The 69,645-nt window shown below is 46.7% G+C and overlaps 3 protein-coding genes and 1 long non-coding RNA gene across 7 annotated transcripts; 2 read left to right on the top strand and 2 right to left on the bottom strand.

The window, feature by feature from the left end:
- Positions 1–14,350: 14,350 nt before the first annotated feature.
- LOC140701890 (uncharacterized) lies at positions 14,351–46,725 on the top strand. Its single transcript, XR_013538257.1, has 3 exons — positions 14,351–14,807; positions 28,900–29,011; positions 46,503–46,725. It is a non-coding gene; the product is annotated as an uncharacterized LOC140701890 (long non-coding RNA).
- LOC110072226 (SH2 domain-containing protein 6) lies at positions 19,460–28,883 on the bottom strand. Of its 2 annotated transcripts, XM_072979150.2 has the most exons (10): positions 28,786–28,883; positions 27,001–27,062; positions 26,328–26,397; positions 25,536–25,655; positions 24,448–24,552; positions 23,904–23,970; positions 22,881–22,911; positions 21,541–21,624; positions 20,146–20,304; positions 19,460–20,035 (listed from the first exon to the last, which is right to left on the bottom strand). In XM_072979150.2, the coding sequence occupies exons 2-10, from the start codon at positions 27,001–27,003 to the stop codon at positions 19,919–19,921; spliced, it is 756 nt and encodes a 251-aa protein (XP_072835251.2). In that variant the 5' UTR covers positions 27,004–27,062; positions 28,786–28,883; the 3' UTR covers positions 19,460–19,918. The 2 variants fall into 2 exon arrangements, with proteins under 2 accessions (XP_072835251.2, XP_072835252.2); XM_072979151.2 differs by lacking the exons at positions 26,328–26,397; positions 27,001–27,062; positions 28,786–28,883 and adding an exon at positions 26,097–26,304.
- Positions 34,943–52,761, bottom strand: LOC110072145 (N-acetylglucosamine-6-sulfatase). The gene is made up of 13 exons (XM_020780232.3): positions 52,472–52,761; positions 48,381–48,440; positions 46,917–47,120; positions 46,332–46,397; positions 44,633–44,731; positions 42,509–42,673; positions 42,042–42,124; positions 41,324–41,442; positions 40,675–40,778; positions 39,652–39,753; positions 39,385–39,495; positions 36,460–36,567; positions 34,943–35,743 (listed from the first exon to the last, which is right to left on the bottom strand). The coding sequence occupies exons 1-13, from the start codon at positions 52,607–52,609 to the stop codon at positions 35,600–35,602; spliced, it is 1,503 nt and encodes a 500-aa protein (XP_020635891.3). The 5' UTR covers positions 52,610–52,761; the 3' UTR covers positions 34,943–35,599.
- Positions 52,762–52,928: 167 nt separating this feature from the next.
- On the top strand, positions 52,929–65,797 carry POLM (DNA polymerase mu). 3 transcript variants are annotated; one of them, XM_072979146.2, is made up of 12 exons: positions 52,929–53,090; positions 54,281–54,575; positions 55,179–55,365; positions 56,244–56,342; positions 56,919–57,089; positions 58,138–58,209; positions 60,000–60,120; positions 60,733–60,865; positions 62,065–62,167; positions 63,299–63,589; positions 64,556–64,639; positions 65,459–65,797. In XM_072979146.2, the coding sequence occupies exons 2-12, from the start codon at positions 54,322–54,324 to the stop codon at positions 65,543–65,545; spliced, it is 1,602 nt and encodes a 533-aa protein (XP_072835247.2). In that variant the 5' UTR covers positions 52,929–53,090; positions 54,281–54,321; the 3' UTR covers positions 65,546–65,797. The 3 variants fall into 3 exon arrangements, with proteins under 3 accessions (XP_072835247.2, XP_078235804.1, XP_078235805.1); XM_078379678.1 differs by having other exon boundaries at positions 65,366–65,479; XM_078379679.1 differs by lacking the exon at positions 56,919–57,089.
- The last annotated feature ends 3,848 nt before the right edge of the window (positions 65,798–69,645 follow it).

Genomic DNA, 69,645 nt, shown 5'->3' with positions numbered 1-69,645 from the left:
ACCTTGCATGCTGCCTATGATTTCAGTGACTAGGAGAGACTGTTCTGGGCTGGGTTGACTGTCAATCTATCCAGCACTAACCAATCATTCCTTCCAGCCTCTGAATTGAAGGTCTCTTTCTCCCTCTTTAGTCTGGTGGAATCAGTGCTGTTTGATTGCTGTTGATCTGTTCACAACTGTAAGTAATTAAAATGTTTTATTCTTTCTCTTACAAATGTCTCAGAGTGAGTTATTGAGACTTTACGTGCTGGTTAATGAGAAAAGGATGGACTGTTTTGGGAACTTTTAAGTATTCTCCTTTGTGAGTCTCTGCACTCCTACTGTGTAGCAAAAAAAAATGAAAGAAAGGTTTTTATCAGAAATTCAAAGCTGCATCTGTCCCATATTGCTGTGGATGCTAAATTCCTGCACTCAAACAGTAGCTGGAGGAGATTACCTCTAAGATGCCTGCCACCTCTGAAACGCGGCAGTCTTTTAGATTTAGCCCCAAACCTCTTTGCAAAAATCTTGAGCATTACTATCAGACCACCTCTTTTGTCTTTGCCTGCTAAACAAAATAGGTCCAGGCAATTCACCTGCTTCATTGCTTATAGCTCTGAACAAATTGCTTCCCTTTGATTCATCTGCCTTCAAGTAGTGTTTTCAGGTTTTTAAGGAAGCAGAAAGACCTGTTTACCATAAGCAAGTAGGTAACAATCCTGGACATCTTTGAGGAATGTGGACAATTAGTTAAGTGGGTGATGTAAGACAGAATAGCTGTTGCTGTATGAAAGCAATGCATAGATAGTAATGGGAGACCAGTTAAAAAAGGAAGAAGATTTCCAGTCTAGCAGTCATGGATGCTGCTAGTAAAGGTTTCCACTTTTTTTGTTTTAAAATTGACCTTGCTCTTGTGCTTTTTGCATCAGAAATTCAGCCGGCCACATTTTTGGCAGGGGTGGTAGTGGAGGTAAGTGATACAAAAAGCTTTCTTGGCAAGATGTCCATATGTTGGATTGGAGCTGAAAGTCATACGAACAGAGCATGAAAGAAACCAAATTGCCCACGCTACCTGCTGCTATATCCCTGTGGTTTGCAAAGAAGGAGACAATAAATGTAACAGACAAAAGTTTAGTCGTATATTGGTTTTTCTGATGCCTTTTAAATAAAAATAGCCAAGAAAGCTTACAAAAAAAATCAAACAGCAATAAAAGTACTGCCTTGTGTGTTGAATGGATGTTATACATTCTATAAAATTGAAGTTTAATCATTCTTTATTAAATTATCACTGAAAGAAATAGGCCATCCATATAAAGAGCAAGGATGAGTGCAAGGGAGACTGTGCACCCAGAATGTACCACAGAAGCATCCTTTAAATATATGTATTATTCATGTCACTGGCACAGATATACAACCCATACTTCTTAATGGTGGGAGGCGTGCTCATGAAGCCCAGCATGAAATATGATGAAAAACTGCAAAAGCAGCAATTAGATCTCAAAACATGTTGTGTAATTGTAGCAATCCAGTGAAAAAGAGGAATAATTAAAAAGCATGGTGATGGACCTCTTTGGGGATGATGTTCCTGAATGTGTGGCCTAGCTGACCGAACCTCCTAGGTGGAAGAAACATGGAGAAGAACAGAAGAAAATTATTGGTCAAAGGACATGATGTGTGTGGGCTTTCTGGAACAGCACAGATTGCTGCATCTGATGCCCAGACCATGGGTGGGTGTCCAGGCCAGGAACATCCTGTTCTCTGAAATCTGGGAGCAAAGCCTGAGGCCTAGAAGTGTCCTTGTTGATATAGTGGGCAGACCCTTCAGGAACAATTGCAGAATTGGTTGTTATGTCTGATAGATCTGTTTTAAGCATCCTTCAGTCTCGAGAGACTATGGTAACGTGCTCTGAATAGAGGACTTGGAACAGCATCTAGTGTGGCTGAGAAGGCCAATTCGAGAGTGACCATCCCTTCCACACTGAAGACAAATACAATCTGTCCCCTGTCCAGCTCCCTGATTTTGCTGGTTTCGGGACTGCCTCTTGGCCTCAGCCTGCTGGACAAGGGTCTCTTCAAATTGGGAGAGGCCATGCTCCAGGCTGAACGCTCAGAGGTCAAGGTTTCCCATCTGTTGAGGTCCATTCCTCTTTCAGATCCCACTTGCAGATAATATCGCAGCTGTGGTCGTCCCTCTGGGGTGCTTTCGCTGCACTAATTCTCCATACAGGAGATCTTTCGGAATCCGACTGTCAGCCATTCTCACGACATGCCCGAGCCAACGTAGAAAAAGGGGGAAGTGGATAAGGCACTCATGAGCCCTCACAGTCTAGGGTATATCATACTCTCCTCCAAACTGTTCTGGTTTTGCTGCTCGCAAGGGACTACAAAAACAGGCATTAAGCATATGGCAGGCCACAATCCACACCTGTTGGGTTGGCTTTGACTGGATGGGTTACAAGCAGCGCAGGCCTGTTATCACAAGAGCAGACATGTTTTTTTTCCCCAGAGATTCAAAAAGTTTAGACCAAAAGAAACATGCAGAAAGGCAGCCTAGCTTCTGTCTAATGAATGCTGTGATTAAACTGAGAAACTCCGTCTCTTTCACAGCCTTGCTTTCAAGTCTCCAGAGACACCTGCCCGGCGGCTGTAGCTTGCAGAATACTACTAGATTAAAAAGAGTCTCTTGTTCTGATGCATCAAGATAATTCTTATCTTCTTATGTTATTAACTTTGCCTTATTGCGTGTCGGGAGTCTGATCATTGAGAGTGGCACTATATCACCAGACACAGCTCAGAAAGGACACTCACGTGCACCTTTTCATCACATCCACATGGTCATGATGAAGGGGAGCATCTGGAACTTCCCAGTTCTTATTCCTTTTATTCCTAATCACTGTTCATAATCACTGACTACAGAAAACTCACTTGTTCTGTTTATTTCTTCTTCTTTTGGGGACAAACTTATAAAACTGCTGACAAAAATGGAATACTGTCATGTCAATGAATTATCATTTATCAGAGGTGTGAAAAGTTGTGGGGTTATTGGTCTACATAATCCCTCAGACGGTACGGTATAGCCTTTTAACGATAACATACCCAATTGGTACCCTGTTTCCCCGAAAATAAGACTTAACCTGAAAATGAGCCTTAGTATGATTTTTCAGGATGCTCGTAATATAAGCCCTACCCCAAAAATAAGCCCCAGTTAAGTGAAACCCCACCCTCCACCCTTGTGCAGCAACCAGAAGAAGATGACATGACTGTAATTAAATCAATTTAGATGGTTGTACATGGAAAAAATAAAACATCTTCTGAAAATAAGCCCTAATGCATTTTCAGAGCAAAATTTAATATAAGACCCTGTCTTATTTTTGGGGAAACATGTTGCCAGAATAAATGATACGTTTTAGCAAAGCTGTAAATAGGGTCGGCCACTGGAGCTTTGCCCTTGAGTGTCAAATCTAGAGGGCATCAGATTTACCAGTGACATGACCGAAGAGGATCAGGAAAATAAAATATACAGCAACAATTACCTGCAAGTTCTACTCCAAGAAAACCTCCAACCCATTTCCAGTCACTGGTTCTACTGTGCCTTTTTTAAACACAGGAATTAAACAAGGGAAACTTTCCCAGTGATCGGCAGGACTGCCACTTTGCCCCAGGGAGACGCTACCTTGGTTTTTGACTGTCAGAGCAACCCAACGTGATTAGGCAGGTGTAGTATCACTTCCTTGCACCAACATGCCACCTGGCAATAATTTCAGAAGATCAGTTTTTGCTTTATAGACTACAGCAAAACCTTTAACTATGGAGATAATGAGAAACTAAGGATTGTTCAGAAAGAAAGGGGTGTGCCTCAACTCTTGATTGTGTAAGCTATATCGTGGACAAGAAACTCCTGTTAGAACAGAATATGGAAAGAGAGATGATGGCTTTCTGTAGGCAAAAGTATCACACAGGATGTGCGGACAACGCTGCCTTTTACTGGAAGAGAGCAGCAATGACTTGAAAGGACTTTCAGTGAAAGTGAAAGAAGAAAGCGCCAAAGTAAGAGTGCAGCTGAAGATTAAGAAGAAGGAAAATAATGACCACAGAAGAACTACAAAACAAGGACAATGACAAACTTGAAATAGTCAAATATTTTGCCCATTGTGGTTTAATCATCAGTCCAAACAGAGACGGCAGCCGAGAAATCAGATGAAGACTGAGACTCGAAAGGGCAGCAATGGAGGAATTAGAAAAGATAATTACAGTAAGTGCAAGGAAGTGTCATCAAGACTAACATAATCTACACTGTTGTATTCCTGATCACTATGTACATGCGTAAAATCCGGATAGTCAAGCAAGCTGAAAGAAAAAAAAATTGTTTGAAATGTGATGCTGGAGGAGAGCTTTGCAGATACTCTGGCCTGCCAGAAAATGAGCAAGTGATTCCTAGACCACACCCTGAACGGGCTCCAGAGGTTAAAATGATGAAACTGAGGCTGTCGTACTTTAGGCACATCATGAGAAGCTAGGATTCTTTGGAAAAGGCAATAACGTTGGGAAAGGCGGAAGGCAGCAGAAAAAGAGGAAGGCCAAATATGAGGTGGATGGACTCTCCCTAAACGAAGTCACTGTCTTGAGTTTACAAGAGCTGAGACAGGACATTCTGGAGATTGGCTCGTTCATAGGGTCTCCATGGGCTAGGGGTGACATAACGGCATGTAACAACAAAAATAAAAATGGCTTCTACAAAGATAAATGTGCAGGACTGCTTTATACACCCTAAACAAACCTTCTATAACAATGGTCCGGTATACCCATTACGAAAATGCATTAGGTAATATTTAACTTTAAAATATTTCAAATTAAGTCAGAGAGTGTGTGTTGCATCAGGGAGATAATACTGTACAGTACTTACAGAGATTAAGATTTCAAAGCCTGACGCCTGAACAACTGCTTTGCTCTTATGTTTTAAAACGCAAACACACACATTCACCAGCTACTTAACAGAGTTAGGCAGGATGGGATGAGAAAGGACTTGGATTTATTAAGATTTCAAGGTCAAAGGATTAATTGATGACTGTCCCTGTTTTCAAAAGGAAGGGCATGAATTTTAGAATGCTTAAGGAGCCTTTTCAAACTGATATGCTCCATGCTTGCTAAGGGTGATGGGAAATGCAGTAAAAATCAGGAAAGTATAAAATAATGCTTAGCTCAGTCACACAGACCCCAGCCAGCTATGGAAAAAATATGCACAGAACAAGTTTGAAAAACTCAAAATGCAGGGTTTAGGGACTAGGATTCCCACTCTTTATATGAATCCACCCCCTTAAAAATTAGTTTTAAGTACAAATATGTATGTATGTATGTATGTATGTATGTATGTATGTATGTATGTATGTATGTATGTATGTATGTATGAATGAATGAATGAATGAATGAATGAATGAATGAATGAATTATTTTTCCAACCTCTGTATCAGCCCATCAGTGCAAACACTCCTCTCTGGGCAGTTCCCAATGCATCAAAACATAATTACAGTCATACAAACACACATACAAAATGCAATATATACATGACATTTTATGACTGTTATTTGTTTATTGCCTTTTTACTCTGCCCTTCCAGTACAGAGTAGTTGTGAAACAACAAAAGCTGTTAAACCAGATTTATCTGTAAAATCACTGCCATCAAACAAAACCAACACTGCCATAAAAACCATTAAAATCAATGCTGAAGCTCTCCATAATGGTGTAAAGATAGGATGATGCTCTGGGCTTTAGAGTCACTATGCTTTTAAAATTACTTTTCCAAGCTCCATGACTGAAATAAAATATTTCGATCATAAAATATTTAGCCTCCTGGTTTGTTTGTTTTTCCCCCCAAATCAAAAAAAGGACCAGGGCAATAAAAATTGATCTTGGGGGGCAAGGTGGTAAGACTGAAATACTGTAGTTTGACTGCTCATAAAGATACAAACGGGGAGATAATTTTGAATGTTGTCAACTTTGCCCTGGAAACTTTTATATCACCCCAAGTTGTTAAGGATATACGTGCAACAGGGTGTAAAGTTGACAACTGATGAGAGTGGTTTTAATTCGGCACCAAAAACTATGCTGCTTTTGTTATAGATTATTATGAACCTTTTCTGATGCTTTTAAATTTTAGACTGTAAATTCTGCATGCCAGGAACTTCTCCTTTTGTGGGCGTTAAGTTCTTGGTGCATTGATGGCGCTACAGAAATAGTAAATGTTTTCATCAAGCTGTTATTCTGATACAAACAAAAGGTACACAAACCAATTCTCATCTATTCTCGGCAAGGTAAGGCCCATTCCCAGAAATATGTGTTTCACTTTCTGTTTTACAGAAGGGTTTCTGATAAGGGTTGTGTTTTCTTTGAGATAAAAACAGTAGGCTAATTCCCAGAATCATGTTTCAGTTTCAGTTTTACAAAATGACCCTTTTGTGTTGGGTTGTGTTTTCTCCATAAGCAAAAGGGTGGCAATTCTCAGAAAGGGGGGGGGGGTTCCAGCATGTGTGATTGATTGCTGGGACTGATCCACAGCAGATCCTGCATGCCACTGATAAAGTAAAGTGAAGTAAAACAAACAAACAAACAAACAAACAAACAGAGTAAGCGGCTGGGTATATAGGTGAAAACAGCTACAGGCCAACCATACTTTACCCATCGGCCAAGTTGGGACCTTTAAAATCTTGGACAAGTCAATTTGCTGAGGTTTGCAAAGTTGCCTCAGGCGTCTGAGGGCCCATGGTCGAGTGGGCGCTGGTAATCCTGCTACCAAATGGACAATATCCAGACAGATAGTTGTTGTGGGTTTTTCGGCCTCTTTGGCCGTGTTCTGAAGGTGGTTCTTCCTGACGTTTCGTCCGTCTCTGTGGCTGGCATCTTTAGAGGACTGGAGTAGGAATTCTGTCCATGCTCTGAGGACTCAGAGGACTGAGTTCGTACTCCAGTCCTCTAAAGATGCCGGCCACAGAGACGGGCGAAACGTCAGGAAGAACAACCTTCAGAACACGGACAAAGAGCCCGAAAAAAAACGCCAGAACAACCATCAGATCCTGGCTGTGAGAGCCTTCACAAATATAATATCCAGACAGCTTCAAGGTCACAACCAACATTTTCCAAAGCATGCATGTTTGCTTCTCTCCTTTGTACGAATTTGCTTCATTATTATGCTAATAATAATAATAATAATAATCCACTTGTTTCCATTTTAAATGGCTCCAAGCCTTATTCTTACATAAATATTGTCAGTCATTTGCTAGGGTTTCTGCTGGGAATGGGAAGAGACAAAGTCTTAGGTGAAGTCTTAAAGGTTTAACCAAGGAAGTGACAAGTTTGGGCAGATTGTATAGGCGCTCTTCCTCACTCCCCAAAGGGCTAGGCTTGCAGGCTCAGATTTTTGTGACAATTGATGGCTAGGGCGGATGAAAGCTGAAATTGACCATATCCATGGTTAACAAGGCCCTCCAAATTCTGCCCCTGGGTTTCCAGGGTTAAATTCTTGACCAGAGTTTGAATGTGGGGTTGCCCAACATTTCATGACCGCTTGGTTCACAGATTTACTGAGTCATATACATTTTTATTAATTTCTCTGTCACAAATTCTCTGGCACTGGGGTCTAATGTTAATTTCCCTTCAAAATGGGTACTGTTCCCCCCCCCACTAGCTTCACTGCTAAAACAGCCTAGATGGGGTGGGGGGTGGGGATAACCCATTTTTAAACATTTTCCAGTCCTTTATGTTACATGTATAGATGCATGTTATAATGATGTGTGACTATGCCGGTGTATGGATGCAGTTTAGTGGTACCCAAATTTTGGGTCCTGGGTAGTCTTGGACTACATCTCCCAGAAGTCTAAGCAAACACTGCCAGTGATCAAGGCGTCTGTGAGTTGTTGTCCTAGAATTAATGGGGTGTTTGGGAACCCCAGACCTAACTAGTAATCAGCTCTAATTTTGTGTTTGTGGTTCACTGTACTCAACTGGATGATGTTATGGTAATCTCATGTGTTCTATAGGAGCCTCCTGGTGTCTACTTTTTCCAGTTACATTCCTATTTAACTCCATTTTAGGTTCCGAACCTGCGCAACTCTTGGTAGCAAACTGAGCTGTTGGCTGCACTCCTGGGCATGCACTTTCTCATGTGATGGGCTACCTAGGCGAGAATACAACCGGTCCTTCATATGAATGAGCAGCAATTTGCCAGCAGAACTGATGCAATTTCCCTTGCACAAGCATGACACAGCAGTATGTATGCCTGTTTGTTTGTTCTGTTTATAACTTCTGGAGAAAAAAACTGTGCCACACTTGCCGAGATAACGCTTGATACTTCTTTCCTGAGGCTAATACAATCTTCCCCCGAAGCTAATACAGCGTACCAAAAAAAATATGTAATGGGAAAAACACCAGATTGCGTGAGGCCTGCATGGATGCAATGACTCATTTCACCCTTGTTGACAAATGGGTAGTGCCAGTTTAAATTTGATATAAATACAGTTTTACAAATCAGTAAAACATGTCAGGGGGACAGGGCCAACTCTGTTATGCAAAGGACTTTGCCCTTTGTACGTCTTAGCATTTCATGTGATAAAACACAAGGCTGTGTGTGAAGTACAGTACTGGTTACAGAGTAAAATATCCAGCAATAATTTCTAGGCTCGGTAACCATCCATTACTTGGCCGGTCCACTGTAGGGTGCCACATCTTTTTGAAAAAGGACAGGACTGTTGGTACCTCTTTTGCACAGCAGCCGAAAGGATAGCAGCCCTGTAAAAGGGTTCCTGGCCATCACCTACCCCATTCTTTGAGATTACAGAGCAGAATCTGAAATGGAAGGAGATCTCATGAGGATGTATTCTTGCCAAAATGGTTTTCTGAGCTGATTCACTGTATAGACATAATACACACAACACACAAGACTGGCACCTTCCTGCTGGGCCTGTAAGCCCAAGCAGCACCTGGAGATGGGTGCAGAGGAGTCCCCAGACTTGCAAACCATGTTTTGCAGACAAAAATCCATCCTTCTCCTCTTCCACCGCAGCACCGTGAGGTTTATCTCTGAGGCTGCCCTTGGAGCCTTGAGATGTGAGCATCGAATTTCACACACACCCTCATGTTATCTAACCTTTGTTTTGGTTTTCTAACATTAGAGATTTCTCACGTGGTGCAAAATCTGGTGGATCTCCTTTCTTTGCGATGAAAGATGGCACTCAGAAGTTAAATGTGCCTGCTCTTTTTACTTCATTCACACATTTCATTTAAAACTTTTAAAAATAAGCAGTAATGCTGTTAGTCCTTTTCTCTTAGTTTCTACCATAGCCTTCCACTCCGGCTACAGTGTGACTTCTGGTTTAAAGCACATCCATGGACCTAGATTTCATGAGCTGTAACCACATATAGCAAAGTGTGCTGTTTATATACCGCCCCATAAGGCTTTAAAGCACTCTCTGAACCGTTTACAATTTAATTATGCAGTTTACACATCGTCCCACCCACCCCAGCAAACTGGGTATGAATTTACCAACCTTGGCCGGATGCTGTCAACCTTGGCCAGGGCTGAGTCAACCTTGAGCCAGCTACTTGAATTTATGGGATCAAACTCAGGTTGTGAGTAGAGTCTTCACTTCAGGACCGCCGTTTAACCACTGCACCCATGAGGCACATATAGTTGTACAAAAGAGGAGGGGAGGTTTGTTGAACAGGAAACAGAATCTGCAGCTTGCCTATACCTTTATGAGGACCAGCCCAAATGCCACAGAGGTATGCAAAGGCAGATTGCTCTTAGCAGCGCAATATGGAATGGAAAAGCAAGCCCCATTGCAGCTCAGTTCTGTACGAACTGCTCATGTTCTTGAGATAGTGCAGAAGAGAACTAATTGCTGTCCTTTTTCTTTTTACGTCTGCTCTTTGAATTTCCCCGACAGCAGAAGAGAGCTCGGAGGGGCTGCTGATCTGCCTCCTTGCCCCTAGAAAGCATTGAAAAGCCTGTCAGAAACCTGAAGCCTTAACCAGCCACTGGAATTGTGAGACTGTGTTAAAACTACAGATTTTGCAGTCACACCATGCGGCTTGATTTTTTAGACTCCCTGGAAACTCACACACATCTTGGGTGGTTTTTTTTTTTGGTCCTAATAAAAATATTGCCTAACTGAGATTTTCAGTCTGCCTGGACCAACACAGCTATCTTTGTTTCTGGGTGCTTGTGTGTATGTGTGTGGGGTTTTTTTTAATGTGCTTGTGTAACAGGTGATGGCTGCCAAATATCGTTCGTATTGGGAGGGTGATGGCTGTGTTCCAGTAGTCCCGGAGGGGACCTGTAATAACCCTGTGCGGAGGAGATCACGACAGCCTTACACATGTCAAAACGGAGGTATTTCAGCCGAGTCTGACAGTATAATAGCATAGAAGACGGTTCTGTGTCTCCAGGACCGTTTTGAGATCTCAGGACTCTGAAAAGGCAAATAATGAATTGCACCCAAATTCTTTGTTTAATCCGTTTAGCAGAAGAGCAATGGTTTCCAAAAACAAATTATTTGTAATTACTTCCTTTTTAGTTCAATGACGGATACATGTATCAGTTACATCATGGGGGCCATCTTATATTTTGATTGTCACATCATTAGAGAGAACTTATTTTTCAGTATAACCGTAACTCACGTTTAGAATAACTTTTATAGTTACTGGAGCGTACAGTCACCCTGTTTGGATGTGTTTGTATTATAGATTTTTCTTAAGAGTTAACTAAACCGCATCAACATCAGTGACCTTCAAAGAGCTACCGGTGCCTTTTATCCTTTGGCTAGCTGGCCCCAAAGTTACTTTTTCCTCTGGGTTGCCATGTGACCTGCTTAGATTTTGCCCAAATTCTCGGTCCCTTCGCCTGGATTCCCTTTTGAGAGTCTACTGGCCATTTCTAGATATTTCCTGGAACAGGCTCGGCTGGCGCCAACGCTCGAAGCATCTCGGAAGCTTAGCTTTTCCTGTGTACCGACAAACCCCCTCAGCAAAAGGAGGATTTGCCTTCCCCTCTCTTGTAATTGATTTTGCAGCGTTTAATAGGGTTAACGAAAGGCCATCTGCAGGAGATTTTCCACAGATAACCCACATCGTCACCAATTCATGGGCGGCACGGTGCGGAAAGCCAGAGCAGGAATGGCAGCCCCTCCACCCGTTCCCTGCCCGCCTTCCTTTTCGGTCCTGCTTCAATAAGCACACTCCAAGATGGCCTTTCAAACCGTTCGTTGCCATGACGACGTCTCTGGCCTAGCCAGCATGCGGATGCTTTGAAGCCCCAGGCAGGGGGCAATGGCCAAGGCTTGTTCGAACCTGCTTGCTGGAGAAACAGGGACTTACCCTGGGCATAAACCCAAAGAAACCAGAGGCTCAAGGAGCTGAGATTTGGAAAATGTGCAAATTCGGGGGTGGCGAGGAGGTCCCTGGCTCATTCCAGCAGGGTCGCTCCTGCTTAAATTTAAGCAGAAGCGAATGAAGCAATGTCTTTCTGGTAGTACCATGCAGGGGGTTCAATATCTAAATGGTGCAGAAATATATCTTTTTGGAATGTTTTTACCCTCCCTCTGTGTACTATTTTAGTTCAGTGCCAGGCAGCAAAAAGATGATCAGATTGAAAAAAACAACACAAAAGCTCAAAGCCATGTCGTCATTACACAACAAAGTGGAAACATGTATTAGACACATAAAATCAAACAATAAATGCAAGCTTTCGTAGATTAAATATCACTTTTTCAGGCATACACCAGTAACTTATGGGCAGTGCAGAAAGTTGCAGTGGTCCAGAAGTCTCTGGTAGAAATTAAAGGCTGGGGCGGCATAGCAGCTGACTAAGAATGAAAAATAGGTAGCAATACTCATCTATTGTAACATTTTTTGAAAGGGGAAACAGGGTATTTTGTTTCAGCACAAATGACAACGATTAAAGAGAAACAGACTGCACTGTGGCACTTCTGTATAAACCTGTATTTCAGTCTGGCAATGGGCTATGATCTGTGGAAGCTCACACTGAAAAAAACCCTGCTAATCTTTAAACCACCACAATATGTTTGCTTTTGTTTCTATTTTTGCTTCACTTCTGCCATTTGTGCTGTTATTGTTATCAGTCCTACAGTGTGGGATCAGGCGGCTTTCTCATTCACTGCAGGGCAGAGGTTGCAGAGAGAGAATCCTGCAAGGATTCGGTGTGACTGTTTTTATTCCAATTCTTCCTCTCCGCTGTCAACTTTTAAGGCCGGGGGGGCCTCCCAGGAACCCTCCCTTCTTGCCCGTTCAGCAAAATGTGATAGCAGCGAGGCTTCCCTGTGGAAGGCCGCACTGTAAAGGGACTATTCTGGTCTGGGAGGCTCGCCTCTGTGCTAAATTTTGCAGCTGTACAAAATGGGGAAGGAGCTTCCTTTCACCAGACGGAGGCTCTAAAATAGTAATGGTGTGAATGACAGTACGGGGTGGGATGCTACACTAGAGGCACTTTGAGAATGCAGAGCATCTGGGACTAAGGAGAACCCGCTTTCGAAAGGCCCCCAGTTCCTAGTATCAGTGACCGACAACATATCTGTTCTCCCTTTTCAGCCATAGTCCTACCATGCAGAGAACAAAAGTAGATCCTTGCCTTGAGTCTCAACTCCTCAAGACCATCTACATTTCTAAACAACCCCGAGTGTTTTAAACAACACATGTTTAAAATTTATAAACGGCTAAACATGTCAATGCTCTGCCAGACATACAAATCTGTTTACTTAAGGAAAAAGGTGATGGGCTTGACCTAGGATGATAACACTATCACAAAGTTATGTCAAGGTGGGATGGTTTTGTATGGTTTGGGCCATGGACCCAGCCAGGACAGCACCCTGTAGAGGAGGAAGAAAACATTGGAAAGGAATCAGAAGATGATGGAACACTTTCCTTACATAAATAAGCACATCATTTGGTGCTTGGAATTTTTAAAAATCTTGTATAAAATGTTGTACAAATCTTTAAAATAAGTAAAACTATACTAAAAACTGTGGTGCTGGAGGAGACTCTTGAGAGTCCCCTGGACTGCAAAGAGAACAAACCTATCCATTTTGAAGGAAATCCACCCTGAGAGCTCACTGGAAGGACAGATCCTGAAGCTGAGGCTCCAGTACTTTGGCCATCTCATGAGAAGAGAAGACTCCTTGGAAAAGACCTTGATGTTAGGAAAGTGTGACGGCAAGAGGAGAAGGGGACGACCGAGGATGAGATGGCTGGACAGTGTCACTGAAGCAACCAACATGAATTTTACCCATCTCCGGGAGGCAGTGGAAGACAGGAAGGCCCGGCGTGCTCTGGTCCATGGGGTGGGACTAAACGACTAAACAACAATAACACTAAAAACTACAAAAAAGTCCTGTTGTCTCCACAAGATCTACCTCATGGGGTTGTTATTGTGATGGTAAATTGAGGAGGAAAGCTATGCATACCCCCTTGAGCTATTATAATTATACTTAATCCATGAATGAATGAATCAATTATCTTCTTTTTGTTTCTTTCCTATTGCAAATGTGATGTCATTAGGGTCATTTTGACTTGGGTGGGGCAGATTTAAGCAAGGATGCTGTTCTGCAGTGAAATCACTCTCTCAGACTCTTCAACTCCTCAAGTTCCCCTTCCTGTACACTCTTTTCCTATTGATTTTACTTCGAATAAGCCTCTGTAACAACCTGCCCTTTTAATTTCTCATGATGGGACTGAAATATTCAGTTTTCTTGCATGTTATTTTTACTTTTGCATTTTACGGTATTATTTCCTGCTCTTTATTCAGATACCTTCCTAAAAATTAATCTATGGATGGATGGATGGATGGATGGATGGATGGATGGATGGATGGATGGATGGATGGATGGATGGATGGATGGATGGATGGATGGATGGATGGATGGATGGATGGATGGATGGATGGATGGGGAGAGAGGGAGAGGGTGGGAGGGAGAGAGATATGGATGGATGGATGGGGAAAGAGAGAGAGAGGGATGGATGGATGAATGAATGAGTAGAGAGAGAGTGGGAGAGAGAGAGATGGAGGGAGGGAGGGATGAAGAGATGGAGGGAGGGAGGGAGGGAGGGAGGGATGGAGAAGTATGGCATCTTTGGATTTGCTTATGCACAGGTGAGAGTTTCAGTGGTTGAACTGAGGCTCCTGGGAATGGATTCAAGGTGATCCTCCAAGAAAAGGAACTGATACCTGGGGCCTGAACCTCTGCAGGATCAAAAGGCTTGCAATGCTGTCCTCTGCGCAAAGAGGAGGAAGAATGGACAGAAATCACATGCTGGGAGCTTGCAATGGAGCTTGACCTTGGGCAAAGAGCCTTCTCTGAGTCATCAATTCCTGAGAACTCCTCCACTGCCCCCTCCCACTCCCACGCTTGGCTTAACCTGCTTTTTTGCTGAGTCGCTGCTCACCACTGCAAAGCCTCCCCACACACACACACTGTCCATCATGGACCTAGTCTGGAGGGAAGGGGAGCTGGAGCTCCTCAAGAGTAGGGTGCACAATCCTGTGGAAGGGAGAATCTGCTAGGCCAGCAAAACCTCGCTGCTGTTTTAAGGCATCTGGCCGTGGTCTGGTGAACAAGAAAAGGGCCCATTGTATGAGGATCTTACATTGCTTCCAGGGAACGTTGTGATTCGGGGGGGGGGGGGGCTACTGTGTTGTGATTCTGGGATTGTAACCAGCTAAAAGCTTGGGAAAAGTTCCCTTTTTTAAAGAGCGACCTTCCAGAATCTTCTAGCTGAGATGGTGAGTGGCCACGTCCTCCCGTGGGTTCCAAGAATTTGCCAAAGAGGTAACTTGTTCCATTCTCTAAATCCTGTTCGCATCCGTGTTTCTTTTTGGATTTCCATCTCTCTCCCTTCTCTCCCCTTCCAATCATTACCACCCGGAGGAAGAGGCTCTGGGAAATTAGAAAGCTTGCATGTGATTGCATTCTCCTAAAGACATTCATTGCCTGCCTGTAGAGGGCTTTTTTTGTCTTTTCGAGACCAGCACTTTCCCCTCTGACGCCATGAAGACTAGAAGAATAGCATTAAAATACCAATACATTAGTATTTAAATATATGCTCAGGGTTATCCGAAAGCTGACTTTTGCACTGGATGTCAGTGACTGACTCATGTCTTGTGCAAAAAAAAAGGGGGGGGGTTACTCTACCTCTCTTTTTTTCACTTCCTCATACATCCGTTTTCTTCCTGTCTAAGAAGAGTGACCATCTTTGCCACCCACGCTCACTCCTATTCTTCATAGCTGGCTAGAAAAAGGAGGATCATCCTCCTTCTCAGAGATGATGCAGTGGGAAAAGACTTTTTTACCAGTATGCCCTGTCATATGTGTGGAAGTCCATGTAAGCTTTTTCGGACCACTGGGTGGTCCGCCAACGGTGTACCAGTCTCCAAAGAGCATCTGGTCTTTCTCTTTCCTAACTCATTCTGTGTCCTCAACACACACACACACACACACACACACGCACACTTAGCTGCAACTTCATCTTCCTTGTTCTGCAGGTTGACGGTAGCCGTTGCTCAGGCAACAGCAGAGGTGCCCCATCAGATCCCATCTGGGGAGTTTGTTTGGGTTGGCAAGAAGCGGTCACAGAGAGCAAACTGTCACAGTGACACAGACTGTGTTCTCTTTCAGTGGCGGTCTTCCATCTCTCGATTTTTCACAGGGTTATGCAAATATTTTTAAGGAGGCTCCAGGCTGGCCCCATCCTGGCTGCCCTTCCCCAGGCAGGCAGGCAAAGACCATTCTCTTCCCGGAAGCCTTCCCTCAGTAACCAGATTGTTATGCATTGCTGCTTTGACTGGATTTTTAGTACAGTGGGGTCTTGACTTAAGAACGGCTTGAGTTAAGAACATTTTGACTTAAGAATCGCTCTCATAGGAAAATATTGACTTGACTTAAGTACTTAGATTTGAGTTATGAACTGAAAAAAACCCACGTGGGAGGCATAGAAAGTGCAAAATGTGAACTTTCAGTTAACTGTTGGCCAGTGAAAAGGGTGCCTGTCTGCTTCCTCACTCCTCCCAGCGTTTAGAGAGTGGATTGGGAGACAGTCTTCGGACTGCCTGGTACTGGACTGCCTGGACTGTATTTTCCCTGCCTTCCCTGAACCTTTCTTGACCTAAGAAAAAAAGAAACAAAATATCCCCCTCCAGTGGTCGAAGGCGGAATAGCAGCTTCCCATTAGTTTCTATGGACGGAAAAGAGCAGATACGGATCAAATGGTTTTCAATGCATTCCTATGGGAAATGCAGATTTGACTTGAGAACTTTTTGACTTGAGAACCGCCTTCCAATACGGATTAAGTTCTCAAGTCAAGACCCCACTGTACTACTTGTGTTTTCCATGTTCAAGTTTTCCATTTCTCAGAGTGACTTTTAAAAAATATATATATTATATGCTTATTGATCTTTGCCTTAATATTGCCTGTTAATTTATGTAAGATGCCTCCTTATTCATTGTTCGTAGTTTTAAATATCATCTTTGAACGACATTAACCACTATTGTATACTAATCATTTTCAACTTTAAATATTCATTGTTGTATGCCACCTCGGGTCCTTTTCAAGGAGAAAGGTGGGGTAAAAAAAATTCTAAATAAATAAATAAATAAATAAATAAATAAATAAATAAATAAATAAATAAATAATCCCTCCTACTCCCCTTACACCCCTCAAAAGCCCATAAAAACCCTCCTGTCATTTTGAACAGGTGAAAAAATCTCATTGACTAGCAACCGGGGCTGTTGTCACATACAATCATGAGGAAGGAAAAACACAAGTGACAAAAACGTACATATCCCTTTTCCTAGAAGACAACCTCCCCACCAAAAGAGGACACCGTGAAGAAAATATTTCCTTTCTGTCAAAAGGGCACCATCAGTCATAATGTATTTCCCATCATCTTGCAATAATAATTAAAAAGAGAGAGAAAGAACAGAAATAAATAAATACCTGGCCATCCTATTAGCCTGTGATTTCACCCAAGAGGACAAATAGCTTAAACAAAATTTATCTTCCAGTTTAACTTCATTTTGTGCACGAAATAAGGAAGTGAATCTTAATTCCATCGCATCTGCGCTATATAGGTGTATCAGTCAGGTGCTCCGCTCCAGCTGTCATGGCTCTTGAGAAGTATACCTGGGTGATGTGTATTTAGAATTCCTTGCTAGAGAGACCTCTACTGCAATGCTTTCAGCTGCATCAGATTAATTGCAGTAAATCAAGTCAATCTCAGAAATCTGTGGGATAGGCTGTGGAAGAGAGATCAAACTGACCGTGCTATTATTATCCAAACTGCAGCCACATAAATGATCACGTGTCCACAGAGAAAGGGAAAGGAAGTCATACTTGGTGTTCCCTGGAACAGAGGTCGATCTTTTTTTCATGCCCAATGTGGGAAAAGTGCTAAGATTGGTCAATAAATAAGAAACCCAATAAATCGAATCATGATTAGACCCATCTCTGATTTACTTACATTTGTCCCTGGCTTGGAACATTTGGGAAGTCCTCTATTAAAGATGACGGGTCCTCAGGCCATTTCCAACCTATGGTGACCCTAATGGGCTTTTCACCTATGCAAGATCTTTAAAGGCTGGCTGACCAGTGGCACCACTCTGTGAATTCCCATTACTAAGTGGATATCTGAACCCAGCTTTCCCCGAGCCGTCGTCTGGCACTCCATGCCTGGCATCAAAGTGGCTTTTTTTCCAGTGTGCACACGTGTACGAGAAAAATCTCCTCCTTTTTCACTCCCAGGCACTGAGAATTAGACATTCTACCTCACCAAAAATAACAGCCGGTTTGCCCCTGTGATCCCTACCACGCAGGCGTTATTTCCCCTGCTTCTTTTCCAAACAGGTAAGGAGCAACAGGATTTAACGTGAGCAACAAAAGAAACTTCTCCACACGCTTGTGATGGTCCCTTTTCGCAGCCCGCACAAAACGAGAAGAGACCCTGCTTCTCTCCCAAACCTTCGGTACAGATCAGAGGAAAGCTGTCGAGTCCCATCACCTGGCTCCTTAGATGTTAGATCTCGGGACAATGAGGTTGGGAGTGGGTGGATTTTGATCTGAGAAAATGTATTTTACAGGCACATTGGAGTGCGTATGCACCTGAGCACGGAGTTCCCCCCTCTCTCTTTGCAGACTGTGGGTGCTCCCGACTGTGTTTCCACCAGCATTCACCCAGTGGTAGGGTTAACCCAGATTTTAACTCCAGCCATTTAATAATTTCCCAAGGCAGTGATTATCTTTGTTGTTGTCTGTTTGTTTTTGTGGAAGTTTAGTTCACGCTGGCTACATTGAACTCCACAAAATAATAACCACCTTCGAATGGCAGAGCTAGAAGGGATTCTGTAGATCATCAAGTCCAGTCCATCAGGGAGACCCGGTGGGGAATTGAACTCCCAACCTTTAGCTCCTTGGCCAGATACCTAAACTACTGAGCTGTCCAGAAGTTCAGATCTGAGAGTATGCTACCCCCACCCTCATCCACAGTCCTTTGCAGCTTGGCCAAGATTTCTGGGGTTCACTCTTCAGTTCTACACTTTGCTGTCCCTGAACATCTTATCCTTTGGGTTGCTTATGTTGTCACCCTCGCCCTACAATTACAGGTGCACTCCTGCTGTTCCGCATCCTAAAATATGTGGGGCTAAATTATAACTCCCAGAATCCCCAAACCATCCTGGCCGTAGCAGTTTTGGCACCCGGGACCCCGCGGACTTTTAGGTTAAGCTTGAGCGACATAAGATTGGTGCACGCGTAGAAAGGTGGGAGAAAGAGAGAACATTTGGGGCTGAGCGGGGGGTGATGGCCCTGTTCATTTGGCTCCCAGCCGACCGGCTTTGCCCTTCCTTCTGCTCAGGGAGGAACAGCTGGCGTGGGCGGATGCCAGGGTATGGAATAATGCCTATTTCTAGCAAGACATACCGATGGGCGAAGGCACACACCTTGCCAGCAGCAAAGTTTTGCAATCACTAAGTTTCAGCAGCTTATCTCGAAGCCCCCGATTGCTGTGGCCTAATTATGATGCTGGCTGCCAAGCTTTGAATGCTACACCCTGTTAAACGTGTCCTTGCGGCGAACTCGATGACTTTTTTTCAGATGTGCATTGGGCAACCTTCCGCTCAAACAAACGGTCTTTAACTTCCGAGGTTGTGTATGTGGTCACTTCAAAACAACCCTTATGGCTAGCCGAAAGCTCAGTTTGGGCTGGAGTTCCCCAGTCCTGCTGACCGTGTCTGCCTGAGAAGAGACTGGGAGGAATTTCATTTTTTGTGTGTTTCTTGCCTGTTCAGATCCCTGTCTTCATGTCTCCACCGAGTGGCCAGTTGGTGTTAGTTGAATCACTCTTTCGGATTATCAGTCTGCCTATAAACTTCGTAATCTAAGCATGCAAAATTTCAAAGAAGACAGAATCATCATCTCGTGCCATGAGGAATTCTTACAAATTCAGACCGTCGAGAATTTATTGGTTGCCGTGTGTTCGGAAACACATCGTGCGGTGATGACTGCAGATAACTACTAGCCTTTTTCTATGGCTGTTGCTATTATGTGCTGTCAACTCATTCCCACGGGCCTTACTTTAGTATAGTCCGTTGCAACTAGAGTAAGCCCATTTGAATCAATGAAACTTATGGAGGAGTTGACTCATCAAATCTCTATTGATGCAATGGACCTATTCTAGTGTAACTTCCTGCACTAATTAACAGGATTGTGGCCATGAGTCTGACATGTTCCTCTGGAAGGATAGCAAGAATTGCACATAAAGAACTTTCAGCACAATTTTAGGGCCCTGTGCATCGGTCCAGACAAAACAATGAAGCAGTCCAGGGGTGACGTTCATTCCCCTCCCCCCCCAAGCACAGCTGTCTGCTGTCTGGATAGCCATGAACCCAAGTCATGGCTTCACTGGAAACAACAAACAGGTTTGCTCCTTGGCAGAAGTGTTGCCATCGATCAATACCAGGGGACGCTCTGTGTAGTTCTGGATGATGCTGGGGATACTGTTGAACAGCTAGGAAAGAAAAGAGGATGGAGAAAAAGTCAGTTACTCTCCATGTATATATTTGTTTAAATGGCATAACATATTTTTTTAGCAGAAAGCACACAAGGTCCCCTTCCCACCTCCTTGTGAGTCTTGCCATCCTTGCCCAGCATGTACTGAGAGGTGCCCTCCAGATAGCGGATGGGGATGTTGTAGACGTGATTCTTGTAAAACACGGCCAGCGTGAAGGGTTGGTTCCAGCCGTGGCGTGAGCTTCGCCTCACCAAGTAAGCGCTATCCTGCCACAAAGGAAGAGAGGAGGAAGGCTTATGTGAAAGTGGGGGGGGGGGCATTTCCAGACTATGGACCATCCAGGTAGCTTCCATCCCTCAGAATTGTTCACAGCTCAAACTTATACACTTTGGCGGTTCCAGATTTCCCACCATGGCCATCGAGGTGCTTCTGGAATGCCTGCAAGTAGAACACCAAGCGCTGCAGCCCCCTCCATTTCAAGGTCCCCCAGCGACAGCTATTCAAGGGCAATCCTCCTCTGATACTGGAGATTACACGGCCATCCAGTCTCTTGAGAGCTTTATCCTCCATGAATTTGCTTCCTTTTTAAAAGCCATTTGAGTTGGAATCTAGCCCTCGTGTTTGCAAAACAAGAGCCTGACAATTTAAAGACAAGCCCTTTGGGAAGTCATAGGGGTTGCAGTAAGTTGGAAGTGGCTGGGTGGTAGCTAACAACAATAACCATGTCTTTTCCCCTGGCCCTTTTCCCCCAAACTAAGGAGTCTCAGGTAAAACCTGTATTGAAGGCATAATCTCTGGCTCCCCCTAGTGGCCAGTTCTGATAAATATACCCTGGAAATATAAGTATTTCTGGGGGGGTTTGTTTGATATTTTCAGCCAGCAGATAAATGAACCAGCAGGTACTGATCCTGCAGACCGTGGGGTCCTACTGTACAGTGACCAGAAATGTACACAGGATCTGGTAACCATGCAGAGTCAAGGTCCTGTCTCCATCTCTATCATCCTTTACATCTGTCTTCCCAAGCTGGCTGCTTTCTTTTCTCGTGGTGCAGCACCTTTGAGTCTCATGTCAATGGGCAAGCCAGACGAGTGCCAATTCAGTCGCCAGGCCACTTGGTCTGACGGCAGCCTGCCAGGTGGGTTGGCAGGGTGGCTCCAAAATGCAAAAAGGTATCTAACATCTTCCTGGAATGGCAGATGTTTTATTTATGGCTGTAAAACAAAGCGGTTGGTGGACAAAGCAAAATAATCATATGCCATCAAGTAAATTCGGGCTCACAGTGACCCTTTTCAGGGTTTTCCAGGGAGAGAAGACTCAGAAGTGCTTTCCCATTCCCTTCCTCTAGGGGGAGCCCTGGGACTGTGCAGCTTGCCCAAGGCTACCCAGGCTGGCTCTTCTGCCTGGAGGCACAAGTGGGGAATCGAACTCCCAGCCTCTGGCCCCACAGCCAGACATCAAAACCACTGAGCTATCCAGCCAGCCGGAAGACAAATGTGCCTACCTTATTAAACTGGAGAAGGGTAGCCTCTGCTGTATGCCGGTCACAGCTGCCTGCATACCAAGGCTTGTTTTCCATGTCAGAATCCTGGAGGGATATAACCGGGATGAAGGGGCCATTGACGACACAATGAGTCACAAAAGCACATTCCCCCCCCCCCCTACACGGACCAAAGGGATGGTTACATTCATCATCACTCAATACTCAACCTGTCGGTCCAGCAGGGCTGGTCTTATTGTTTGGGTGGATGAGATGCCGTTCAACTAACCCTCAACCAGCAGCACGTGCAAAGTGTCCTTAGACCTTGCAAAGAGGCAACGGGAGAGCCAACCAGCAAACCTCCATTCCACCACCCCGACTGACCCCCATCCTTAGCCCAAGTGGACCTTATCTGCCACTGAGGTCCCTTCTCAGATGTCAGTACAAGAGCCGGGATGACCATAGAAGGACATCTGGCCTCCATGCTGGGTGTCCACACAGAACGAGCGAGTGATGCAAGAGTGGCTCACGCTAACAAAATGGTCCAAGAGAAAGGAATGCTCTAAGAACTGATTAAAGAGTGCTCTCAAAATGCAACTGTTTCCTTCGTTATTTACTTGAACATTTTCTGAAAGCTAATTACTCAAAGTGATCTTACAAATCTGAGGGGCAAAGGGGAGACTACCATCGCCAGTCTGGGATGGTTGTGCATCACACCCGTCCCCACAGATAGCCTCGTGCAACCGTGGTTAAACTGCAAGACTGCAGTCAAGACTCTGCTCATGATTCTTATTATTGTATTAACCCATTTAGGCATTAGATGTCGTACAGCTGATCTTAACCAAACGTCCAAGGAACAATACAATAGGGGTAACTATACAAATAGCTTATTCTCTTTTCCGGAGGTGAATTGGATATCTCAATGAGTTTAATGAGCACATCTTGGACTTTCTGGTGTCCTTGGCCAAAATCTTGTTGTGCTGTTCCGCCTGAGCACTGGGACTGGCATCATCACCATCATCTTCAAAACCACTCCATTGCACAACCGAGTGAGAATCTCTTCGTTGTAAAACATAAGGCGCTGAAGTCCATGAAATAAAATTAAGTCAATCTGGCTTTTAAAATCTCTCCTTTGATGCTCACTGTGCTGTTTTTAATTATTTTATTGTTCTGTTTGGTTTTAGTGATATTTGTTTGCCCCCTGGAGCTCCTTTGTGTTTTTCTCTCTCGTTAAAGTGAAAGCGCAGGATAACATGCTAAGATTACATGAATTATATAAATTAATGCCCAACACCCCCCATAGGTCTCCATTATAGTCACTGGTCCCACCCCCACCCCCATGCTGTCTTATGTTTTCCACTCACCGGTTGTGCTCCAGGTGGCAGGATCTTTGACCTAACAGTGCAGAGAAAGCGGGGGGGGGGGGGGGGAGTCAGATCAGAGTAAAGTACCGTCCGCATGGCAAAGGGTTCGGGTCTAAAAAGTCCCATGTGAACCACAAAGAAGAGGATCTTGGACTGTCTGAGCATCTTCCGTAGGTGAGAAAGGACCACCAGCTTAGTAAAAGCCTTGTTGAGTTGGCCAGCCATGGTTGCAGAGCACTGGCACTCCCATGGTGATGTGGAGTGGATTGAATCATTGTCTCCATCCTGTGGCTTTCCGGGATTTCAAGCATGGGGGAGCACCACACTTGGGATCTCCTGGATGGTGGCCTCTCTTTCCTAGCTCAGAGTAGCCATTTTGGGGCTTTGAGCTCCAGCGCTCACCTGTGAAACGCTGGCTGTGGCTCCTTTAAGCCGTGACGGAAGCGATCATCTGAAGGGACAAAGCTTGGAGTGCAGACACCCTCTCCCACTGCCTCCTTTCTAACCAGCTCTGCTCAGAGCTGTCTGTGGGTCCTGCCGCTCTGCTCAGCTTCCCAGATTCCTCCCTGCTGACTCTCACCGGAACAGGATAAGAACTGGGGAAAGTTATGTTTCTAGTACACCCCCCCAAGAATCTCCTGGTCGTCGTGGCCATGTTGCCTGGGGGATTCTGGGATTTGTAGTCTACCAAATTTAATGTTTCCGAGCTACAGACACACATGTCTGAAAGAGTGATGCTAAAGTAATACTTTGCTTACCAACAACCTGTTGCACGTCTGACCCCTTCTAGCATCAAGGTGAGAAATGCACCTAAGGAAATCTTTGCCCTTCCCAGAAAAGAATTTCACACGGCAGTCATTTTGGGATCAGGGCAGATCTAGAAGGCCTCATGGAATCTGGATCCACGAAGCTGGAACCATGGTGTTAGATTCCCCCAAACTGTTTGTTTTGATGTATTTCTAGATAGCGAGAGGTCCCTTCCTTCCCTGTATTGCTTCTTGGGAGGGGTGGAAACTCACTCACTTGGGTGGCTTCAAAGAAGAAGCTGGAGGTGAACAAGGAAGACCTCTGGAAGGTGCAGAGGCTGGAACTGGGGGAAAGAAAGACAAGAGAAGGATCAGTCTTAAGAAAAGATTGACATCTCTCTCTCTCTCTCTCTCGGGTCACTCTGTTTCCCGCCAATGGGTTATAATAAATCCTTGTGCCATGGAGAAGAAATTGGTCGACTCCACATCAGATCATTCCTCCATCAGCCCCAAGATTATTTAACCCAGTTCTGTAGCAGAGTTGAGCTTCCGGATGATGGTTCCGAATGCCTGCCTGGGAATTCTGGAGCTCATCGTTCAAAACCATACATCTCCACACCTCGGTTGCCCATCCTCAGTGGCAACAGCTCAGCCAGGAGTGCAGGCAGAGAGGTCTTTCTGGTGTCCTCCTGCTCTTGGGCCCTTTTCATTACAGGGATCAGACCTGGGACATTCTCCATGAAAGGCGTAAGGGTCAACCTTCCTCTATGGCCCTTGCCTATCATTGTTGTGCAGCAGAGGATACAAGATCGTGGCCTTACCTGTGCTGGGCTCACATTCCAAATAGATGGGCTCTCCGTGGGACTCTTCCTTTGTGCTCGGTGGGATCTTAGCTGCTTTGTCATCTTTCAGAGCCAGGAAAGGATCTGCAAAAAGATTTTTAAAAAACCCAACAAACCAAAACACACAAGAACGAACAGCCAAAGAGCAATATGTGTTCCCAAGGCAGCCAAACGTGATGGGAAAAGGAGGAAGAGAGGGGTACTGGGAGGGCAAAGAGTATCAGGATGCACTCTTAGAGTGCGACAACATTAACAAATAATGTGGGGATTGTTCTTCGTTTGGGATGGTCTGATTCATATTATTTCCCATTGACTGCATAACATATGAGTCAATGCAGAACATCCTGGAGCTTTCCCCCCACCCGATCCATACTCTTTCCCTCTGCCACTGGGACTTCTCCTTTTTTAAAAAAAAGAAGAACCAAATCATTTTGCATCTGCTTAGGCGTTGTGATTGCTTGAGTCGATGCAACGAGGGACCAGAAGGTGGCTCTCCCAGCTTCCTAGGTTTAGGGTGCTGAGAGAGGAAGCAAAGGAGCGTCATCAGTTCCCCTCAGCCAATCACTCTTTGTTTCCAAATTGTTGTTTGTTTGTATTCGTTTGTCTGAATCCTCGGTGCCAGTGCTGGTGTATTAGACCAGCTAGAGACAAACATGTGTCCGTAAGTAAGGAGGAAATCAGCCACCAGTCCTTGTTTGCAGCTTGTTAAGGTAGCTCTGTGGTTGCTGGGCTTTCTGCAAATCTAGATGACTGCATTATAGCCACCTTAACAAGGTGTGAATAAGTTCAGACTGGCAATTTATTCTGCTCTCTCTGCTGACTCCTGTGTGGTCTGCGAATGCCAATCCAAGGTGCCACTTCACAACATAATTTTCATGCTGTGTAGTCACACCCTAAGTCTATCCCAATTAGACTATCAGTTCATTTCATCTTGTCATGATCGTACATGCCCGGCTGCAGATCCCCAGGGTCCCCAGTGGAGGAGAATATTTTGCCTTCCTCTCTAGCCAAATGGGGGCAGCCGTGGGGGGGGGCAGAAGAATCCCAGTAGCTACGACTCTACACACCTCTGCTTATGGGAGCTTTTGCTTGGGATCCGGAGGCTGGTATGACTGGCAGGGACACCCTGCGGGCTGCGAGCGGAAGAGGTGGCGGCTGGGAGACCTTTGCCAATCCCTTTTTCAGAGCTGTAAAGAGAAGAATGTAAAACACACGAAGCAGGGCGCCTTGTTCTACAGCACAGCGACGGAATAAAAAGGGCACGTTAGAAGCTACAATGAGGACAGGGCCCTTCCACCAAACTGCATCTGGACAGGCTGTGCTTTAAAGGGAACCCTTTAAATGCAACGCAAGAGTCCAGAATGAGAGCCGTCTGCGACGCAAGGCCACAGGGTGGAGATCAGTCCTATTCAGGGCGCCTTCCTTCCAGCCGGCCAGCTACCCGGCCGCCCTGTCCCTCTCCGGGGCGCTCTGTTCCATTCTGCATAACCCCAGCAGTCAATAGAGCCGCCTGTACCTGCTAGCAAAGGAAAGGATTCAGTGGGGTTTTAGGACAGGCACCTCCATCCGAAAGGATTTGCTTTCTGTAGAAAGCCTTGGATTTCTGAAAGAATGCCTCCCTCTTATACCTTGAGGTCCACCCTGGCGCAGGTGTTTCTGGCCCCATGCAGGGGGAAAACACAAAGACATCCCATTCTCGTACAGCGTTCTTCAGCTACAGCTGTTCTCTAACCAGAAGGTGGAAATGGCTGCACATTTTTGTTCAGCCGGGTGTTGGCTGTGCAAACGATGCCTCTTCATTCACACCGGCCCCTTTCCTTGGCAAAACTGTCAGCCCTTCGTTGGCTCTTTTCTCTGACCTCTCTCAAGCGCTTGGAAGTTGAATGGCTCTTCCTGGTTGTCTTCATCTGCTCCGCATTTCAGCTGGAACTGCAGAAGATAAAGAGATGAGGGCGTGTTGATTAATGTTTAACATCCATCACATGACATACATTGGCTGAACAGGCATGGAGTTGAATACTTCCTTTTACGTACATTTCTCCTTTCCTGGTAAACATTTAAGGGGTGCTTCCGGGCAAGTGCTTTTCTTGTGCAACCATCCAGCTATATTTAGGGAATTTTACAAAGGCACCAATGCCACCTCTCTCTCTCTCTCTCTCTCTCTCTCTCTCTCTCTCGGTTCCTTCTTACCCCTGCAGCTTCAGAAGTCCTGCTTTACAGTTGTAAAAAAGGACCTACACGAAATGTGTATCTGAGCATGTACAGAGTGCCTAGAAGAGGTCATTTAAAAAAAATCTGACAGAAATTAGCTGCCTCTACATCTTTTTAAGAAGAAAGCCAGGGTAAAAAACAAACAAATAAATACATAGAAAATATTTTTAAAAAATGAATTCTTGTGAAGAGTAAAACAATCCCCTTATCAGGTTGACATGGTTTTTATTTACATTCTGGATACTGGGCAAGGGCATGAAATTCTGGCTTTCTGCAACCTTACAGACAAGGCAGATAGTAAAAAAAAAAACAACCACTCACCATTGAGGGCTTGGGCTGTAGGAGATTGTTTGGCTCAGAGAAGCGCCTCAGGGGCGGGTGATCTAAGGACAGAGAAACGTGGAAGCTTCATCTGCTGAGCCCTGGTCACCCGTGATCCTCCGCGGTCAACACACCTCACCAAATGTTTCAGATTCTTACACATCCATGAACCAAAACAACTGCCATCCTAGTTGGGGGCAGTTTTCATTATTGGTGCCAAAGGAAGGAAGGAAGGAAGGAAGGAAGGAAGGAAGGAAGGAAGGAAATTTTTAACAATTAAAAACTCACACATCTGGAAAGTGTCTATGAGGCCAACCTGAAGTATCTCTCTCTTTGGCAGGTGAGCAGAAAAAATACGTAGTTTCTCCTTCTCAAGCCCAAAAACAGAGCAAATGATGATTCCCTATTTTCAACTGATACACAAGGCTGGCCCTGCTCTGGCAGGGTGGTCGCCTTTGGCGATGGCACACTGGGGGTTGGTGAATCCACTGCCTCTGCCTCGCAGTTCCACTGTTGTGTCCAGGAGGGCCCTCATTGCTCTGCTCTTAGTTGCTTCTAAAACCCATCAGTTGAGCTTTGTGGAGGAGCCAGACGGTCCCTAATTTGTAGGGTCGCTAAAACACAAATGCCACTCGGCACAATGACAGGCCGACAGTGAAGAGGAAAGGAGCGAGAGCTTTAGGGTGGCCGCTTCTTCGACTCCTCATCTGGCGATGGGCATCTCCTTGCCCATGTGTTGAGGGGCAGAGCTTTGCCTGTTGACTCGGGTGCTGAAAAAGCTTGCAGGGCTCCTGCTAGTAATGCTAGGGCATGGCCCTCTGGAAGCCTCCTGGGTTTTCTGAGCCACTTTGCCAACCTCCACTAACTGACCCCTTTCACTTCCAAAATCCTGGAAGGTCTTGTCCATAGGGCTGTTGCTTAGCAAATCTGGAACTTGAGAGCATCCATGAACAACAACAGGATCCTCTACATTCCCAGCTCATCTGCCTTGCCAACCCCCTTTTCACAGCTTGTGGCAGGGTGTGAATGGTCTGGTCTGATCACATAGGGTCAAACTAGACATTACAAGCAGTGGTTGAAATACCGTTGCTTAGACTAGTAGGCTGTCGCTAGAGTAAGCCCACTGAATCACTAGGACGCAGGGGCAGATAAGTTTGGAACTATCTACAAGAGCATGATGCACAGCCTTAAAGATGACAACGTATCATTGAAAATGTGCTGTTTGTTTTTTGTTTTGTATTCTTAATGTTCAATTAAAAATATCACCTGCTCCTGCATTGTATTGTTTCTATGACCATGCAGCCTTTTCTTGATTCTTCCAAATCCCCGCTGATACAACGGGCCAATTCTAGTTGTGACTACTCCAATCACTAGGATTGCAGCTAGAAGGTCATTAGAAGCTGGAATCATGTTAATGTTCCAGACCCGCAATTGCAGAACCCGGGCCCATGTTTAGCCTGCCTTGATCACTCCCAAAATAAAGCAAGCCAGTTTGGAAACGAAGGGATGTGTGAAACATGTAACACTGATGCTCTGAGAATCAGATGTCTTCCAACACTTAATGATTTCGGCGTCTGAATGATGAGTTCTCTATAATGTACAGATTGCAGGAGATCCCAAGGTTACCTTATCAACCCTGTTTAACAGAGATTCACAGGGAGATGAACATTTTTCAACTTTGAAAAAGCTCATTTAGCAGCAGCAGGCAGGGGAAACCCTAAACCTTTTTATGTAGTGGTTGGAAAACCCACATTAAACGAGTACCCAGCACTTCTGTCGCCTTACCAATATAGATGGCCTCTATTGCCTCCTGCTGGTTGGTTGCAGCAATTTTTTTGTTCTGTGCTTCACTTGGTGGGACTTCATAGGTGTACTCTTCATCCTCTTTTTCCTCTCCAGGACCGCTCTTCTGTGACTAAAGCAATGGCAGGAGGAAACCAGGTGATGTTCTGATGGTCTCCAATGCAAATGCGGTGGCAGAGAACCTCTCGGAAAAGGCTGCAACTCACTGGTAAATCACCTGCTTTGCAGGCAGAAGCACGCCGGTTTGATCCCTAGCATTTCCAAGTAAGGGCTGGGAAATTCCCCTCTCTAAAGCCTTGGGAAGTCTCTGCTGAACAATGGAAGTCAGCTTTCCACAAGCTATTGCCAAGGGCTGTGCCAGGAGGGAAGCATGGGATTTGTAGTCCAACACCAAGTTAAAGAAAGCTAGATGGTGTGACTTGGTTGGCAACATCTTTCTCTACCGCTCATAGTTGGGGAAGGGTTGAAACTCAGCAGCAAAGAACCCGATTTATTGGCAAAAGGGTCCAGATTCAACACCTGATTTTTCTAGATAGGGCGGAGCCTCCTGCCCTCCTCCTGCCCAAGCTGTCTAACATTACTTGGATAGTTTGTCCACTTCTGAGTATTGTTTACTAGGTAGACAGTACTCAGAAGTGGTTCAGGGTGCATCACAGGACAGTGCAGCTGGCCCAAGGCCACCCAGGCTGGCTCTTCTCCCTGGAGGCTCAGTGGGGAATCGAACTCCCAACCTCTGGCTTTGCAGCTAGAGACCTCAACCACTAACTTACACAGCCAGCACATTGCACATGGATGCTGCTTCATAAATATAGTTTTAGTGCAAATGCATTTTAATACATTTTGAATTGCTCTTTAATACTTTTATCCAGTTACTTTTGTTTGGTAGGCTCACAAAAACAGCAGTGATGACATGTCATAGATCTACTGCCTAGTTCTGAGACGCTGGACTGATTTCTGTAGGCAGCACCGAGATAGAGTTAGGAGCTTCCTAGAGAAACTGACAGCGAAATCCTGAATTTGATCAGAGCTTTGGTAAATCAACAGGAAGGCCTGCTCCTGAAGCAGGTGGCAAAGAGAAAAGCCAGGGCTTCATTTTAATGTTGGGATAAAGTTGGGCCAAGGTTAGTAGCCGGTCATGAAAGAGCGGAAGGTGCACTATAGTAACATTATGGGGAAAATATGTGAAGGAGCGTATAAGGGGTTAAGGAAACAGGAATGGCACAAAGCAGGAACGCTGGGGACTGGATGGGCATGGAGACGACTTACCGCCTGCTGCTGTTTCTCTGAAACAGAAAGAAAAGCTTTCTGTGAGCTGAATTTAGCTATTCAAGAGCCCCCATCAACCGAGCTTGTCTTACCAAGTGACCTCAAGAGACCTGGGGATTTAGAATGTGGGGCAGAGTGAGAATGGTACCTTCACAGCACCTTGAAGGTACCACAGCCCACACACCCCACCTCCTGACCAAGAGGAGTCTCCCAGAGATGGGTGGAGGCCAGTGACTGATGCCACGGTCTCATTTGTGAAAAGCAAAAAACCATCATAAAGGTTCTGGCAGAATAGTGACCCTCTGCTTACCTGGGCGCTTTGGAGGGACCGGGGGGCCTTGGGACCTTTGACAAAGCAAAGAAAGGAGAAGAAGACGAATTGATTCTGAGGCTCCGTGAGATGAGACGCAGCAGTGTGCAATTTTACTGTGGAATTAACCTCTCCACTTTGCAGGCATTTATGGGTTTTCCATGGGTGTTTCCCTACAGAGTGCTCTGGCAGCTCACAATTCACCGGCCCAGTTTAGCTATTTCACCCAGCTTTCCTTACCAGATTCTCTTTATATAGATAAAAGCAAAACAGAAATAAAAAGTGAAGTAAAACACAAAAACATGTGTTTAAACTTTTTAAAAAAAGATTAAATGTTTTAAAAGACTAACTTTTATATATATATTTTTAACGTGAGCTTTTGTGGACAAGTCCATGGACTTTACTTAAAGCCCCCTTCCCTGCTAATGTTCAAGTATAAACCCCAAAAATCAAGTAGAAGCAGCTACTCACGGGCTTTTGTTCTTTCCAAATATGTTCTGCAAAGAGAATAAACAAACTGAAGTCAAACTGAAGCCCAAATCCACCTCTACAGCATTTAAATGTGGGATTTCCCTTTTCCAACTGCCATTTCGTAGAATACCAGATTTGTACATAGGATGGTGTTTGCCCGTTTGGAACCAAAAGATCAACTCCCAAAATTAGAAACAGTGGTTGCTAACGAGAAGGACTTATCGGAGGTACAGTACATGAATCTTTAAAAAGGGGGAAGAAAAGCATCCATGAAAATCCACACTTGGAATAATTACATAGCCCTAAAGATGCTATAATACTTTTGCTTCAAGTTTGTTGCTAAGGAAACAGACTTAACCCCGCTAAGCCCCTGAAAACAGGAATATAAATATGTTGCACATTAAAATGAAAACACGTGAAAGCACCAGAGAGATGGGCCCATAAGGACCTACGACTTTCCAGAACCAGCTGGGGTTGGATCGTCTCGCTTGAGTCCCTGACAGGTTATAGTACCTTTGGAAGCACAGATAAGGTCGAGGGCCACGAAGGCAGTAAGGTTAAAACATTATAAAGTTTTGCACTGTATAAAAGGTTTCAGGAAGAGGAAAAGGTGCCTTTCCCCTACACAGAAAGGCAAAAGCTCCGTCTTTTAGTTGTTAAGTTCCTACTTGGTTTGCATGCACAAGCCTTAAGTTTGATGTTGCAGGAGGGCCGTTCCCATTATTTCCCCCCACCGGTGGTGGTGCTGGTTGGCTGCAGATTCCCTTCCCAGCCTTCACTTGCAACATGCAAAACCTACATTTTTTACACATATATTTAGCCCATTATAGAGTCAGGTGCTAAGCCTCCTCACTGCCAAACCGAGGCGACATGCAACAGATCGTGGGTCACACCGTCCAAGTCTGGTGGAAGCCAACGGGCAGAAAAGCTGTGCTCTCTGCAGTCCTGCCTTGAAGGAAGCAGCATCTCTGAACATCGTGGTAGAAAATGGCCACGGTTTTATTTATTTATTTGTGATATATGTTGCCTGGCGTGCTCTGGTCCATGGGGTCACGAAGAGTCGGACACGACTTAACGACTAAACAACAGCAACAACATGTTGCTTTCCTCTCGAAACTAGGACTTCAGATTGTGGTTGTGCTTTGGAGAGGAGAGTATGCATTTTATTTAGACCCCAAACTCTCCCTCCCTCCCATTGTCTTCTGTGTGTCTTCTCTCTTTTCGTGCTTAAAAGCACAAACGTTTGTCTGAGGGGTCTGTGTGCCGCAGTTATGACCTTCTTTCTTTCCTCTTTTCCCCATGGTTTTCTCCCTCCCTCCTTTCCTGCCCTTTTTTTAACCTAAGTCATTTTAGGTTTTTAAAAAATCCCCCTAGTAGTGGTACCCCCACACATGGATGCCCCCCACACACACCCCCTTCACTGACACCGGTCCTTGGAAGAATGGTCTTCAACAAAACCGGTCCCTGGCATTAAAAAAGTTGGGGACCACTGTTTTAGACTGGATGGATGGATGGATGGATGGATGGATGGATGGATGGATGGATGGATGGATGGATGGATGGATGGATGGATGGATGGATGGATGGATGGATGGATGGATGGATGGATGGATGGATGGCAGGCAGGCAGGCAGGCAGGCAGGCAGGATGGCCCAATCCAGTCCATGTGTAATGAGAAAGAAGCCCAGATGTGTTCCAAGGGGGCATGTCACCATTAAAAGAACAACGTGCACAGGACGAAAGCTACACAAACTAAGGACACCAGGCAGATCACGCTGGAGCTGATCTCCCACTTCCACACAGGCTTATGTCGCTATGTTCCCCACTTCCTTACACGCAGCCCTCGCCCAACACCCCGGCAAGACAGCAAACTTACCATTGTGGAGCAGCTGTGAGTTCGCTCTGCCCAGCTTCATCCCAAGTGTAACCCAAGTCAGGACCTGGCATCACGCAGCAGGTAAGGTACAAAGGTCCATTGTGGCCTGGATTTGCATAGGCTTTATGAAGAGACACTCACAGAGAGGCAAAAGCACAGGGACAGTGAGAAAGGGAATGGAATCAGAAAGAAGAAGGTGCCCACCAGGGGTGAGAAATTCATTCCACTTCTCTCTCCCCAGATTTAACTATTCCACACTCGCTTGATTAAAGATACAAAAGAGTGCCATTTGCATTTAGAAATTTGTATGTTTCTGGCCTAGCCATGTACCCTGAAGAACCAACATGCCCGATAATATAAGTGCAAAATGTAGACACTTCTAAAATTTATACAAATAAGCTTGAGTGACTTGAAACAGGCATCCCCTGACACCTCGCTTCATGCAACCCGCTGAAAGGGGTGTGAAATTTGCAAACTGACCTTTCCTGCCCACTTGGGAAAAAATCTGCATAGAATTAGCACAGCATGGACTTGGAGGTGGGAAAAGGAGGAAACCCTTCGAAACAGACTTGATGCCTCTGCCTGCTCCTTGTGCTGTCAACATTGTCCTTTTAATATTCCCCCAATTTCTTACAACCCATAAGAATTATGAATGTGAATCAGGAAGTCCCTGCTTCCAATAAGACACCTGCTATGAACGTCCTAGTTGGCACGGGGTGAGCCACTAATCCTCAGCTTCAAACCCCCCTTTTCTGTACTATGCTGTTGTTACGGGTTCTCAAGTGGCCTCTTGACTTATGTCGACCCCATGAATGAGCCATCTCCAAAATGTTCTGACCTCAGTAACCCTGCTCAGCTCTTGCAAACTCAAACCTGTGGTTCCTTTGAAAAGTCAGTCCATCTCATATCTGGTCTTCCTCTTTTCCTGCTGCCTTCCGCCTTTCCTAGCGTTATTGTCTTTTCCAGAAAATCTTGTCTTCTTGCAAAGTGCCCAAAATAAGACAGCCTCAGTTTCAACATTTTTGCTTCCAGAGATAGTTCAGACTTGATGTGATCTAGGACCCACTTGCTCTGAGAGGAAGCCAATATTTAAAACCTCTCCTGATCTATTTTTACAAAATCTTTATTTAATGCACACCAATGCACATGTAATGCCTGCTACGACCACTTCTGAATCACCAAAGGCAAGGAATGTGTGAGGAAACTGATGGGGAAGACTGCACCATGGACAAAATCTGGCTTGGTCCAACCCTTAGAGATCATATCCCAATTCTACAGTTTTCCTTTGCTATCTTTGCTGGTGGTCAATTAACAATGCATACCATATCCATCTTTTATCCTTTCTTTCTGGGTCAGTGCTGGCCACTGCACGTTAAGGAGGATACCAAGAAACTGGAGCAAGTTCAGGGGAAAACAAGGAGGATGCTCAGGGGACTGGAAACCAAACCCCAGTAGGAAAGACTGAAAGAACTGGGAACGTTTAGCCTTCAGAAAAGACGACTGAGGAAAACTATGAGAGCACTTGTCAGATGCTTGAAAGCCCGTCCTACAGAGGAGGGGAAGGATCTGTTCTTGATCATCCCAGAGTGCAGGACAGGCAACAGTGGGCTCAAGTTAAAGGAAGCCAGATTTAGGCTGAATATCAGGAAAAACTTCCTAACTGTTAGAGCAGTACGACAGTGGAACCCATGACCTCAGGAGGAGGTGGTGAGCGCTCCAACACTGGAGGCCTTCAAGAGAAAATTGGGCCGTCATCTTTCAGAACTGCGTTGATTTGCATTCTTCCCTTGAGCAGAGGGTTGGACTAGATGGCCTCTGAGGCCCCTTCCAACTCAGTGATTCTATGATTCACTCCGTCCCTTTCTTTCGTATGCTCGTTGCTCACACGCAGATAGGTGTGAGAGGAAGATAGAGACCACTGTCATATGTGTGAAGTTTCGAAGGACACCGACAACTGCCTAAGAGGATGAAGACGGCCCTTCAGCCCAAGTGAAAAATGGCAGATTCCCCAAATGCTGTTTGCTAGCTTATTTTCTTCCCAGAATTCAGTCAGTTTTGGAACTCGACCTTGGGAGACCTTACCTATTAGCCCAACAAGACAGAAGCAGCACCCCTTTGTCAGTAAGTGCAGAGCTGTGATCTGGGCTCTCTTGGCAGGCGTCTTTCTCTCTATGCAAAAGCAAGCACAGTAAACACACAAAAAAGGTGAGGTCACCTTTCCTAATAAACCAGTCCTTTATTCCATTTATTTTCACAGCATTAAAGTGGAGGGGCACAGGGCAGACATCCCAGCAGCTGCCAGAGCCACTGTGGAATAGGGTGGGAGGACCTAGATGAAGACTTCTTAAGCGCACAGAAGTTCAAGACAGAACAAGAATAGAATGGATGTGCTGAGTCTCCACAGTCCATCATGAACCAAAAGGAAGTGCTGAGGATAGTGGTAAAAAATAAATCAATTCTGTACTGGCTACGAGAGGAGGACATGACGGTGTTGGAAAGAGTAATTAATCCTGCCCCGGTTAATGACTGAATGGGAAATGCATTCCACCCAGCCATCAAAGTCAGGTAGATCTGTCCCACCTTGCTAACTGACACATCCAATGGCAAACGAGAGGCGCGGACGAGAGCAAAATTGCAGGAATTTGAAATCCGGTCAGTCTGATAGGGACAGGGAGCAGAATGTCACACTCTTTTTGACGCAGGAATCGTCCTTCAAAGCTAGCTGCTGAGCATAGCTTTAAAAGCCACGGGGCGTAGAACTGAAGACCAGTGCCGGATTAAAGCTGGAGGACTCCACGTGGTGATGGGTAAAGATCCAAAGGAACCTCCTGGTCTTCTGTGCTCCAGCCCAAGGGAAAGAGATCCCGGGGTCTTTACGAGCGGCAGCTGGGCCCCGCACAGGCTTGGAACTTGATCAACCTCTGGTTCATCTGCTCCAACAACGAAGGATCCACCGTCTTGGCCACATTGATGAGCTGGTGTGGGTCAGAAGTCAGATTATACACTTCCACAAAATCCTGCAAAAGGGAGAAAAAGTGGTAGAGCAGGAGAAAGAGGTAGGGAATAGAGAGGAGGAACATTTCATAAAGTTCCTATTCGGGACTGTGTTTCCCAGAATTCTCCAGCCGATGTGGCCATTGCTGGCAAGGGGGAATTGGGGAAAAACTGTGAAATACATAAAACTTTCTCAGCTTCCAAACCTCAAGAGCTGAAACCCAACCCAGCTCCTTCATGGTGATCTGATCCAGCCATTGTAAAGGATGCCTTACAGAACATGCAGACTATTGTGTGGCCACATGCAGACCCAACCATGGGTCTCCAGATGTTCTTGGACAATGACTCCCAGAAGCTTTCACCACCAGCTGTGCTGGCCAAGATTTCAGGGAGTTGCAGTCCAAGAACACCTGGGTGACCCAGGTTGGGAACCACGGCTCTAAACTAAAACAAAGCACCAAAACACCCAGATCTGTAACAAGGCTTTGTTGACAGGATCCATCAGGTTGCTTTTGACAAATGAGTCCCTATGAGGTTTCGGTGAGATGCTCAAGGAGCAATTTACCACTGCCACCCCCCTCCCACAGTGAATTTCCATGGCCAAGCCAAGCTGTTGCATGGCTAGTTAGGCAAGACTTGTGTGGTTGCCCTTCCATGTGCAATCAAACCCAGCAGGATTTGGACCAGAGAATGTAACTCATTGCTGGGAAGGGCAATGGCAGAATATGGCCGCTCTTACCTGGGCATCAGCAAATTCACAATACTGTAAGTTGATGGGGCTCAGGGTGCGCACACAAGCATATGTATTGTTGAAGGCATCTTCACACACACAGTCTGGAAAGCATTGCTGTCAAAAGTTTGAGAGGTGGAGAGAAGAGACAGATTTTTACACTCATTGCTTGTGCAAATGGTGAACTCAGGGTATGATTACACACTGAGGGAAATATTAATTAACTTGTATTTTTTTGCTGTGAATTTGCACCAGGAGATTGTTCTCTTCCATTTAAGAAGCCACAAGGCAGAGGAGCAAAAGCCTTCTTGCTGCAGTTCTAGCAAAGTGCCTGCAGGTGGCACAGTTTGAAGGAACTGCCTTAAGGTGGCTTTCCTTCCTCAATGTATTCATTTCCTCATCTTATCCTATTCACCATAGATCTTGTTAAAGTGTAATAAAGTGGTTTTAAAAATTTAAAATGAACTACGCCCGAGGAGAAGCTGTTAAAAAATTATAAAAGAGTGTCTCGGGAGAGAGGCTTTGCAGAGAGAGATGAGTGCTGGCACTACTTGCGTGAATGCACATTTGATCAGTTTTTCCTTTTTGCACAGGTTCAAACAGATCAAAGCAAAAGTATTTTTTTTAAAGTTGAAGGGTCTCTGGTGGGGAGGAAAAACCATGGATTGGGGCTGTTGGATTCCTGCCCAGTTCACATTTAATAGTTGCATCATTTGGTCAATGAGAAAAAAAATGCAAATCAAACCATCCCAAACCCATAGTCTTTCCTGCATTTTTCCCTGTGTAGTCAGGCTCTTGGTGGCCATTACCCCACCTTCCAAACAGCCCAGAAAGGACTGAGCATAATCCATGGCTATGAAGATGTGTCTAGAACCGTAGTTCCCAACTTTGGGTCCTCAGATGTTCTTGGACTAAAACTCCCAAAAGCCTTCATTCCTACATGTGCTGGCCAGGATTTCTGGGAGTTGTAGTCCAAGAACATCTGGGGACCCCAGTTTGAGAACCACTGGTCTAGGAAATGGGGAAAGACACAGGTATGGAATGGAGTGTCTTAGAAAAGGCATTATTAAGTGTCTAGCCATAAACCCTGAACGGGAGGCACTCCACACTGCCATGTTTTACTGGACTTTCCACCTCATAAAATAACTTCAAAATACATCCAAAACATCAACTTCAAAACGCCCTCACTGAATGGCTGAAAGTGGGCTTGATGGAAAGAAAAAAAGAGGGAGCATCTCACATCATCCTTCCTTTCCATTTACTTACGCGCGGGGGGGGGAGGATTATTCTAGTGCACTCTTGCAACCCTGAGCACAGACCCTACACAGGTGTGGGGGGGGCACGTGTTTAGATCCATGCAGGCCGAGTGCGAGAGAGGCGGCTCCTGGTACAGAGTCTCGTTTCCCCCGAACTCCACTGGAGGATGATGATGAAAGGACCTTTATGAAAATGACGAGAAGGGTTGCGGGAACGAGCCTCCTTTGCATAGGCAAATGTTCGGCCCAATGCTTCCCAAAAGGGCCAGGGAGCCCACTCTGACAGGAAAAGCGAGGTCACCACTTCTCCATCCTGCCTGTCAGCGCTCCGTTGCTGCCTGTGGAAGAGCACGGCCGGGCAAGCTTCTGTAGCACAAAGCAGCCTCTGTTCAAAACCAAAACAAGGCTGTTTCCTCCCCCCTTTGACATTTGAACCTCACCCTCCTTCCTCTTCTCTTCCATATTCTCTCTCCCCCCCCCCATTACCATCTCTAAAAAGAGGAGGTTATCCCCCTCTCATTTTTCTCCCCTGCTGTCATATGAGTGTCGATTTTGCACAATTCAACACAGATGATTCATCCCTTGTACTTGGGGAGAAAACGGGCCCCTCCTTTCACTTCTTTCTCACTGGTTTACCAGAATTTGACCAAAACAACCCTATTCAATGACACTGAAACTGACTTACTAATGGGAGTTTCACATTTGAAACCCAATTTAAAGAGAAACAAGGAATTTCTGTCACTTTTTGGAATACTAAAGCAGGGGGAAAAAAACTATCTGTATACATTATCGAAATCATCTTACTCTCTTCCCTTCCACAAGAGGCCCGGCTGGCCCCGTCTTTGCTGTCCTTCTGCAAGCTGGCTAAAACCGTTCTCTTTGAATTTCCACTCAGAGATCGGCTGCCTGAGTGGGCTTTTTAAAATTGTTATGCCTTCCTGCTTTGACTGTGTTTTTAGTACAGCTTTTGTTTACCATTTCTTAGAATGGTATTTGTTTGTTTCTTTTTAGTATTTGTATTTACTGTATTTAGCTTTTAAATATTGTCTTTTAATGGTGTGAGCTGCCTCGGGTCCTTTTTAAGGAGGAAGGCGGGGCAAAAATATTTAAATAAATAATGGAGGCATGTATGTGCATTACTGATTTCTAGACAAAAGCTTACTATTTTAAACATTTGTCTGGTTTAATGTATTATATGATGCCAATATAAAAGCAAAGGAGAAACATCCCAAGAACACATGATTGATCAAATTAACATTTCTTTAACTATACGATAGCTCTGAAAAATGATCCTGGTTTGTGTGCATTTTTGTGTCTGTGCCAAGAGGATGTACTTTGGATCATTTGTAGACAGCAGAATCCAGATTTCCTGCTTTTGCAGAATCTGGATACAGTGATGCTTCGCAAGACAAATGCCTCGCACAACGAAAAACTCACAAGACGAAAGTGTTTTGCGATTTTTTGGTGACTCACAAGACAAATTTTTCTATGGCTGGGCTTCGCAAGACGAATAGGAATGCATTAATTACATTTCAATACATTCCTATGGGAATCCGCGCTTTGCAAGATGAAATTTTCGCAATATGAAACGACTCACAGAACGAATTATTTTCGTCTTGCAAGGCATCACTGTATTTATTAAAAGCTCAAGCTGAGGTTCCTGATCATCAGCACTTACCGACACACCAGGTCCCAATGATGGACAGTGGGGGTCTTTACCACTGCAGCCTTCCCCAGTATATTGCACCAGGAAATCTGATCGCCACCCATTCACACGAGTCCTGTTCTCCTGAAACCAAAGGGAACATGATTTAAGACACTTCCTGGGCTAAGATACTGCCTCTACTTCTTTTTCTTATGGGTCTAGAGAATTCAAGGAATACACTTATTTATTAAACTCCCTGCCTCCAACCTCATTTCAATATGATTATGGCCAGGTTATTACCAACAGGGGCAAGAAGGACTGCCCATCCATGGGGGTAAGAGAGACATTGATTCCTGCTATGTCCAGGAAAGTTGGTCCCAGGTCAATGTTGAGAATTGGTTCCTAGAGAAGGAAAGACAACACAGGGAGAAGTTAGCAGAAGCAATCCAGATTCTTCCGATTGATGCTATGGCTGCCTAATGAGATAATGGAAAGCTTCCTACCTCACTGCTTGGACACACTGTGAGATACGGTAAACAGTACAGAAGCTGGTTCAATAATGAAACTTCAAGATATTTTTGTACGGACAGCACTGCCGTATCAGGGAAACAGCTTCTGCCACAGCTTTCTCCCTGACCTGCTGCTTTTCTGCATTTGGTGATCTCACTGAGCACAACACCAAAATTGGGCTCAAAAAAATCTGGCTTAGCTTTGCAAACAAAACATCCAGGATGGCAGAGGTCAGAGCTGCGTCTGCAATAACCTTCCAAGAAACAAACATTTAGAAGTAGCCACTTAAAGATGATTTCTAGACAAAATCATGATTCACACAGGAGAACCTACTTTGGTCTCCCTAGCTCAGTAATTATCTGCACACCGACAGATGACTTTCCAGGCATCCCACAGGATCTCCCCTAGCATTACCCTGAACTTGGAAAAGTTACTTTTTGGGCCGGGACTTCCAGGAACCTGAGACTGGCACAGCTTTATCTGGAGATGCCAGATTTTGAACTCAGAACCCTTTTCTATTCAAGACAGTCAAGCAGGGCTTCCTGCGTGAGTTCTGCCACCAATCTATGAGCCTCCACAACTGCAGAAAGATAGCACAGCAGTCCATATCGTTAGCTCCCCCTCCAACTCAATCACTTATGCCAGCCAGGAGCATCTTTCCAGGATTTCAGACATTTCTCTACCTGAAAATGCTAAGGATAGAATCTTGTACTTTCGCACACAGAACCAGGCACCCATCAAACTATAACTTCTTCTTCTGAGATCTTCAACCATAAGTGGGGGGGGGAGGGAAGAGGAAAGGGGTGCACCTACCAAGTAAGTCTGGTTCGGTTTGATGCCTGGGCCTCGCACAAGAAGGGGCACCCGGATGTCAAATTCGTAAAGCTGCCTCTTGTCAATGGGCAGCGAGAACTGACCTATGGAAAGAAGGGAGGGGAAAGGTGCTGCTATTGCTTTTCTTTATTTCAACAGTTTATCTAATGGAGCTGGCTGGATACTTCAGAGAGCCAGAGGTTGGGAGTTTGATTCCCCACTTGTGCCTCCTGGGAGAAGAGCCAGCCTGGGTAGCCCTGGGCAAGCTGCACAGTCCCACAGCGCCCCCAGTGAAAGGGAACGGTAATATACATGAGAGGGGATTCTTCAGCTGGAAAAGGATTGCCGTAAATCAGAGCTGCCTTGATGGCATGCAATTATTACATTATTATGGGGGGAGGCGCAGGTGTTCTTACAATGAGGAAACAACCTGGTATCAATAAATCCCCACTGATCTATTGTGAGTCGCTCAGAAACCTGAGTAGATCATGACCTCTCATCACTCCACAATAATCTCCCACATTTGTTTTGGATAAACTGCCTTCTGCAGGTGATGCAGGAAATATTCTGATGCAGGAAATATTCTCAAGTCCCTAAGGGGCCCCCTCCGCCCTGAAGGGTGTCTTACCCATAGCAAGCCTCAGCTTACCTGTGTGGTAACCATGATCTGACGTATAGAACACGTATGTGCTGCCCAACAGGTCGAGGGACTTCAGCTGGCGCAAGACTCTCTCCACCATGTCATCCACAGACAAAAGAGTTCGCCACCTGGAAGCAGAGAGAGGGGCATGCCAGGAGCCTGGCCCAGGGACCAGAGGAGAATTCACGCACTCCCCCACCTTGGGTGGCAAACTCATAGCAGCTCCGTGTTGCTTGTCCGGATCAGGTTAAGGGACTTTTCCCCACCAAGCATTAAAGGTTCATCAATTCCATGTGTGTCTTCTTGAGAGTAAAGCCCTAGGCCAGCAGCTTTTCCAAGGCTGCACCCAGGAAAAAGCATGTCCACCAAAGAGGGGAACCCTTGAAGGCCAGTGACCCAACCCGAGGGGGTCTTCACCCTTGCTTTACCGTAACACCTCTCCAAGCTGCAAAGACCCGTCCGATGGGGTCCATGATGGAGTTCAAGAGAGCATGGAAAAAATTTACTTTTCGGGACTAAAACAATTGGCGAGTGCTGGCTAGAGGATTCTGGGGTTGTGGTCCCAAAACCACCCTTTCCAACCCTGGGGTTCAATGTTTGGCTTTTAAAAGACCTATAAACTGCTAATTTCTTCCAGTCAGCATAATTTCCTACGGGGCCTGGAGTTCAGACCCATTCAAGACCCTTGTCAATTGCGGGGGGGTGGGAAGGGGAGGGGGCTTCTTACCGTTGCCTGTAAACGTTGTCCAGGAACTCAATGGACGTGTTGGACATGGGATTCTTGGCTTGCCGTATCAACCAGTGCTTGTCCTAGAAAAGAAAGACGATGATCGATCTACAGACCCTGCTAGCCACTACCGGGTGAAGGGGCCGGGAAACTCAAGACGCCCACCTCCTCTCTCCTATTATTTCTCCATCACTGCTGTGACTTACAGGCTTGCCTTTCAAGAAATGTATTGTGAAATTTCTCAAAAGGAAAACACAGCCCCTGCAAAAGATTTCTTTAAAAGCTGTAACATCACAGATGTAAACTGTGAACGTGGGCTTCCCAACCTTGGTGCCTTTCCAGATGTGTGGGCTAGAATGTCCAGGCAGCAGGGCCGAGGGCGACAGAACACATCTGGAGGGTGCCAGGGTTCTCCTTACAACTTTTGTCTTCTGCCTGGATAAGGGGAACGAATCGGCAGCACTCACTTTCCCATGGACGTTGAAACTCCCATTGCGCGGCGCTTTGACGGTGCTGTATGCCGACTGGTAGAGGGGAGACGCGATCCACGGAGAGTGAGCCGCAGGCGGTGCTAGAACCATGAGAAATGGGGCGCGCGAGAGCTTCTGCAGGAACATGAGGCTCCGGTTGGTCTGGAGCAGGAAAATGGGGAAAGGGGGCAGGGGAGAGGGAGAGAGAGAGAGAAAGAGGCTGACCATGGGACGAGATGCAGAAAGCTTCCGGCAGAAAAATATGCATCTATACGGAGAGCACAGGAGGGAGAAAGTGTATTTCAAGAAAGAATGAGCGAGATTTGTTTCATTAAGTTACTGCTGTGAAAAAGTCTTCCTAGGAGCTCACAGATTCTCTCTGAAGTATGGCCCCTCTGATCTTGAGGGTGGGGCCGGTCCTACCGTTAGGCAGTGAGCGAGTATCCACATCGCCCCCCTGACCTGTCTCCCTGTGTGACAGAAGGATGATTTCACACCTCCCTGTGGTTGAAGTCAGGACTGACTGGCAGACCACTCAACTTCTCCATGCTCTATCTGCGCAAGGAAAGGATGTGAATCCTCAGCCTCAGGTATAAAATGTCTGCAAGAAGCTCAATCGGATGGGATATGCTTCCAATTCAAGTAAACATAAGATTTTACAGGTCCAGTTTATTATTTAGTGCTGACAGGTGTGTTTTCTGAGTTCTTGTTGTTGTCGACTGTCAAGTTATTACGGCGAACCCTACGAATTAATGACCTCCAGAAGGGCCTGTCATCCTGCTCAGGTCTTGCCAGCTAAAGGCCATGGCTTCCTTTACTGGCTTAACCCGTCTCAGGGTAGATCTTCCTCTTCTCCTGCCGCCTGCCACTTTTCTTAGCAATACTGTCTTTTCCAGGGAGTTTTATCTTCTTGCAACATGTCCAATTTTCAGACAAGCATCGAAGAAGAACGGAGAGTCTATTTTGGTTTGACTGTGAGACGTGTGCATGTGAGACGCCTTGTCACTACTTTTCCCCACTGCCACTGGCAGTCGCATGACAGGCAGAACGTCTCCACATGCAGAGTCATGCTCTTCCCCTCGGTGAGTCTCCTTTGCCCCCGAATTGCTCAACTCCCAAAGATCCAGCCTTGCTCACAACTGCGGAACCCGGGGCTGTAATGGAAACCTTCTGTTCCCCAGAAGAAGCAGAGGCCGGTGGGCTCCTACTGCGTTCCTGCCCCACGGGTGGGCTCCCTCTCCCCCAGACATCCGTTTGGACTACGTGCAAAAAATAAAAAGGCAGCTCCCATCAGCCTTCGCTTTTCCCCTCGAGGGCTACACAGATTGCACAACCCGGTTCCAGAAGCCAGAGAAATAAAACTAGAAGTAGCTGGACGGCCACTTCCTGTTTCGAACAAATGGACATTTGGAGATCTGTTGAAATGCAAGGATGTGGGAGGGGGGGAAACGGGACTGCCCCTGTGACCTGCTCCAAAGGCCAATGACCTCTCCTGGAGGGGTCTGCCAGAAAAGGAGGGGGGCTAACGGAAGAGCCGGTGGCCATCAGAACTGCCTCACGGGCTACATGCAGAGCTGGGAACCACACTTTCCCCACCCCAGTGTAGCTGAAACTATTAATGTGAAATGGGGAAATCCTTGGGGGTGAGGAAGAGGATATGTACTTCAAAACTGGGGTGAAGGAGAATCAGACCCATGGGGTACATTGGAAACGGGGCACTGAAGGAATCGGCGCACAGATGTTTTAAAGGTGTCCGAGGACTGTTGTAAACCTCAGGATTGTGTCCGAGAGGCACTAGTTCTGGCCGTGCAAGTTTGAGAAGGATCATGTTGTGACTGATTCAAGGTAGAGTCATAAATGGATCCTCGCTGCCCGAGCAGATCAGAACTGCTGGGGAGGAACTGCCAAGAGCGCAGTGTGTAAAGAAGGAGGAAAGCCGGCCTTGTCGTCAGGGATGGGGCGTCCCCTTTAGCGTTTGTGTCGCTTGAAAATCTGCTTCCCCTACACCTGGAATAGCCAAGTGAGATCTGTCTGTGGATGATGGAAAGACCTGTCCCGCTTCAGCGTTCCAGGAGAGGTGGGGCCCAAAGCCAGAAAGGAAGACGAGATGGAAGAACTCACAATGAGGTCTGTGAGATAGTCCTCTTCATACAGGTCCCCGTGTTTCTCCTCGTGGCCGTTGACTGAAAGGCTGTAGTTATAATATTTTGAATTCCCCACCTGAGGAGAAAAGCACAACGCTTATTAGCCGCCCCAGACGGGCTGCGAGCATCCTGAAGCGCTCCACCTCATAAGGAGCCCGACCTCAGTGACAACAGTGTCAGCCTCATGCATCGGGGTCTCTTCCTCCCTCCCGGCTCCTGAGACTCTGGCAAACCGCCATCATCCGAAGGAGAGAAGATTACGCTAGACAGACCCTGTCACGGGCCATTCCCCCAGGTGCGAATTGAGATGAACCTTAAGTCTTTTGTTCCGACACCTGTCACAAGAGGAGGCTAAAGGCTGGGAGATTAACCCTTTTGTCTTTAGGGATCAGGAGTCTAGCTAACTAGCTGAGAGGAAAAGACGGGTCCGGAAGGCCAAGGGGAGCTGGTGTTCAACCACATCTGGAGAGTCACATCTGGTTCCCCATCTCAGGGGCTGGGGAAGGGGTTGTCATTTCCAAATCCTGCTGTGTGACACCACACACACACACACACACACACACACACACACACACACACACACACACACACACGCACGCACGCACGCACGCACGCACACACACACACCTTAAGATTGCACCCATGGTAGTGCTGGGGCAGAAGCGCTGTTCACAAAGCACTTATGCCAGGACATTGCGCAACCGTCATGCCCGAGAGGCACGGCCGATGGTGCAACAGAACAGAGCAAAATTCCTTGCTGTTGAGCACGATGCTCATCACTGTTACACCGGTGCAACTTTACGTTCCACCAGCATGAACAGAATTTTGCCCAATGGCTTTGAGAGGGGGTCCAGAGAAACAGAATGGCCACTAGCCATGATGAATATACTCTTTCAGATAGTGCCTCTGTATCTCAGTGACTGGGGAGCCCAAACAGATGCGCAGTGGGTGGGTGAGTGGGTTTCCGGGCATCTGTTTGGTCCCTGTGCAAACCAAAATTTGAGATATGATCAGCTTTCTCAGGTCCACAGCTGACAAAGGGCTGGCAGAGACAAACCAAAAATTGAATAGCGTACAACCAGTAACATCTTGTTTTTAATAACCTCCAACTACCATACCTATCCTCTAATGGTTTTTCACTGTATCTCAAGGTCTCCCTATTGCAACAGAAGCTTAGCTTCCATTTCTTTCCATCCCAAGAACCATGTGAGGTAGGCTCAGCGTGTTCGCTCTCAGCATAAGGCCACCTGAGAAACATCAGGGCTGTAAACACAGACTAAATCTGGATTTTGCCTCTAAACTCAATAAGCTACAAATTCCGGGTCTGAGAAAATGGACTGTGATCTATGAAAGCTCAAACTGACATCAATTTATTAGTCTTTAAGGTGTCACAGCATTCCTGTTTTAATTTTTGTTATCCATGGTGGAACACAACATCACAGCCACCTCGATGTAAACTATCTAGCAGAGCGGGTAACCTCCTGCTTTCCAGATGTTTTGGGGAGTACAATTTGCATTGTACTGTCCACTGGTCATGCTAGCTGGGGCAGATGGGATTTGGAGTCCCCAATTAGCCAGGAAGCCAAAGGCTGTTCTCCTGGCTTGCCCCGGGAATCTCACTGGATCATCTGGTCTTTTGTGAATGGAGGACGAGAAAAAGAACAGCGTCTACTCACCAGGCCCATCCAGTAGTTCCACCCAGGGGGGACATGCAGAACGCCCCCTGCTTTGGCATCCCCATACTGGAAAAGGAGAGATTGCAAAAAGCATCAGGCACTAGTGCATGAGCGAGGACATGGTGCATGCATGCATTAAAAACATTTTTACCCCTCCCTTCTCCTTAAAAGGACCCAACGTGGCTTCTATCTGCTGGATAACTCTGTGTTGGAGGCACCCGGCTGTGGAGCCAGATGTTGCCAGTTCGATTCCCCCACTGTGCTTCCTTGGCAGGGGCTGGACTCGATCCATAAGGTATCTTCCAGCTCAGATGATGATGATTAGAAGACAACATTAAAGTGAACAACAGTGAGTATACAAATCCTAAAAAGGATCAAGCAAATACCACACCCCCCCCCAAAAAAAAGAACACAAGCCACACCAAAATGCATTCAAATCAGGAAGGGACGACCCACTCAGGGGGCTACTCATCCCTCGGGGGGGGGGGGAGAGCCTGCCCGAGAAGCAAGGCGTGGGGTGGGCTCTGCCACTCCTCCTCTGCACAACATCTGGGAAGGACGGGCATCGCTTTACATTCTCTTTACCTGGTTGAGGTATTTGCCGGCATAGAAGGTCTGGTAGCCTTTCTTCTGCAGATACACCGGGAAGGTGAAGGGCTCCTGAAACTTCTGCCAGACGGGACTGCTGCAGTTGCCCTCCAAGGAGTTGTTGCGCACCAGGTGGTTGTGAGGATAACAGCCCGTGAGGAGGCTGCTCCGGCTCGGGCAGCAGAGCGGAGTGACTGCAAACTGAGAGGCAGACGGGGGGCCGTTCATGCTCGCCCTTCCTTCCTTCCGTCCTTTCCACCCACACCCACCTCCCTCTTCACCCTCCTTCCCTGTGGGGGTCGCCCCAAACCTCTGCCCTCCCCCAGATGAAACAAAGCAGGAGACCTGCGGCAGCTATTTGGGGAACGTTTCCAACGAGGCAAGGTGGGAATCGTGGCTCTTCAGGTGAGAGAGTCAGGAGCCTGGCTCCCAATCGGCCCCAGCCACCACAGAGCGTGGCTGGGGATGATGGGAGCTGTAGTTTAATAACATCTGCAGTCTGTCATGTTTCAGTGCTCCACAGCTGGGCTCAGATATTTGAGGCTTCTCAGTTTAAGGGGTTAAAGATGAGGAGGAAGGTTATAAAATTACAAAAGAAAAAAAAAAACAGGAACAGTGAGGGTTTCCTTTGGCCAGTGTCCTGTTCTCTGTTTCTAGATGGCAGAACTCCCAACGGTGGGATCCGGTGTGGCGATCTCTCAGGTACCAGCATGCAACTGGTAGCCTCAGGAGATCCCTTTCTAGAAGCAAAGAGTGCACAGGTCACAGGATATAAACCAGTGCCCAATTCAGAAGGAAGAATATTTTCACTATAGCTCATAAGGTGTCGGTGCTGTTCTCTGTATGCCACTCAGGAGTAAAGCCCAACTTGGTCAATAAGGTTTATTCCTAGGTCTGTGCCCACCAATCCATAACTCAACACTGGAAATTAAAAGTCACCGGTTATGATAAAGAAGAGTTTGTTTTTTAAATGGACCAAACACATTCATGGAAGACCGCTCTCACAACGGCTATTAACCATGCTCCCTAAGTGCAACCTCTATGTTTAGGAGCAGTATACCTCAGTACAGCATGTAAAAGACATACCTTTCAGAGGAACAGCATGTAAAAGGCATAACGTTCATATTTGCTTGTGTGTTCTTAGCACGGTCCCGCAAGCAAGTCGGGGCATTTTCCCATTCCAGTCACAGGAGCAACTTGGTCACACAAAACTTTTTACTACCTCCGGGCCTTTCTTTCATATATTTTTAAAGAAGGGACAGATGTGACTCTGGTGGAAGCCAAGGCGCCCTCTTCCGTCACCGTTCTAGGAATTTCAGCCCTGGCTGGCCGCTGGATCCCAACTCCTTCTGCCACAAGGAGCTGGCTTTGCCCAGAAAGGGGGAAATCTTTTTTTCCTCCAATTCAACAGCCCCCCCCCGGGGGGGGGGAAACACCAAGTGGCTTTGCTAGGTTACTTACCGCGTTGGCAAACGTGGCACCTAACTCACCGATCAGTGACTGTGTCTTCTTCATAGGGGTCTGGAAATTTAAACAAACCGTCAGCAGCAGGACACACACTTACTAACTGACCCTCCCACATCTGCTTCCGTTTCTTATTTGCAAGTTCAGGTCCACCTCTGGCCTTCCAGATGTTTTGCAGCTGAACTCCCAGAAGCTCAAGCAGGAATGACCATGACAGAGGTGTGTGGAATTTGTGGTCCAAAGACATTTTGAGAGCCAAAGAGTCTTTATTCTCAACTTAGGAGATCAGGGTAAGAACTGCCTTTCCTCCTCCATCTTTCTCTGAATATTGGATTCATCTTTAGAATGACCGCTTGTTGGGGTTAGGCATGGCAGCCAGATGGGCAGTAGAGAAGTCAAATAAATAAATTCAGCAATAACATTCCTTTGGGCTCTTTTGAGAAGAAAGATAGGGTGCAAATATTTTAAATAAATAACACATTGGAAGACAGCTTGTCTTAATGCATGTGGTACAATGGTTTACAAACAACTGCAAGGGGGAAAAAAAGGCCAGCAAGGAAAATATACTAACATTAATCTCCCTGCAGCTGTCAAAATGATTTCTATAAAGGCTTTTCAGTATTTGAAACCAGAGATGGCCGTGATGAATATAAGCATCTAATGCAATTGGAATATTTTGATTTACTTCTTCAGTTACAGAAATCAAGTTGTTCCTAAGACACTGGTGTTGCTGACCCTGAAGCAAGTTTTTTCGTGGTACAAAGGGTGGAAAGTTTTCTTTACGTCTTATTTTCATTGCTGTTAAAACAGACAGCACACACTTTATCGTCAAAACAATCCTATGAGGTAGGCCAACCTCAGAAAAATCTGAAGATCTCCCAGTGCTCATGATTCACTGGAGGTCTGAACCTGGATACGTCAAATCTCAGCTGAACCCACTGACCCACGCAACCAGATAAAAGACTTTTACGGACTGCTTTCGGAAGATGCGTGAACATGTCTGTTTGCACACAGGGTGTCCTTGTTTCAAAAGCTCTCAGACAGAGAGAGAGAAAAAGACTGGTTTGTTGATATTCCCTCTGCAAGGAAAGGCTTCAAAGAAGGCAACTTTCATTCAGTGCACCTTGATTTATCCTTGGGCTGGTGCAAAGGAGCAGAGGGGGAACTCCACCAGAGCGTATTGGCAGTCAACCCTTTTGATCACACATCTTTAAAGAGTGGTTAAGGTAACTTTCCTTGCTATTATTTTTAGAAAAATAAAAAAGGAGAACTGTCCAGGCAGTTCCTGGCAGTCTACGGTTTCAAACCAGAGCTTTTCCCCCCTTTTTCTCTGAACGGTGAGACTATTTCAGCTTAAGCCCTCAGACCAAAGGTCTTGCACACCTTTCCTGCCATTTCTTCCAAAAATAGGGAGGAAGAGGAGGAGGAGATGATCCGTCTCCAATTGTGCCATCAGGGAAACCGAGTTTTTGGCTGCCCGAGGCAAACAGATAAAGGATCGCGACTCTGTTTACTGGAACCACATTTTCATCCTCCTGCAATCACGGGTGGGAGGATCGTGTCCTCCGCCCTATATGTGAGGCACTGAGGTAATTTCAGGGGCCCAAAACAGGCTGTGCTGTAATACACGTCTTGACCCTCCAGCTCTGGAGGTCTTCAGGTGAGTCAGGAGGAACAGCCGTGGGACGGCTCTGGTTGCTGCCGCCCCTCCGGTTGCTGCCGCCTGAGGTAATTGCCTCAACCTCTCCTCATGGCAGGGGCAGTCCTTCTTCGCTCTCCCCCAGCCACCACCCCATGGCGACTTGGAAGAGAGTCCGTTTCTTGTTTATTTAAGGTCTTTTGTAGACTAGGTTCCCAAAGGAGATGTCAAAAAGATCATCCTCAAAGGGGGGGGGGGGAAGAAAGCTCAGCTTGTATAATAGAGCCAGACTGTTCCTCTTGTTGTGTCACTTCTTGTGAGGGAGTGATGCTGCACGAAGTGGCCTGGCCTGCCAAGTAGGCACTGGAAAAAGGGAAGCGAATGTTCCCTCATGGGACGAGCGCAAAGAAGCAGCCATTCTGGTTGGGGAGTATCACCAGACAAAGGGGAAACCTAAAATGGTGGCCATTTGCAAATCACCACTGTGGTAAACATTGCATGATGTGAAAGGTTTTCCCCTCATCCTTCAGCATTGCTTTATAAAGTCGGCGGCAGGAAGCACAACAAACGACAATCGCTGCCTTTTCTACTTGACGAAACCCCAAACTGCAGCCAACTGAAAGCCAAGCTGGACCACCCTTGTTCAAACATGAGCTTCAATCTGGATCATCTTAGAGGGATCTGGGTTCGACTCCTGGGGTGGCCTTGGGGGGGGTCTCTCCTGGCCTCTCCTTGGCCTGGTGGCAGGACAGAGCCTGACCCCCACCTTAACCAACTGCTTAGGTCAGGAGTTGGCAAACCTCCAGTTTTCAAAGCTATATTCTGTTTTCCTCCCGGAGAACCTTAAGATTCACCCACTTAAGACTGGTTACATATCATTTGTTTGTCTGTTTCAAAAAAAACAAACATCAAAACTACTACGGCAACTTTCAAAAGTCCACTTCAGACACACGAGGAGGGAAACAAGCTCTGTTCTTATCAACCCCACTCTCCAAACACAGAGGCCATTCTCCTAAAGGACAACTTCCTTTAATCTCTGGGGGATTTCCACACCAGTATATGAACTCTTTAGGAGAACAGAAAAAAGGCTGGTATGCCACGCACCCCCCCTTCCTTATCTGTTTACACCCAATTTATTCTTAAAACCCAGGTAGGGCAGTGGAATTAAAGACATCCCCTGCTAGTAATTTCTTTTTGTGTACCAGAACTGAGTAGAACCCCCTCTTTCCACACAAAATTCTAACTCTTTCAATTTCTGCAGGATAAAGACGGTGGCCAAAATATTATGATACTTTTAAGCCAAAGTCAAGCAAGTGGTGCAAATCTGGTTGGCGGATTGGTGCAAGTTAAGAAATCAGCATAGGCAATTGCCACCACATGTGCTGGCATTCGCTGCCAAATACCCTACATTGACGTTGTAATCTGTGGCAGTTTGCAGCTGAGGTTTACACCCACAGTGTTACACCAGCAGGCATAACCAACAGGATTTAGGCACCAGTGTGCCATTTTCTGGCTGAGCTGGACTGAAAAATCTTTATTGATTTACCGTAAATCACCCCGATTTCTACTAGGAGATCCGGAGCTACCCTGGTGTTCTTCCTTCCTTTGAGCAACCTGGCTTGACCACCAGTTGAACCTTGGTATCCCCAAGTCTTAGAAGACCCTGCTTCAGATTTAAGCCAGCGCATAACCACACGGGCGGCTGCCAGGAGGAAAGAGTTGCAGTTCTTGCGCCTTATAGCACATTTGTTCAGATGCAGTCACAACCCAACCACCAAGTCACACAGACAGACAAGACAGCGCTGCATAGAAACCCAACACAGCTATTCAAAGTTCACTGGAAGTTGTATTGCAACCAAGCACAAGCCAAGCAGAGGGAGAGGACAGGCCAAAAGTCAGATACCACAAAGCTGCAGTGAAATAAATGGGACTTATCCCATGCATTGATTTGCGGGCAGTTCTGGGATGGCTAAAGAGACCTCCTGAAAAATTATCTCTCCCTAGGTTTTCACCCATGACCTGACGACATTTCTGCACACCCACGTCTCTTTAATTAATTCTCTGTGGCTCCAGGTATGTGTCTCCTCTGAAGAAGCATTTCCCACATGCTCAGGGGCCAGGAAAATACCTCCTGCATGGGCCCACACGGGAATGGTCTGGCATTTCTAGCAGGCGAAGGAGCCCACGCACGCGCTGGTTCAAATCTTGGGCTTTTGCCCTCTTGCGCCGCCGGCTGTCCGGGGTCGAGACCCCAGAAGGACGAGGTCAGCCACCGGGCCAGCTGCTGGTCGTTCAGCCCTGGCCACGCCGAAGGTCACTTTCACTGCCTCGGGGGGGGGAGGGGAGCCTCGGCTGGGCAAGGCGGCGCCCCCCCCCGCCGCCGCTCCCCGCCCCTACCTGTCCGCGGCAGGTGAGCCCCTCCCCCGAAAAGCGGAGCCCCGCTACTCACCATTCCCCCGATCTCTAGGTCCTGGTCATCGGCCAAAAAGAGGATGATGTTGCTCCTGGCCGTCCGGGCGGCGAGGAGTAGCCCTGGCACCGTGAGCAAAGCCCAGAGGGCCCCCAGGGGGAGAAAGGCGCCCCCCATGGGAAGGGCTGGCCGCCGGGCTCCCTCCCTCCCTCGGCGTGCCCCAAAGCTACTGAGGACTAGCCACTTGCCCGGGGGTTCGAGGAAAAGAGCGCAGCCGGGGGGGGGGGGGAGCACTTTCAGGAAGCGCAACTTTTCGTCGCGTCATATGATGCTGGCAAACTCCACCTGCTGCCTTCTCGAGAAGGGAGGGGCCCCTTCCTTCCTTTCGCTTTGCTTTAAAAAGGGGGGGCAGGCGAGCAGGGTCGGTCCCCCAGAGAGCCGCCGCGGCCATTGCGCCATAGGACGCAGCAGCGCAAGCGAATCCCCGCCTTGCTTTTCTTTTGCAAAAGTTTGCAAGAAGCTCCCAGTCCCTTTGATTTCTGGAGGGGGGCGGGGCCTTGTGGCTCTAAGGCCCGCCCCCCGGGTGGTTCATTTGCATAAACGGCGGGGCCGCGGAGGAGGCGGAGTCATCCCAGACACTGGAGGTGTCTCGGTCCCGGTGAGTTGCGTTGGAGAGGGGTGGGGAGAATTCGAATCCAGACCCCGAAGGGGCTGTCCTTGCCTTTTGCTCCTTTTCTCCCTGATGCGGAATTAAAGCCCTTGCCATGTGGCCGGTATTGTAAATTCCAAGGTGGGGGTGGTGGGGAAACTTTTTCAACTACAATTCCCAGCATCCCCTAGCCAGTCTGGTCAGAAGGATTTCGGGAGTTGTAATCGCCCAAAGAAACAGCTTCTCGAGCTGCTCGGCCTTGGGACGTTTCCACCGCAGGCAAGACGCTTTGAGCGCTGCAGGATTTTGTGGCGTTTTTCAAGCTCGCAGAGTTTTGGGTTATCGAGAGGATGATGACGGAAGGACGGCGTGCTTCGTCCTCTTCTTCCGTATCGATGCTCCTTGTAATTTATTTAGTGAGTGAGTGATGCCCCCCCTTTCGCTCGCGCCCCCCCCCGCAGCAGTTCCTTGAAAAACAGAAAATATTTTCTTAAAATTGCAATGTTCCCAAAAGTGCAAATGTGCATTTGCAAAACCGAAACAAGGCGCCTACAAAACTAGAAGTCTTAACAGCAGACTGCCTCTGAGGCCAAACTAATTAGTGTATTTGCAACCCGCAAAAATACTGCAATCCGCTAAAATTGTGAGCTTCTCTGAGTAGCAAGCCGGCTCCATCGGAAGCCTAAGGATACTTTTGTTTTGTGTTTGTATTTTGTTGTGGCTGAAACAAAGCCTGGTGCTGCCTTCTCTGAAAGAAACCCAAAGAGAAAACAGCCGAACGTCCTCCGTAAGCAAACCACCAGTGAGAGGAACAAAGTTGCTTATTTTGTTTGTTTGATTTCTAGGTGATTAAAGTAAGTTGGATGGGAAACACAGTCAATTACAAAGTTTAAAAAAACAGTTAAACATATAACAGTAGTGTAACAGGTTGTCTAACACTGAAAAGCTTTAAAAACACGCTTAAAAGGAATATATGCCTAGCCTCTGGAAAGAGCTAACCTTTCCCAGTTTAATTGCGAAAAGCCTGCCAAAAAGATTGAAAGCCAAGGGAAGGCATTCCTCCGCCGGGGAGCAGCCACGGAGAAGGCCCTTTCTCATGCCCCCCCCGTCCACCGCGCCGGCAAGGGGATCAAGAGGATAATAATAATAATATTAATAATAAATTAATAATACATTAATAATAATTCATTATTCTACAGGTTTCTCCTCCACCCCACAACCTGCCTGAAATGCAAGATTTATGTTATTTCCTGGGACTGAGGTGGAAGGAAGAAGCCTTGGTTCGATAAACCCCACAATGTCACAGCTTCCTGTCAGAAAAAGGCGCCCACGCGGCCTGCGGGAAGCCGCCCCGCCAGCCATGCGGGAGGATCCTCCGGTGCGTTTCCCTGGAGTGGTGCTGTGTCTGGTGGAGAAGAGGATGGGGGCCAGCCGGAAAGCCTTCCTCACTAACCTGGCCCGCTCCAAGGGTTTCCTGGTGGAAGAGCCCTCCAGGTATGGAAAAAGGGGGGCCTGGTTCTCTTAGGTAGCAGGACTTCGGAGTGAGGAGAGGAAGTATGGTAGCTCCCCCCCCCCCCCAGAATAATATAGGATAAAAGGATAATCGTCAATGGCAATGTCTTTGTTTCAAGTGGACCTTCAGTGGGAGAAGGAGGACATTTTCTCTTCCTCACCTGTCTGCTCAGCTCACCTGTCTGCTTTCATTACTACAGCCTTCCCCATAGCTAGAGAGAAAATGGAGTTTTGTGAAACAATACGCTGTAAGCTATGACCTTGAGGAAGTTGTTAAGACACATAAGCGTTAGAAAAACCTGCTCCTAGGGCAGGTGAAAGCTTCTAGAACAGATTAGTTGAAATAAGTCAATGCAGCTGCTAGAATTTTTGTTTTAATTCTCTTTGGGGAGGTTATGGGGTTGTTGTTATAATAACTACCTGTTTGTTAAAATTTTCCACTCCTGCTGTGTAGATCAAAGGGCAGCTTTAGACGAGCCCTCGCTTGACTGTTGTGGCCTCAGAAATTCAGATTATTGCCTCTTTGTTGGGATTATAACTGGAGGCTTGTTCGGGTTCTCCCCTTTCTCACAATGCCTGCCCCAGCGAGAGACTGACCCACGTGGTGTCGGAAGGCAATTCTGGCGATGAGGTGATCGAGTGGCTGAAGAGGAAGCAGAACGGTTGTGTGGATGCTGGCGGGAGCAATCTGGCCCTGCTAGACGTCAGCTGGTTCTCCGAGAGCATGCAGGCCGGGCGGCCAGTGGAGATTGAACCCAGACACTGCCTGACGGTAAAAGGGGGGAGCTTTCGGGCACTTGATAGGGATCATCCTGGATAACACTAGGATGGGGTGGAAAATACACACAAATACACATATAGTTGTATGCACATATATATGTGTGTGTGTGTGGTTTTATCAGTTCCACAACCTCTGTGACTGAGCAGGGATTCGAACCCAGGCCTCCTGAGCCCTAGTCCATCATTCCATCCCCTGGGCCACACATACCTACATACCCTGGAATGATTCAGAGCCCGGGGAAGGGGCATTGTCATGCCCTGAAGTGTTGCTTTGAGGCCGCTCCGCCTTGGTCTAGGAGCCACCTCCGTTCTCTCTAATGAGACTGTGTGGCCATTTAGCTGAGAGATGAAACCTAAGAGGAAAAGGCAGGTAGCCGAGGGAAATGCCCAACGATTGCAGGCGTGCAAGCCGTCTTGTGGGGTGGGGATGGTTTGTGCGAAGTCTCGTGTTCTTCCTCCCTGGACTGCTTTGCTGTGAAAGGCAGAGGAGCAGAGCGACAACAACACAAGTAGACAGTTCCCTTCCCCATGGGGCTGATTCGATGTTTCCCTTTAAGAGTGTGTTCAGATCACTTGGAAAGCTTTCTGGGGGTTTGTGTGTTCTGTTTCTGATGCCTTTAGCATCATAATTTGTAGATAGAGTAGGCCTGTTTGAATCAAAGAAACCTAGGGAGGAGTTGACTCGCCAAATCTCCATTGATTCAGTGGGCCTGCTCGAGTGCAATTTGCTCTACTCAAAACAACACAGGTTCAGGCAATATGTTGGGAATCGGCTTCTATGTGAAAAACTGATAGAAGTTTTCCAAAACACTTATTTCTGGTTCCGATCCTTTGGCCTGAAAGCCTGCCATCCACTCTTCTTTTCTCAAGGTGACTGTCTCCGCGGAGAAGCCCCAAGATACGTGGCTGGCGGCAGCCTATGCCTGCCAGCGCCGGAGTCCGCTTCCAAACAACAATCAGCTGCTCACGGTAATTTGCCTCTCCTCTGGTTTTTGGGGACTGGGGTAGATGAAGGTTGACGGTAGGGGTAACGGAGCGGGGCAGAAGGCTGCCCAGAGAACAAGAGGCTCAGCTAGAAAATATTTATTTTAGATTGCCAAATCTTTGGATTGGAGGTGTGTCGTTTTTGTGCTTTTAAACCATGACTCCCGGAATTCCCTAGACAGCGCAGCCAGTGCTACCCAAGGAAATCTGGGAGTTGCAGTCCAAAAACACAAAGCTGGCACACTCTCTGTCGTCTTCAGTATTTGGGATGGTGGGCCACTGGATTTCCCACACCAAAATATCTTAAGGCCAGTCAAGCCCAGAGCTTTGAAAATATTCATCTTTTGGATGACCAGTTTGTGGAATCTTCCAACGGACCCTTCTGGCTTGGGGATTCTGGGAGTTGTAGTCCAAAATAGCTTTCTTGAGCTCTGACCATGTGAGTGCGCTCAGAGCAGAGACTTCGCACGAGCAGAGACTGAGGCACGACGCCGACCGCTTCTGAGTCTTCCCACCTGGTTTGGGCAGAACGGGTTTTCCTTCTCACCTGTCTTTTGTCAGGACGCCCTGGAAACTCTGGCTGAAGAGGCCCACTTCTGTGGCCACGAGGGACGCAGCCTGGCCTTCTCGAGAGCCGCCTCGGTGCTCAAGGCCTTGCCTCGGACAGTCATGAGGGTTCAGGAACTGGATTCTCTTCCCTGCCTAGGAGAGCACTCCAAGAGGGTTATCCAGGTGAGGGACTTCGTGCGCCACGTTGTTACTTCGTGGTTAAGCCGTGTCCGACTCTTCGTGACCCCCCATGGACCAGAGCACGCCAGGCTCTCCTGTCTTCCACTGCCTCCTGGAGTTGGGTCACATTCATGTTGGTCGCTTCTATGACCCTGTCCAGCCATCTCGTCCTCTGTCATTCCCTTCTCCTCTTGCCTTCACACTTTCCCAACATCTGGGTCTTTTCCAGGGAGTCTTCTCTTCTCATGAGAGGGCCAAAGTTATTGCAGCCTCAGCTTCAGGATCTGTCCTTCCAGTGAGCACTCAGGGTTGATTTCCTTCAGAATGGATAGGTTTGTTCTCCTTGCAGTCCGGAGGGCTCTTAAGAGTCTCCTCCAGCACCATAGTTCAAAAGCATCCATTCTTCTGTTTCAAGACCTGGATTACACCATTGGTATAGGAATACCGTAAATGGAGCATCACTCCAGGGATTCAGCTCCCTTTCTAAGGGCTGTCCCCTCTTTCACAAGAACAGGGAACTTGATCCATTGACTGAGGAGACACACAGGAGAGGGGCTAAATGCAGATCTCACTGATTTTCACCTGTGCAACGTATGCATGCATGCATGCATTATCTTCCAGGCCCGAAAAACAGCTATTGGGGCACACCAGATGTTCCTTGACTTTAAACAACCCCATCTCTGGACAGAGAGGAGAGCAGAAGCCCTGGAACCAGGTCGAAGACAGGCCAGAATCGGGCATTGGGGTCAGGGAATCCTTGCCTACATGGCCTATGATCCCAGGAATTGAACCTTCTAGGCACAAACCCTGTGGCATCTTCCTCCGCTCAACCGCATTCACAAAGTAGTAAAGTTACAAAGAAGATACTACACCTGATCTTAGCCAAAAGGCTGAGCAATACTTAGAAGTGAGAATTTGGTGGGTGATTCGCCCATATGAGCCGGCCATGCTGGCTGATATTTCTCCTGCTGATGTTGGACAGTTTGGGGGGGCGGGGGGCTAAGATAAGGATGTTTCAGTGACTTTGCAGTGGTTTATGTCTCCCGAGCAGGAGGTGCTGGAAGACGGAACATCTGCAGAGGTGGAGACAATCCGGCAGTCAGAAAAATACCAGACGATGAAGGTGTGTGGCAGGGGAGACTAATGGTTGCAGCTGAGTGTTGCAGGTGGGGAGCGCATGCCCGAGAACTTGGTCAAGGCTCCCATGCCTGATGGCAATCTTTGGAAGGGTTTGTCTGCTCTTGCGCCTGGTGTTTGTGTTGTTCATTTCTGTCTAACAAAAAGATGAGGGAAGCCTGTAGATAGCTTAAGCTACAGGCCAATATAGTTCTTTCAGACATCTGACATTTTTATTATAGATTCCCCTGTTTTGCATGTCCTGTCATCGAACAGATTTGATTTATTGATTTGCATATATACCACCCCATGAGTGCTGTGGTGGACAGTTTACAAAAAGGGAACAGAAACCTAAACAAACATAAAACTAACAGATTAAAAACAATATAGACTCTTTAACAGATAACCATTTTGCAAGCTCCGGCAGCGTGCTAAGTCATGCGCCGGAAAAATACATTTCCAAAATTACGGTCAGCGCTGTACGGTGTCCTCATGGTGCAATTGTGAAGAACTCCTGATCTGCTATGTGTAACTCACATTTCCTGTCCCATGCTGAGAATACTTTAAATCCTTTTTGTTTTGTTTTGTTTTTTTGTAAATGGGAAAATGAGTAGGTGTCCTTTCGTGGGCTTGTACCGGAAAAGTTTTACTTGGGCACGAAACTGACAAGACCAGGAAACTGACTTAGCCGATGGTGTGGTGGAATTGGTAGGGATGGCGGATCTGTTCTCTTTTTACTCGGAAGTAAATTTAGCACCATTCACACAAGTCATCAAAGCAATGAAAATGACTATGCAGGAGGAAGTGGCTTTCTCCAGGCATCCGATTTTTGAATATTGTTGCAAATTGACCACTGTGGTAGGCCTCGGAAGCCAGGGTCGGGCACCGGCAAAGACTCGGGAGACGGCTGTTCACCCCCCCCCCCCCGGCTTCAACCCGTTTTTGCATCCCAGAGGAGAAGAGAGAGCCACAAGGCATCGAGGGAGCTTCATGGTTACCTCCTCAGTGAGCAAAACATTGAGATATACTTCCGTTTAGAAACAGAGCTTGGAAGAATATGCATTCTGGGGTTATAACTCCTAAAAGCTGTGCTGCTTGAGGAATTCTGAGTGATAGGTTTTTGGTTTTTGTTTTACAAAAAGTAACTTTTTCAACCTCTCTGTCAGCTATCAAATCTATCTTTCTGTAGAACGGTTGCTGCTTTAAGTGCCCTTAAGATCCAACCCTGCCCTCATTTTGAATCTAGCCTTGAACGGAGTTTTCCCAAGTACTAGTATTATGTAGCTGATACAGCTCGGTAGGTTGGGGGACTGGCTGCGGAGAGCCAGGATGTGAGTTTGAATCCCCAGAACACCTCTCAGGAGAGAGGCCAACTGAGGGCCTTGGGTGAGAAGCAGGGGGGTCCTAGAGTGGCCAGGAAGAGGGGCCAGTTAACCACATCAAAGTACTTTATACCTAGGAAACACTGGGGGGGGGGGTTTCCTCCAGAAGTCGGAATCAACTTGACAGCGCATAGTAATTATTCCAGTGGTTTTTATGTTGGCTGGTAAATGTTGGGAGTGGAATTCAAAACCTAATTTTTCCATGCTTCAGAAAGGGTCCCATTTCTGCCAGTCTTCCGCTGCTGCTGTAGGGGAGGCTTATGCAGGGGTGGGGTGGGGTTGCAGGGTTTCCATTTGGAATACCCAGGCAGGCCATGTGAATACTAATGGCATAAGTAAGGTGTGTGTGTGTGTGTGTTGTATGCTAGGGAATCCTTTCTTGGTGGTGACATTGATGACGGACGTTGTCCCACAGCTTTTCACCAAGATCTTTGGTGTTGGGGCGAAGACGGCCCACCAGTGGTACCAGGAAGGGCGGAGGACGCTGGACGACCTGAGAGGGCATCCTGCACAGCTGAGCAAAGAGCAGCAGGCCGGTCAGTAAACAGAGCAGGCGAGTGGAATTATATGGCCCACAGAAAGGACAATGAGGTAGCTTTCCTCTCCCCATCACTAGGCTATAAAAATTCAGCAACCATCATGGTATTCCCTCAAGTCATTTCTGACTTATTGGGAGCCTTTTCATGGTTTTCCAGGTACAGGATATTCAGAAGTGCTTTCCCCTTTCCTTCCTCTAGGGGGAGACCTGGGAAATGCGCAGCTTGCCCAAGGCCACCCAGGCTGGCTCTTCCCAGTGGGGGGAATCGAACTCCCAACCTCTGGTTCCACAGCCAGAGACCTAAACCATGGAACTATTCAGCCCGCCAACAGATTAAATAACTTGCCAATTTACTATCCCAATCTGTGGCCTGAGGCACCTGCCTCGCTCTCTCCCTCACGATAGGGCTGGCCTTGGAGACGGGGGTTCTTCACAGTTCTCTCTGTGGGTTGAATCTAGAACATTCTGCCTGCAAGGTAGATGCCTTTCCTTGACAGGTACACGTCTGCCAGAGTTTTTAATTTGTCCCCTGCATGTTATTATTATTATTTTTAATCCCAGTGTTCAGTACTTGTGGAATTCTACTAAGGGGCTTATTTTTTTCTTGCAGGCCTGATTCACTACGAGGACCTCAACACCCCCGTGAAGCGCGCTGACGCGGAGGCAATTGGTCAGGTGGTCCGGGAAGCGGTCAATAAGTGCTTGCCCGGTGCCTCTGTGACTCTGACTGGCGGTTTTAGAAGGTGACATTTTGGGGATGATAGATCCTCAGTCTCTAACTCGAGAGAAGGCACGCATGGAATGGTTCTTAATTTGTGGTCCTATAGATCACTGGTTCTTAACCTTTTTGAAAGAAACGCCCCCTTGAGCCATTGAGGAAGTTATCATCGCCCCCCTCCCCGCGGTGATGATATCTTATGTATTTATGTATTTATGTATTTATTTATTTAAGACACTTAAATCCAATGACCCCTGAAAACAAAATTAAATTCCAAGAAAATGAAATGCTCCCCAAAAAGTAACATTTAATGATTTAGTTGCAAGTGAATTTTAAGATGCAAAAAGAAATATAAAAAGGGCTTAAAAAGAAATGCAGGAACTAAAAATTTCAAGACAAAAAGTCTGAAGCTAAATTAAAATTGGAGGAAAATATATATTCATGCACACTGTAAAAAGGCTGCAGCCATCTTCACAGGTTTGGCTTGCTCCAGCGCCCCCCTACCGCCCCCCTTCTACTCCAGCGCCCCCCCCACCGCCCCTTTTCATTCTACTGCCCCCCTGAAAAATGAAATCGCCCCCTGGGGGGCATTATCGCCCACGTTAAGAACCACTGCTCTAGATCACTGGTTCTTAACCTTGGGTTACTCAGGAGTTTTGGACTGCAACTCCCAGAAGCCTTCACCACCTGCTGTGCTGACTGGGGTTTCTGGGAGTTGCAGTTCAAAAGCATCTGAGTAACAAAGGTTAAGATCCACTGCTCTAGATCAGTAGCCTTTGGGTCCCCCAGAGGTTCTTAAACTACAACTCCCAGCAATCCTGGCCAGGGCAGCTCATGGCAAAGGCTTTTGGGAGTTTCAGTCCAAGAACAGCTGGAGACCCACGGTTGGGAACCCCTGCTTTCGACGTTTTGGACTTCATCCCCCCAGAAGTCTCAGCCGGCATGGCCTAGGATCATGGATTCTGGGAATTTTACGTCCAAAGCAGCCGGAGAGCCGGCAGTTGAGCACCGCTGTACCGGTGTCACTCCTTCTCATCTCCTCTGTCTTAGATCCAGCCTTAACAACGGATCCTACAAGTCTGAATTAGGCAGGAATATTTGAAAATGCCATTAGAACTGGAACTGACCAGAATGCTGCCTAGTTTTGTGTGCGAGGAAGAAAAAGACTCTCCCTCTCTGGCTTTCTGTGACAGAGCCGTCTTCACTCATGTCTTCCTGACGCAGGGGGAAGCCGAGTGGGCATGATGTGGACTTGCTCATCACCCATCCCGTGGAGGGCCAGGAAGCTGGGCTGTTGAAGAAGGTCATTGCCTGCTTGGATCAACAGGTATGGCGGAGGGTTTGGAGGCGGTGAGGAGGTAGCTAGAGTTTGTGAGGGAAACGGCTTGCCAAGTGCTTCAAAGACCGTTGAGGGGGGAGCCTTCTGCAAACTTGTCTAGAAGATATCCCACTACACCGCCCATCATTCCCACTGGGAACCAACAAGAGATCAGGTCCAGCGCCTTTGGAAAACGCTCTAAAGCCCAATAAAGGTCATTCTCGATTCTGCAAGACAATGCTGTCACATAGCACCTCTGAGAGCCCTAAGCGACCCCTTGCCGGAGAGCCTGCCGGGTATGTCTCTGCCAGACGGAAAGGGAAAATGGTATTCCTGCATTTTTATCCACTTGGCTTTGGTCAGGTCGTTCCTTGGCTCTTGCCGCAGAAAGAGAGAGAGAGCGCAGCCCGGACTGTCCTCGAAACAGGCTGCCCTATTGCATCTCTGCCTGAGTCTCTTTGGTCTCCTATGAAGCCCACCCGGTGGCGGGTCAAGCTTTTTGAGCGCCATGCGCAATGGGAGGTTAGCTCCCATTTATTATTTTCATGTCCTATCTTTCCACTACAACAGACTCCAGGGATCTGGGGGAACATTTTTGGAACCCCAGGACAGATCTCCCAGACAAAGCACCCAGAAAGCCCTTGTCTGGATTGTCAAAACCTCCGTTTAAGGGTGCCGGGATTCAAGACTGTCTTTTAAGTTAAGGTGCTTGGGGGGGGGGAGTCTTCTTTTAGAAGACTGGCTTCTTGTTTTAAAGGAGAGTTACGCCCCTTAGGTTTTCCTACATTTTGAGTTTCAAAAGCGTGAAGTACGGGAGGACAGAATATACAGGGAAGATCCAGAAGCCAAAGAAACAGCTGCAGTGTTTGAGCCACCAGCTGCAGGATTCCTACTTTTGCATTGGGGGGTGGGAAATGTGTTCCAGTCAGAACATTTTAACCTGTAAATGCCTCACATGGATGGTGCAACTCTGCATGAGTCTGTTCTGGGCTCACTTCCCATGTGCCCTGATAGGCAACTCAAACGAGAAGCTCATCAGGAAAACCTTACTCCTACCCACTTTTAAAAACCAGAATATGTCTGGGTTCTCAGCTGAAGTCAGCAAAGGGGCTGTGTTCTTTCCCTCTGCTTTGCTCCCAGGGCTTCCTGCTGTATCACAGTGTCCACAGAAACACTTTCGAGTCCCTTGAAGACAGCGACCAAGAGCCGAGCAGCCATGCAAGCTCGATGGATCAGTATGAGCGATGCTTCTCCATTTTCTGCCTTGGTGACCTCCTTGGGGATGCTCAGGAAGGCGCTGGGGCTGAGAAGCCCAGCCGTGTGAGAAGGACTTCTGGAGCATCTCGTTTTTGGAAAGCTGTAAGAGTGGATTTGGTTGTGACTCCCTACAGTCAGTTCCCTTTTGCTTTGCTGGGCTGGACAGGATCAAGGGTAAGTCCAGCTGCCATTTTATTTATTTATTTATTTATTTCATTTATCCCCCGCCCATCTGGTCTTGCGACCACTCTAGACAGCTTCCAGATACTTAAATAAAAACAACAAATATACACAAAAATTGTGACATCCGCTAGTAAATTAATAGATTATACAAGATGGCAAAGGAAGATCATACAAGATGGTTCGGGTTGTGGATCTTTCTTTGAGATCAGCTCCAAAATACTTCCACATAGCTCTTGCCAGCTTCAGGGGAGCTAAGGAAGGCCTTAGCTCAATGGTACTGATTCTGTTCCATGTTTCATAGTTTTTATTGTAGAAATGAATTGTTGTTGTTATGGGCCACCAAGCCGCCTCTGATTTATGGCCACCCTACGAAGGAGCGATCTCCAAAATGTCCCGTCCTCAACAGCCTTGCTCAGCTCTTGCAAACCCAAGCCTGTGGCTTCCTTTAGAGAGTCGGTCCATCTCCTATAGGGTCTTCCTCTTTTCCTGCTGTTTTCCACCTTTCCCAGCATTATTGTCTTTTCCAGAGAACCCCGCCATCTCATGATGGGCCCAAGGTAGGACAGCCTCAGTTTCATCATGTTTGCCTCCAGAGATATAGTTCAGGTTGGATTTGATCTAGGACTCCCTTGTTCATCTTTCTGGCTGTCCAAGGTGTCCCCAAAGCTCATGTCTCGATGAAATGGCAGTGTCACTTTCTGTCCAGGGGCTGCCCAAAACACATTATATTGTCTCCGTCTGTTTACTGAGAAGGGTGGCTTTATCCCACGATTCTCTTCCAAGATCAGTTAGCTGGGGAGAAGCCAGACCTGAACAGTTCAGCTTTCAGAGATGCCGTGTGCAGACTCCTCCATGTATATATGCCACAAGTTCACCAGAACCTTTTAAATCTTTGAACGGACCCGATTCAGCCTCTTTGGAAAGGGCTCCCTGACACCCCCTTCCTTTTGCTCCCAGATCTTTGAACGGGACCTCAGGCGCTTCGCTAAGCGGGAAAAGAAGATGCTCCTGAACAGCCACACCCTCTATCACTTGGAGCAGGTACGTGGTTGTATTCCTCTGGCGGCCAAGTACGTAGAAGGGCCTGAGCATCCTTCTTCAGATCCCATTTCTTCACCTGTGCTTTTCCTCCTGGATTGGGCTGATCCTTGGAGAAGTGCATTTGGGGCCTTTTTGTGTAAATGGCGTAAAGGAGAATGACTCCGTGTTTTTCAAGAGGGAGCTATATTAGACTTGCAACGGCAAAGATGCAAATCAAACAAAGTATTATATCACTAAAAAAATAATTTTACTGTGACCTTTTATGGGTCATGGGAAGACGTCAATTGGAATTCATTTAAAAGTGACCAAAAATCTGTGGGTTTTTGGCTGTTTGTTTTTTGTTCCTTTAATTATTTGGGGTGGGGTGGCATGCTTTGCATTCATTTTGGCAGTATCTGTCCTGCTTAATTAAATAAACCGGTTGGTGGATAAGGATAATGGGGCAGTTGTGTTCATATCCTGTGTAAGAATTAACAGAAAAACACTTCCTGGTCATACACTTCAAATGTGCATCCTGTTCTTCAAGTTGTGCCATTTATGCAGGTCGAAGAGGGTGAAATTATCATTTTTATAATGTTAATCATTTTTAGGGTCATTTATTTATGTACTGCCATTGCCATAGATGGCTTACAACAGAAAGTTCGGCCAGAATGAGAACCCTCAGTCCCAGGAGACATATCACTAGTTACTCTGAGGGTGAATTTTTTGTGTGCTGTCTGTCTTCAGTCTAGAGTTTACAGTTTCCCCCAGGGGATAGAGAGGATGCGAAGAAAATAAATTCACCCTCTGGTTCTTCTGCTCCTTCACTTTCCTTTTAAGAAAACATGGATGTCGGCAGCCTCGGAGAAGGAAATCTTCCAGCATTTAGGTTTGGAGTATATACCCCCAGAAGAGAGAAATGCTTAATATGGAAAGAACGCCTTTGGTCATATCTGGACTCACTACTTCATCCAGTGGAACAGAAGCGCCAGCTGTGTCTGCACCTCCCCGCCTTTTAATGCATTTCTTGCAACACTCTTTCCCTTTCCCCACGGATTCAAAAATAAGCCTGTTGGAACCAGAGCATCGCACTTTCCTCGGCAGGTGGAACAGTGTTCCTGAATCTTGCCAGTAGAACTTAAGAAAATTAATGAAATAAAATAAAGTTAAGAAAGTAAATAGGTGTCTTTGTGCTTTTCCATCTGGAAGGACAATTTTGTATTAATATAATATGGCCAACAAAATGGGATCAGCCCCAGCGTCTCTTCGCAACTTCCACTAGCCAGATTTAACTCATGTAGTTGTTCTCAGCAAGAAGAGGACTTTCTAGTAAGTTCCTTGTGTCTATATAGCACATGTGCAGGGATTCACAGGGCAGAATAGCTTCAAGTTCTCCAGATAGTCCACCCCTTTCTCTTTAACTGCCACTCAAGGTCTCAATAACTCACTCTGAGACATTTGTAGTAAAAAAATTAAGGGGTTTACAATGAGAGAGAACTGTGGCAACCTAAATTCCCCACTAATGTGGTGAGGTACATGAGGATTCAAACCCAGGCCCTTCAAAGTTAAATACTGTACTTACAGCCCTGCATAACTGAATTTCTTGTTTTACTTTGTCTCTCATTCTTTTCCTCCTCTCTCTGTCTTCAATATGAAAACATTTACGCATCTCAGTAAATTGCAGGATTGGAAAAAAAATTCTCACCTCGCTGCACTTTACAAATATTATTTTTGCTTCATCCAGGCACGGAGTTGAACAAAGTTTGAGGAAGTTACTTGGATGTCTTTAGCAGGCTGCTGTTTTTGCCATACTACCCAATACTTCAGCCGGGGAGTGGGGTGGAGAGAAGGGGAAGGACCGCCTTGTCGTCTTCACTCTTGAACCCACAGAGATCCCCCCCGGCCGAGATGGAAACAGGTGTAGGGGAAGCGATGAGAACTTCTCGGCACCTTGCTCGGTGGGTTGTCTCACTTGGCTGAGCCCACCTGCCACCCTCGTGGTGTGCTCTCAAGACGTTGTGCTGTTGCGTGACTCCACACCTGGGTCGCCCGGCTTCCGTGAGTGGAACCGGCGCCCGTGTGTCGCGCCCGGCTCCCCCACCAGTGGGGACTCTGATCCGTCAGGTCCAATCAGCGTTCGCCCCTCGGTTTCTGCACGAGCATCGAGGGGGGTCCTGCATATTTCATGGTGGCTCTTGTTGTGACCCTGCACCTCTTGGTTCTTGACATAATCCCCTCCCCGCCTTCTAAATAGATTATTCATGGCCTTCCGTGCTCTCCGCATAAGAGGGTGGAAGCAATAGGTTTTCCGCTACAGTGCGGACTTTGGCTTCCCATTTCCCACTTCGCTCGGGTGGGAAAGTTTTGCCACAGGGTCAGTCAGAGTTCAGAAAACCTTTCCTGGCTAGGAGGACTGCTTTTCATGGGCTCAACTGGGGGGGGGGGGCAGGAAGTTTGCTTGAGGAGTTATTTGAGGGGTGTTCAGCCCAGCGGAACTGGCAGGAGACGCTCTGAGTTAACTAGAACACATGGGTGTGGCCCCTAAAATGAATATTCATTTTGCTGCATGGAATGCACTTCGTCGCTGTCATACTCTCTGTGGCAAAGCTGGGGAGAGACATTATCTGTAGCTGGGAGAAATGTCATCTGCAGGATTTTCTAGCAGATTTTAGTGGCCTAGGGTTGAACATGTGGCTACTGAGAAGTAGGAGTCCCTCTGCTGAACATGTATTAGGTCAAGGGAACACCAAACTAATGATTTATTGCAAATTATAGAACTGCCGGGGGGAAAATTATCCTGAATATAGATGGAGAAGCCTCTGGTGCTGGTTCATATGTGTGCAAATCTGCTGATTAGTATTTCTACAAGTAAGAAAGAAAAGAAAAAACAGAAAGTGATTTTGATGTCATCTGTTCCATGAGTAGGAAGGAAGTCTTAATATTGCCAATCTACATAAAGATCTAGAAAAGACAAGAGGGGAAAACACTTGAGTGACAGATATATCTACCTATTTCCTTCCCCTCCCTGCAATAGATCATTTATCTGCATGCATTGCTCTTATTTAAGCAATCCTGATGGGGGAGACACAATGCAAACATTCCCATGGATAGGTAGCATCTGGAAAACCCTGGGGAGGCAATGGAGAAATTTCTATGGAAAGACCGCTTATGTGTGTGGCAGGAAAGAAGACTGGGCAGTCCTGTGGGCAGGGTCTACTTAAAGCCCCATATATTTGGTATAATGTTCTGGAATTATGTGAAGACAGGTGTGGGCCGCTTGTGAAAACTGGATTTAGATGGTGGTGGCAGGAGGAAAGGATTTCATTGGGACTGGAGCAGCCCTACTGGAGTTCATGGGGGCTTAACCCCTGCCAACTGTCTTATGCCTCCTTGATCTGTCCAAGGAGATGATGGAAGAGCTGCTGGCGCAGCCACTGCCACCAACACTCCTCCTGTATCTCCAGTCTTTTCTAGGGAAAGTTGGAGATGCTCCCACCATGTTCAGTGCCAATGATAGTCCTACCATATATGCCCCTGATTGGAGGATCACTTGCCTCTAGTGGTTAGATGCAATCCCCAAATAATCTTAACTTTCTTCCAACTTCCAGATTAAAGAGGCGAAGCAAGACATTGTCATGTGGTATCTGGAAAATGGGGGATATTTTAGTAGAGTTTTTGGAAGGCTTTTCTCTTCCCCAGCTAATTCATCTGACTCTAGGAATGAGGCCAGGCCTAATATTAGGAGCCCATACTGTACTGCTGAAGCTGTGGTTCCCAACCTTGAGTCCCCAGGACGACGACTCCCAGGGAAGAAAGAGTCAGTTCCAGAACAGGAGGGTTCCTTTTAGCTTAACATGTCAAAAGAAGGCTCAGGAAGTCCAACGCTTGCAGGCTAAATGATTTCCAACAAGGTAGCCATGTTAGTCTGTTTCAGCAACGAACAACAAGAAGCTGCTGGCCAGGGCCAAGCCTGTAGCCATGATCCTAAACTAAATCTGCAGCTGAGGTAGATGCCCATCAATGCTGAAATACAAAATCATCCACTGGAGAAGGTTGGTGACAGATTCAAAGCAGATGGAAGAAAACAACACCAGCTCCACATGGCATGTAATTAATGTATAGAACATCCTGCTACACGTTGTGGTGGACGAGCACTAATTTTGATGGGTGTGAAAGAAGGGACCCAGTGTTGTGTAGTGGATAAAGCTAGGACTCAGGGGATCTGAGTTCAAATCCCCAGTTGGCCATGGAGGGGGTGGAAGCGGTAAAGCCACTCCCTGGATATCTCACTTACTTTAAAAGCCCGATAAGGGTGGCCATTCCTCCGTTTTGGCATGATGGCACATAATCTAACATGAAATGGCTGGCAACCCCCTAAAATGGGCACAACCCCTTGCTGTGGGGCACCTGGCATCAGAAAGGATTTGGCCTTCCTGCCGTGCCTTCAGGGGAACCAGGGGGAGATGCAAGGAGAGGGTGGGGCGAAACGCTGATGGAAACACTCAGATGATGTCATGGTGACCCCCATTTGCAGTACTCCTTAATTATTCAGTGCTTTTTGGTGAGATGCCTGCTCCCTCCGGGAAGGTAAGTCTAAGGTCACTGGATGATGATGAACTGTGATTGAACCTGTTCCTAGAATCCACAAGCTGAGTTTCCCAGGATGGCTTCGGGCTGCTTAAGGTGCGGGGGGGGGGGGGGAGAGAAGCCGACTGGCACCCAATCCTCCCTCCCATGAACCTGGCCGGCCCTTCACTGGGAAAGCCCTCCAGTACAAGCGACGCCATCGGCAGGCTTTCCCCCAACCTCTCCTTGTCCTCTAGAGAGGTTGAACTACAACCCCCACCGTCTTGGGAGGGTGCACTGACTTGGGGGACACTTATTTTATCCCCTGCGGGATGGGGATGATGGAAGTTGTAGTCCAGCACATCTCTAGGGCAGAATGAGAGAGGATGCCGTATATAAATGCATAGTATAACACCCCCTGGACAACATGTGAGAATATTTGCAGAATACAGTTGTGGGGT

This window comes from Pogona vitticeps, chromosome 8, assembly GCF_051106095.1.
Source record: "Pogona vitticeps strain Pit_001003342236 chromosome 8, PviZW2.1, whole genome shotgun sequence".
NCBI lineage: Eukaryota > Metazoa > Chordata > Lepidosauria > Squamata > Agamidae > Pogona > Pogona vitticeps.
This window is presented reverse-complemented; position numbering and strand designations above follow the sequence as displayed.

What these genes read in the sequence shown, in the direction of transcription:
- LOC110072226 (XM_072979150.2), bottom strand. An exon ending in TCTTCTTTGAAGCCACCCAA is followed by an intron (nt 22,912 to 23,903) that starts GTGAGTGAGTTT and finishes CTGCACTGTTAG; the next exon opens with GTCAAAGATCCTGCCACCTG. An exon ending in TGCCACCTGGAGCACAACCG is followed by an intron (nt 21,625 to 22,880) that starts GTGAGTGGAAAA and finishes ATATCCCTCCAG; the next exon opens with GATTCTGACATGGAAAACAA.
- LOC110072145 (XM_020780232.3), bottom strand. Translation starts at nt 52,609, where the DNA reads ATGGGGGGCGCCTTTCTCCCCCTGGGGGCCCTCTGGGCTTTGCTCACG. An exon ending in GTGCCACGTTTGCCAACGCG is followed by an intron (nt 47,121 to 48,380) that starts GTAAGTAACCTA and finishes TCTGCCTCTCAG; the next exon opens with TTTGCAGTCACTCCGCTCTG. An exon ending in GTGAATTTGCTGATGCCCAG is followed by an intron (nt 35,744 to 36,459) that starts GTAAGAGCGGCC and finishes TCCCTTTTGCAG; the next exon opens with GATTTTGTGGAAGTGTATAA.
- POLM (XM_072979146.2), top strand. Translation starts at nt 54,322, where the DNA reads ATGTTATTTCCTGGGACTGAGGTGGAAGGAAGAAGCCTTGGTTCGATA. An exon ending in ACAACAATCAGCTGCTCACG is followed by an intron (nt 56,343 to 56,918) that starts GTAATTTGCCTC and finishes GTCTTTTGTCAG; the next exon opens with GACGCCCTGGAAACTCTGGC. An exon ending in TTGCCTGCTTGGATCAACAG is followed by an intron (nt 62,168 to 63,298) that starts GTATGGCGGAGG and finishes CTTTGCTCCCAG; the next exon opens with GGCTTCCTGCTGTATCACAG.